This window comes from Carya illinoinensis, chromosome 10 (genome assembly GCF_018687715.1).
Source record: "Carya illinoinensis cultivar Pawnee chromosome 10, C.illinoinensisPawnee_v1, whole genome shotgun sequence".
NCBI lineage: Eukaryota > Viridiplantae > Streptophyta > Magnoliopsida > Fagales > Juglandaceae > Carya > Carya illinoinensis.
The window spans coordinates 3794450-3858350 of NC_056761.1; the positions used below are offsets into that span (position 1 = coordinate 3794450).

Below are 63901 nucleotides of genomic sequence, written 5' to 3' on the forward strand. Positions count from 1 at the left end.
AAAGCGATTAAGGATGGCAATTTCATGATTAGTATTCTAGTGCTCAGCACAAGACAGGCACGTAATAATAATGCAAGGAAATTAGCATTACTGATGGAGATTAGATCTACTGTAATAATTAGTTGAGGAGTTCTCGATCATTATTTAGATACAAGTTTGAAATCAGATGTCCACATATTTTATATCTGATCATACATAAGAAGTTTGATGAGGCCAAGACATTCTCACCCTTTATTAAAACTGCAATTTAACTACAAATATCATTTCTTAATATAAAATGATCATGATATGTAAATGACTTGATAAATTTACGAGTTTTGTTACGTACAAGTGAATTCGCTTATCGATCTGCATATCAATATTGCTACCTTCATATTTAAAATTCAAATTGTTACTGTTTTCATTAAAATCTGACTTTCTGATAAATCACGTTGGATAGGTACACATATTGATGCGCATAATCGTTTATGACAAGATTTTTCCTAAATTTATCAAGCAACACTAGTAAGGCTCACTTTATGTGTCTCTCGCTCCAAGCTTTACTATTCAGACTTGAAAATTCTAACTTCCTTGTAGAATACTCAATAGTACATTCATGGTACTACTGGGCCAGCTTGGAAACTTTAGCTCGAGGAATTTTGTATTTCAGAACTAATTTATTAAAAATACAACGATGAACAGGAATCAAATCGAACTCGCTTTTGTAAAGCATTAACTTGTTTTACAAGACTAGCTACCTGTTTATGAAGCGCTAGGCTGTACAAAGTGGAGGAACAGATCGAACTAATCTTCTAAAGCAGACAGGCTTGGTTTTTAATGTACAAATTCCAAGTTGTACTTGAAACCGGCCTTCCAATAAGCTATCTGTTCACCCTCCTCCAACCTGCATCTTTATGCAGCAAGCACGCTTGGTACATGTTTTCTTTTTTCAAGAAGGGAGAAAAAATGTTCCACGAGGAGTCTTGCTTGGTACATGTTTTCTTTTTTCAAGAAAGGAGAAAACAAGTTCCACGAGGAGTCTTGCGTGGTACATGATATTTGCTTTAACACCTTCTAGTTATGATTAATTCTATCCATCGTATAGTAGACCATCCTCCGTCAAGCCTGGTTTCAGATATATTAGCGCATAGTATTGTTGATCGATTGTGAAAGTGGAAAACTCCATGCATCAATGTACAAATCTTCTTCACTAAGGTTTCTTTTTCGAGGAAAAGATAAAAAGATACAATGCGCTAACCGTTCTAATTAACATAATTACACGAGAAATAATACTAAATATACTACACATATCTTAATTCTTGATTTCATCTCACCTTATAAATTAATATGACACTTTCTATTATTTTTGAATTATCTCTTAATGTTTTGATCAAACAATTCGAAAGTTGATGGAGAATGCTAGTTTAGTATATAAAATAATAATTTTTTAATGTGAATTTCTTGTTTGTGAAAAAAAATATGCGTCTCTTGGTCACTCTATGACTGTAAATATGATTTTTCCTTGTAAAAACTAATTTGTTAGTCCAAGACACAAAGGTTATGTTTGGATTAAAGGCCATGTTTTTAGAGGTTTTTTGGGTTCCTTGTAGGATTAGGACTCATAGTATAACTAGGAAATCTAGCCAGCCTCATTCTTGGAGTCTTCTTGTCTCTCATTGGCTGTGACAGCCAAATTCCTAGGAGTTTCCAGGTCTCTTGCTTGATCAGAAGCTTCCTATTTCAATTCTACGTACGTGTCGATAGCATCAACATTAATCAAGGGTTCCTAGGTTTTTTGACATTGTAGATACAAATCTTATATATGGCCTAAAGAGGGAAATCAAATCCATCTATGACCAAAGTGATTATTAACACCCAATAAACATGCAAGGATTCATGAACTCATGGGATTGGGATTTGAAATTCACCTCAATTTTGGCGAGTGTGATTATCTTACAACTCATTTTACAATCAACTCAAGCCGCTATTTTATTAAAAATAAATTTTAATTTCACAAAATCACTCTTCATGTTATATAGAATTATAAAATAATTGTAAAAGAATAGTAAGTTTTCATTTTTTCTTTTCATTGACACAATGCTCGCATCAAAGATAAAAGATAAAACTTCGGTCAAACACCTCATGTTCGTTGGCAGATTTGATTCATACTTTTGATTATTAAATAATAGCCTGATCATGTGCTAAGACTTACTAAGAATGAGGTGCCTGATCTGTTACAAATTCCATCGATCTATCCTTGCTTTGATTTGTCTGTGCCTTGTTGTCTGGAAAACCTTGTCCGTGCACATGATGGCCCCGTTGGTTATTTAATATTTATTAAGCAAGCAGGGTTTGACCAAAAGTTTTTTAAAATATATAATAAGCGATCACACACGTGTAAAAAAATAAAATATAATATAAATTAAGAAGATGGAGTAGAGAGAAAGAGGTAAAAAGACTTTGAGGGCTACATTTTAACTTTCTAAATTATTACTTAATACAAGGCATACATCTTTATTTATAGAGAAATTACATTGAAATGGGATAAGATAAATATCTTAAACATTATGAAAATCAAATCAAGATAATTTGATTTGATATTATTTTCAACACACATCATTCAACACACACAATCATATTGATCATAATTATTTCCTCGCAAACACAATATTACATATATTAATGGTGATGTGGTCTTGATCGGGAGGACCTAGCAGCTTTGAGTTGAAGTGACAACTCTTTCATAATTAAGAAGAAACGCCTGCAGCAAATTAAGTACTGCAGTGAATTATTTATAAAGAGTAATGTTCTGTAGATAGTCTCGTGCATAATTTTGTAGAAAGGTAGACCATATTGAAGAAAGTAATTTTCTTTCATATTTTATAAATTAGGACATGCACGAGACTTGAGTTTGTAGAAACTATTACATTTTATTTAATGGCATGCAGATGAAATAAAACTGCGCGAACAAATTAACTTACCGTACCTTCCTCGCGCGATCTCATAGGCTTCGAGTGAATTTCTTGCAGAAGTTATCGCATGGGGGCCAGATGGAGAATGCAAAGTCTGAGTGGCGATTAGAACTAGCGCGGATAATGAACCGAAAAAAGCAACAACCTTCCAGGGTCTGCTAAAAATATCGTGAAATAATTCAGCCATCCAGACCATGATTTTGTTGTCGTAGTATTTCTGAATCTGAGTCCTGACGTACTTATGCTCGTCGAGGTCAGGCACCAAGTCGGTGCCTATCTCATTGAAGAGCTTAGCCACTTCTTCGTCGCTGCCGAGGAGGTTGAAGAAAACGTGTGCTTTTCGTAGTTCCTTGACGTCGTTGGTGTTTTCGATGAGTGAATCGACGAAAGATACGTAAGAGGTGATGCCGAAGTCGTTATCGAAGTCCAGACACATTTCGTATGCAATTAAGTTCAAGAACTTCGGCCCCGTTGAGTCATCCACTATTAGTGGAGGAAGCGAGAGGACTCCCTGGACGCAGTTGATCAGATTTCTACGAAAAGATATGTTTCTCAAGGAATTACCTTCACTTCGCTTCACATGGATTCCTGCTGCTTTAAGCTCCTGCACGGTGCGACGCGATTGCCAATCTGAGCTCCTCTGTGAGTTCCTTTTTGATGCCCTGTATTAACGTATGTCTACCCACTGCACCACAGCAGAAAAATAAAACTGAGAATTCCATCTCAGAGGATGCAGTACAAACAGAATGTTGAAGAATATTCCTCCTCTGCAGAGTTTGTTATTTTCTCCAGTTGTAATATTCCTTTCCAGCTGTAATACTTCTTACATTTTCCTTTTGTCTGATATGTAATCGACTCCCTATATAAAGGCATGAGCACTAATGAAGGATGTATGATTGAGAGTTTTTTTTTTTTTCTACAGAATGATAATTCCTTCTCGTAGTTTCTTTTACAATGTTATTCATTTACTCTGCATTTCATCACCCTGGCTCCTTCTGTTTTCTCATTTTCCTTTCCGTTGCCCAGAAGACTTGACCTCAGAAGGTGGAGAAGATGGGTCGGGTTTTCTGGTGGCTTCCCAGATTGCGGATCCGAGCTTTTGTCCATTAGTACCATGTGGTGGTTTCTTGTAATGAATTTGTCAACCGACTTCCTCAACCCGTCTCCCACAGGCTTAGGGCTCGAGCTCATCAACAACTCGAGGAGACGATAAGGAACTTGGTTCTCCAGCAAGAACAAATCCTGTTGACAAAAGGCTACAATGTCGTGTTTTATATCCAAATCTTTGAACTTGTCTTTAATAGCCAGGTCAATGTATTGAAGGATTACGCAACCGTCGACGACCAATATCCAGGCAAGGTCAACATCGTTATACTTCTTCGTCACCTCCTCCTCGAAGCACTCCCTGAGTACCTTAATTTTCCCATCAACAACTTGGCATATTTCTTCAATAGTCTTCTCGCTATTTTTGACAAATTCGTTTGCCAGTTGACTCTTGAACGTCTCTGCAAGCTGGTACTTTTCCTTTCCATGATGGATAGGACCCAATGATACCACTCTTGGCTCATAGTACTTGACGAAATGTTCGTGATCTCGGCGCAAGAATATAACCTTCTGTATTTTTGGTGTTTTGGTCCTTTCGGATGTTCGGACTTGATTCTCCTCCTTGAACTTTTTAACCCTTTCCTCTCTGCTTGAACCGCTCTGCGTCTGTGCCTCCCCGATCAACGGAAATGACAGGTTGGTCGCGGCCTTGGCTTGTTTCACCAACTTCTATTCTGATCACACCTTTCTTCGAAGGCAACTCCACCTTGGAAACAACAGGCTTCGATTCGGCCATTGCAAGTAGCAACGCAGTTCAATCTGGTAATTGCTGTTCTATAGTTCTGAATTTGGCAGTAGTACTTTTGTAAACTTTAGTTTGAGAAATTTGGGAATGTTAATGCATACAATTCCCTGAGGAAACTACATTTTCAGGACTTGAGAAACGTAGCAAGTTTGGAATATTCGGCACTTTTGGAAAACTTGGGTTTGATAAATATAGAAATGTTGCTTTTACTCGAAATTAAAGCTTGGAATCATATGCACACACATCACTGAAGCAACTCATGTATTTCATGCCTTGACAAACGTACTTAGCAAGCTCGGAATAGAATCTACTAATAATGGCCTTTTGCGATTAATTTATAGCGGCGAAAAGACTATTAACAACTAATTTCAAAATGTCATTTTTCTTATAGTGTACGTACTAGTACTCTCGCATAGATTGCCGAAATTAAATTATAGATTTCATCCACATTAAATGAATTTATATACATCAAGATATCTCAAATTCTTGCTCAAACTGGAGCGCTTTAAGTGGAAAACAAATATACACACAAAATGAGTCATAAAATACTTATTATTATGCATTTAGATTTTTTAAACAATATTAAATGCTCAATAAATGTTATAAGAACTACTTTATGTCTATCTTTTTCTCATTGAATATCTCGAGTTGGATCAATAATCCAAAGAGATTTTTATGGATTTTCATTTATCAATGCTCAAAAGTTACATTACTGGCCTATTTCAATCGTGGTGTGTGAACTCGAGCAATTAGGTAAATCGATTAAGGATGGCAATTTCATGATTAGTATTCTAGTGCTGAACACTTATGGAGATTAGCATCACTGTATGGAGATTAGATATAGTACTGCTTTAATAATTAGTTGAGGAGTTCTCAATAATTGTTTAGATACAAGTTTGGAAACAGATGTCCACATATCTTATGTCTAATCATCGGAAGTTTGATGAGGCCAAGAAATTCTCGCCCTTTATTAAAGCTGCAGTCTAACTACGTACAAATGCCCTTTCTTAATATAAAATGATTATGATATATAATAATAATTTAATTTTATAATTAATACCGAGATTGCGGCTTTAATAAAGGGTGAGAATGTCTTGACCTCATCAAACTTCCTATGTATGACACAAATATAAAATATGTGGACATGCAATATCTATTCTAAACTTGTATCTAAACAATGATAGAGAATTCCACAACTAATTATTAATGCAGTATATCTAATCTTTTGTAGTTTTAGGGTGTGTATGTTATGTATAAATCTCTTTAAAAAAATGGATAAATACTGAAATTCATGAAAAAATCATTTTTTTAATAGCGTAACCCAATATTTTTAAAAGAAATATTTAGAACTTATATATCTTTAAACTGTATCTAACATCACTTTTTTACAAAGCAACAGCCTGAGCCTGTAGTGATCTTACCGCTATGGGATTTCTAGCAACCTAAAGGAATTTCTTTTGTATTTTTTTTCCCTAATAGTCTTTTCCTAAACCAGTGAGGTATGTTAGTAAGTTGGAGAATGTTTCGGACAATGTCCACTAGGTTTGGCCACTTAAGAATTTTGAGATGAAAATCTTGAGTTTTAGATAAATGATTAAAATATTACATTTTAATATTATAATTGTTTTGAAATTTGAAAAAATTAAAAAAAAAGTTAAATTATTTATTATATTTTGTATGAAAATTTAAGAAATATGTAATGATAAGATGAGAATTTTATATTTGAGATAAGAGTAGCCAAACTGAACCTGCTCAGTAGTTAGCTATACATTGGGTATTCTTTATGTAAGATAAAACAATGGAATTGTAATAATCCAAGCCCACCAAAAGCCCAGCCCAGCTCCTTTTTCTTTTCTTTCTTCCCCTTCTCCTTCCTTCGTGTAAGTTCTTTCGTGTAAGTTCTCATTTTCTCTGATTCTCATATCCTCTCTCTCTCTCTCTCTCTCTCTCTAGTGGTAGAATCAACAATTTTTTTTTGAAGAGGGTTAACTTTTCTATTGTATAACACATTTATATAAAATAAAAAAGAGATTAAAAATTCATAAAACATAACTATATATAAAATTAAATCTCGATAATTTACTACATACGCATAAAAATACAATTATAAAAACACAACTTAATATACATTTTAGATTTATGATGATAATATTTCATGAAATAATATTCATCCATTATTATTTTCGTAATGAAATATTTAGAATTTATTTTTTTCATAGAATTTAGAATGCAATATTTCATTCTAGCATTTAATATAGTTTATTAAGTTTCATGTAAAATATAGATATTTTCATGCCACATTAAACATATAATAATATAATTGAGACATTAAATAATTTTTTTCTTACTCAATAAAGTCTAGAGGATAAAACCTCTCAAATATTTTTCATATATAAATTATCACTATTAAATGAATTTTTTTGTATTTTCACTTTGAATTCCATATTAGGAAGCCTAATATTATATAACAAAAAATTTTGGAACCCATATTAATAAATTTATTATTTATCCTAAATTTAGTTTAAATTAATCTTAGTGAGGCCATATCCTTAAAAATAGATAATATATAGAAATTATACAAAATTTAAGGACTATAGGAAAAATTGGAAAGATGCATTTTTAGATATATTGAAATTTTGGAAAATTCTAGAAAGCGTATGGGGATTATGGATTTTTTTTTAAGGGGGCGTCATTCTCTATATTTATAGAATTATATATTTACACTCTCTCTTTCTCTCTTCGTGTGTTTAGTAATTTACTTCTATCCATTTTTTCTATTTCCATCTCAATTCTTGTCCTTGCAACGTAATTACCTCCATCCATAGCCACTGCTCCTTGCCGTTTTATCACCACCAAAGATAATATTAAGTAAATTCTTCTCTCTCACATGTAGTATATTTAATGAATTTTGAATATAAAATTTGTTTAAATTCGGTGTTGTGAATTGTTGAGAATATACTTAGTTGATTACGTTGTTAACATGTCTTGACGATGAATTTAATATTCAAGTATTTGTAGTTTTGTTATATGGTTGAGTGTAGACCTTATTTAGGCTAAAATAAATAAGGGAATGGAGGCCGTATACGTGCTCTCCAGCAACATGTTTGCAATATAAGAAACTTTGAGTTTATCAATTTTGGACGATAATTTTTTAGGACAAGTTTAAATTCATGTTATGAAGGATTGAGTGAAATTTTAGAGTTAAGTGAAACCATTTTAGTGTAGAAGTTGATGGATTATTATGGTCTTGATACAGGTTTCAAGTGACTATTGGCAAAGGAATATTGTGTGATTATTTTGACTAGAAATCAAGGTAAGTGGCTCTTTAATGAGTTTTTAATAAAAGAACTGTTGGTTTTGTTTGGAATTGTGCACTTGGGTATTATATTTCAAACTTGTGAAAACTTTGGATTTGTGCACATTCTTATGCTATTTTGGCTCTACTTGTGAAATTTGTGCAAATTTTGTAATGGTTGAAATGTTTGAGAAATTCTATGTGGCTTATTAAATTTAAAATTTAAATATGAGCATGCTATTTATTTTTGAGTCCATGATATGAATGTCTTTATGACATATTTGACATCTCTCGTAGCGTGATGTCTTCGTGACATGATATTTTTGTGATATATTGGTGATTTCTCTATTATCATGTGGCCTTGAATTTGATATTCGGTTGAACATGTTGGTTGAGATAAAATTGTATTACTCACATTATTTTATTAGAAATTTATTCACTCTCTTATAGTTAATAAAATTGCCAACTCTCACACCCCTATTAAATTGCTGCTTACTGAGCACATAGTAGCTCACCACTTACTTTACATATTTTTCAAAGTTGTAAAAAGTCCATTATTTTAAGGTAATATCTTCTTAGTCAAAGATTCCAGATTGGACTTGGGTTAGTCACTTGAGGTTGGAAGCTTTGGAGCTTGATGATTCTGTTACTTGAAGATGGTTTTGGATGTATAGAGAGTATTTTTATGGTCATATTTTAATTATTTTTATAGTTATTTTTTTTTATCAAATTATCTATATTGTAATTATTTAGAATCGAATGGCTATAGTTGAACTTGTGAATGGATCTTTGGAAACCATTGTATTATAGTTGTGAGTAGTTTGGAGGTTGTGTTTGATATATATTTGTTAACCGCGAGAGAGTTTGGAGGCTACACTGTCGTGTTTTATATCCAACTCTTTGAACTTGTCTTTAATAGCCAGGTCAATGTATTGAAGGATTGCGCAACCGTCGATGACCAATAACCAGGCGAGGTCAACATCGTTATACATCTCCGTCACCTCCTCTTCGAAGCACTCCCTGAGTTCCTTAATTTTCTCTTCAACCTCCTTGCATAATCCTTCAATAGTCTTGCCGCTACTCTTGACAAATACTTTTGCCAGTTTAAGCTTGATCAACGTCTCTGCAAGCCGGTACTTCCCCCTTCCATGATGGATAGGACCCAATGATACCACTCTTAGCTCATAGTATGTGATCTCGGAGCAAGAATGAGACCTTCTGTATTTTCGGTGTTTTGGATCTCATAATTTGGACTTCATTGATGATCTCCTCCTCCTTAAACATTTTAATCCTTTCATCTCTCAATGCTGTTTGCATCTGGACCTCGTCCATAGAAATGACAATTTCTCTTCTATGGATAGGGACCAACTTAGAAATATATATAGTTTAGAGATGCTGATATTAATCTTATATAAGATCTAAAAAATACACGTTATTAACGATTAATTTCTCATTAAATGTTCAAGTTAGTGTAAAAATGCTAGCTTGTATGCTTTGTATAGTATTTATTACATGTTTCAAATAAATTATATAGCCCAAATTAGTATACGTAACAAAAGTTTTTGAAGTTTAGATTTTAAAAAAGAAATAATAGAACTTGGTCGTGTTTGGTTAATAAAAAAATAAAAAAAAAAGGTTAAACCCATGAATAACTTATATGGCGATGTCAAACTAATATAATTAACGTGCGCATAAAGAAAGAAAAATAATCAATTATGCATCTACAAAAGAAAAAAATCAATAGCAAGAAAAATAGAGAAGTGTTATAGAAATAAAAAAAATTTCACAAATATAAACTAGCTAACAAATGTTTGACATGACTTCATATATATATATATATATGATACAATATTATATTTACTTTACAATTAAAGTAAGTTTATAATTTAATGTATTATATCAAGCTATTCCAAATGTTCGATACAATTAAAAAATAATATCATTTATATTCTTAGAAAACTAGTCATGCGGCCTTCCTTAATATTCTATATTTTTTCAGTTTATAAAAACCTCAAATTTAAATTCAATAATAAAAATAAAGTCCTATATATATATATATAACTAATATCGTTGGAAGCAACAATATACTAAATTACTAATTCTTGTTGTCCTAGTTTTGAATTGACGGTACTAATTAATTAATTAAAAACTTTAGTTCGAAGAATTTAGGAATGTTGTTTTTATTGGAAATTAAATCCGCCGGGAATTAAATGCACACAGTTCCCCGACGCAACAAATTAACTATATTTCATGAATTTGCACATATAGCAACTTTGTAATTTAATAATCTAGAATTATTGGGAATTATTTAATTAAAAGTAGTACTGCCAATTGAAAGCTGTTCATGAGAGCTTAATTACCTGAATGCAGTACGCTTTTATGAATAAAGTTATCAATGATGAGTGTATCATGGCTTTATCCATTAAGTAAGATAGGTATCAATGATAGAAGCATTTTCCCTTTAAACTCTCTTGGTCCGAAATTATATAGGCCAAGATTGATTTCAAATCAGCTTTGGGGATTTCAAAATTCTTGACTCCATGCCAATCAGTGTTTTCAGTTAATATAAAATTAGATACATCATCCAGACACTTACATATCATGAGCTGTATAAAAGATATGTTATCTTTGTCATGAACTTACGAGGAAAGAGAATCCACAAAAACCATATTACTGATTTCCACCATATCAAGTGTGGACACAAATTAACAAGATAGTTAATTAATTAAAGCTAGCAATTTCATTATCATTCTAGTATATACTAAAGTTTACGCCTCACACACAACACATGATGGAAACTAGCTTTAGCTTGAGGAATTTATTTAGAATGGTTATTATTTGGATGTTAGTTTGATGAGCCATTAATTCGGAAAAAAAAAAAGGAAGAGAAAATTAAAGACGGATTATAAATACAGATCATGTGATACACGAACGCTAGCTAGAGTCTTCGTTTACAAATTAAGCAAGGTATCAAAACTTTTGAAGGGAAAAAAGAAGTAGGGTAATTAAGGCAGGGTACCGGCAAACATACTAAAGAGAAAGTGCATGCGTACTGCTTTATATCATGGTTCCATTGTAGAAATATTCTTAGTAAGTAAGACTTCCTTTATCCTGAAAATTGAAAAAGGAATAAAGATGTTATAATGCCTATCGTTCATAAGAAAATATAATATATAGTTCTAAATTTGGCAGTAGTACTTTTGGAAACCTTAGTTCGAGAAATTTGGGAATGTTAGCTTAATAAAGCTCGGAATAACTAATGCATACAATTCCTGGAAGCAACTATATTTTTCAGGACTTTTGGAAAACTTGAGTTTGATAAATATAGAAATGCTGCTTTTACTCGAAATTAAAGCTTGGAATCATATTCACACACGTCACTGAAGCAACTGTATTTCATGGCTTGACCAACTTAGCAAGCTCGGAATATATTTAATCTTCTACTATACTAGTATCGCATAGATTGCCCAAATTAGATTATAGATTTCATCCATTAAATGAATTTATATTCGTCAAGATTTCTCAAGTTCTTGCTTAAACTTGAGCGCTTTAAGTAGGAGACATACATATACACACAAAATGTGTCATACAATACTTATTATTATCCATTTAGATTTTTTAAACGATATTAATACTCAATAAATATTATAAGAACTACTTTATGTCTCTATCTTTTTCTCATTTAATATCTCAAGTTGGAGCAATAATCCAAAGAGATTTTTTTGGATTTTCATTTATCAATATAATAATCAATGCTAAAAAATTATGTTACTGGCCGATTCCAATCGTGCAATTGGGTAAAGCGATTAAGGATGGCAAATTCATGATTAGTATTCTAGTGCTCAGCACAAGACAGGCACGTAATAATAATGCAAGGAAATTAGCATTACTGATGGAGATTAGATCTACTGTAATAATTAGTTGAGGAGTTCTCGATCATTATTTAGATACAAGTTTGAAATCATATGTCCACATATTTTATATCTGATCATACATAAGAAGTTTGATGAGGCCAAGACATTCTCACCCTTTATCAAAACTGCAATTTAACTACAAATATCATTTCTTAATATAAAATGATCATGATATGTAAATGACTTGATAAATTTACGAGTTTTGTTATGTACAAGTGAATTCGCTTATCGATCTGCATACCAATACTGCTACCTTTATATTTAAAATTCAAATTGTTCCTGTTTTAATTAAAATCTGACTTTCTGATAAATCATGTTGGATAGGTACACATATTGATGCGCAGAATCGTTTATGACAAGATTTTTCCTAAATTTATCAGGCAACACTAGTAAGGCTCACTTTATGTGTCTCTCGCTCCAAGCTTTACTATTCAGACTTCAAAATTCTAACTTCCTTGTAGAATACTCAATAGTACATTCATGGTACTACTGGGCCAGCTTGGAAACTTTAGCTCGAGGAATTTTGTATTTCAGAACTAATTTATTAAAAATACAACGATGAACAGGAATCAAATCGAACTCGCTTTTGTAAAGCATTAACTTGTTTTACAATACTAGCTACTTGTTTATGAAGCGCTAGGCTGTACAAAGTGGAGGAACAGATCGAACTAATCTTCTAAAGCAGACAGGCTTGGTTTTTAATGTACAAATTCCAAGTTGTACTTAAAACCGGCCTTCCAATAAGCTATCTGTTCACCCTCCTCCTCCCTGCATCTTTATGCAGCAAGCACGCTTGGTACATGTTTTCTTTTTTCAAGAAAGGAGAAAACATGTTCCACGAGGAGTCTTGCTTGGTACATGTTTTCTTTTTTCAAGAAAGGAGAAAACAAGTTCCACGAGGAGTCTTGCTTGGTACATGATATTTGCTTTAACACCTTCTAGTTATGATTAATTCTATCCATCGTATAGTAGATCATCCTCCTTCAAGCCTGGTTTCAGATATATTAGCGCATAGTATTGTTGATCGATTATGAAAGTGGAAAACTCCATGCATCGATGCACAAATCTTCTTCACTAAGGTTTCTTTTTCGAGGAAAAGATAAAAAGATACAATGCGCTAACCGTTCTAATTAACATAATTACACGAGAAATAATACTAAATATACTACACATATCTTAATTCTTGATTTCATCTCACCTTATAAATTAATATGACACTTTTTATTATTTTTGAATTATCTCTTAATGTTTTGATCAAACAATTCGAAAGTTGATGGAGAATGCTAGTTTAGTATATAAAACTAGGTTTAGCTATATCCATTGAAAGAAAATTAATTCTTTCTCAATTATGGTTGTGGAGAATGTAAAACAATTTTTGATCATGATTGGCACACTTACACAGTTTAAGGAAAATTTATTAGTAAAATTTAAAATTGAAATAAAATACGTCTAATACAACTTGTGTACTTTAAAAATTATATCATGTGCTAAGAATAATATATCATTGAAATATATAACATAAAGACACTCATACACATATATCAAACAAAAAATACAAAGCGCTTAAAATTGTAACTTACATTATTTTAAGTAAACAAAATTATCAAGTATTGAATTTAAACCAAAATTCTTAGCGACTTCTTTTTCAATATAGATAACTAAATTATTTCCTAGAAACTCATCCTCAATTTGTTGTGAAGTCTTATTTTAACAATTTTCATTGCTGAAATGCTCGTTAACTAGTTGTTGTAGATACTAGATGAGTAAAAAAAAAAAAAAAAGGTCAAAACAAGATGAATCAATCTATCAATAAGATAGTATGTTTTTCTATTTCTCTATCTCTACCAATTTTCGACATAAGTCTGCAATGAATGATAAATTCTGAAACTTTGAATTAGTAAGTGCATCAACTTCAAAATACTTAAATTGAAACCTCAAACTAATTTTCTCATTTTCAGAAAAATCAAGAGGATAATATTTCTTCACAAGACAACATATATCATTAATATTAAAAGATTTATAAGCATCATTTGGATCCAAAGCTAAGCTAAGTATCAAAAGTTCTATCACTACTTCACCAAATTTACTATCAATCTCTTGCAATTGAAGGCCTATAGTAGTATTAAATATGTCAAAATGTTAATGATGCTTTACTGTAATGTGATCTCATTGGTGACAACCATGACCTTCTATATAACAAGTGTCCAAATTTGGAATATCAATATCAAATTAATCAAGTATCGAGCAAGTGGCTCTAAATACTCGTAGTGACTAAAAATAGAATAAAAATGAGAATTCCAATGAGAATCACCGGCTCATTAGACAGTGCCAGTTTAGTTAACTCATTTTTTACTTTCAAGTTCATAATAACTAGCAAATGTGCAATTTGTATTGCTTGATCAACTTGTAGTTTATCTTGACGTTTACATGAAGCACCAACTACATTAATAATAAAATTCAAATTTGAGAAATACTGAAAAACTCATGAACAGAAACCACATATTTAGATGCAACAACTGATGCTAGCTCTAATTGGTAAGTAAAACAATGACCATATATATTATGCATATGGGTTATCTTTAAGAAGCAATGCTTGCGATCCTTTCCATTCACCACGCATATTGCTAGCACCTTCATATCCTTGTTCACGAATATTTTGAATATCAAGATAATGATGAGAAAGAGCTATAAATATTTCATTCTTTAGAGTCAATGCCAATACATCTTTAATATGTATAGGATAAAAAAAACCTTCTTATATAAAACCATAATTTTCAACAAATTTCAAGATTATAGTCATTTGTTTCCTCTTAAACTCAACTCGTGCCTTATCAACAATAATGCAAAATTTAGAATTCTCAATATATTCACAAATCTTATTTCGCACAATCTTTGCAAGAACTTTTAAAATCTCTTTTTGAATTTTGGATGAAATATACTTTGAAAATTTAGGAACAGTTTCCAAAATAAATTTTACAACTTTATCATTATACGAAGCCAAGATTTTCATCATCTCAATAAAATTACCTCGATTTTTTTTAATAAGGGGTCTAATCATGACCTCTACAGGCACATCTTTGAAGTACAAGTCATCGAATAATATCAGTTGATGTTTTTACTTAATATGATTAATGCACAAAGTTTTGCATCATTGATTTTTTTCCAACTTCTAAATCTTATAATAGTAAATACATTTCATCCAGAATGTCAAGATGCTCTCTTTGTAAAAAGATAACATCATAAATAATATGTAAAATCCTTTGATGGAAAATACTTAAGTTAAGATGTAGATTATATGAACCAATAAGCTTGAAAGTGATGATGATGCTTTTCTGAACCAGAAAATGGGTACTTCAAGAGACATATATGATATGGACCCATTTTCAAATAAGTCCTTATTACATCATGTTGATTGATTGGATAGAGTCCCAATTAGTTTAGTGTATGCTTCAAACTATTATATATAATTTCATATTATATGATACATACAGTACGTTGGGCTCTTTATTAACATAGCAAGTTTGGTATTAAAACTTTGAGGAAAGAAAAAAGAGTCGGGCAATTAAAAAGTACTCCGGCCAGGGTGAGAAAGTTTGTGCTATTATTCCACTGTACGTACAAATATTTTAAAATCAATATTTCCTTTATATATATCCTGATAAAGGAATTAATTAAGATGTTATATATATATATATATATATATATACCATTCGTTCATAAGACAATAGATGTTGAATTATAGCAATTTAATCATTCTCCTAGCTAGGGCTCAACTTTTATGTTACATGGAACTCCTTTAATTTGAAGAGGTCAATAAATTATTTCACCCTTTTGTTAAAGCAATCTTGCATGGTGTATATATATATATTCAACATATAAATATTATATATGAACTGATCATGAAATTTTACATTGAATATATATATAGGTGTAAGATCATTTATATATAGACCCTGTTTGATAGTGAAAGTGTTTTATCTCATCTCTTTTTATCATTACATTTTTTTCAAATTTTCATATAAAATATAATAAATAATTCAACTTTTTCAAATCTAAAAATAATAATAATAAAAAATAATATTCTAATAATATTTTATTCAACTTTTAACTTATATCTAAAACTATCTTATATCATCTCATCTGACCGAAATTAAAATAAGAATCATCTTTAAAGATGACAACAAAACATTACAATAAAAGAAAAAAAAAATTAAATTGATCATTTTGAGGGAAACACAGTTGATTCTAGGGTTGAAATGGTGACCACCAAGTATGGTCACCACGACTTATACGTCCAAAATAACTTTCTTAATTGGAGTTATATGCACAATTCGGATATCCATATATAAAGTTATGGTCAAAATATTAACATGTATACAATATTTCCTAATCCTAGCAATTTCCACATTTTTCTTCTATTTTTGCGTTGATATGCCTTGTCGAGGATGTCCAATACCATCAACGTGGAATCTACTAACACAAAATCATCGTACTTGGATCTCTACTTGTATCAAGAATATATAATTAAATAAGATAAAGTATGGAGGTAACATTCTAACTTAAGACTTTTGATAGCATATAAAATTATCTATATTCGAAAAAAAAAAAATTAAATTTTAAGGTTTTTTAATTTAAAAATGATGTATGTAAATCGGTGCATAGGAAACAGAGTTTCAATTTGAAATTCAAACTTCTAGACTTATTCCACAAAGTATGCGCGATTGGTTCGACTCATCCATCTCCTAAATTGATTTGGCCCAATAATTATGGCCATCGGGTGGATGAATTTGACGTGATGGACTTGCTTGATTGTCCTGAGTCCTAGGCCTGCAATCCGATCCACCCAAACCGGATTTCGGTCCCGGGGTCGAAATCTTCGTTTTGTTTTTTTTGGGTTAAGAAAATATGTTCCAAAACTGTATATATCAAGTAGTCCTCTTAAGTCTGGCTACTAAAATTACACCCTGACATGAACATATACCTATTAAAATAAAATAAAAAAAGTAATAATATTCATCAAGGATGATAAAAATTGAGATAATGTATATATTTTTTCAAAAATTAAAGTTACCACTTGGCCATTAAACTGAGCAATTTGTTTATTACAACAATGTATTCAAATCACATCGAAAAGCGTCAGGTAACCTACAATGGTTGTTTTTTTTTTTTTTTTTTTTTTTCAATTTTCATTTACCAACATAATCAATGCTCAAAAATTACGTTACCTATTTCAGTCATGGCAAGCGTGAACTCAAACAATTAGGTAAATCGATTAATGATAGCAATTTCCTTACTAGTACTCTAGTGCTCAACAATTTACAGGCACGTACGTAATAATGCAAGCAAATTGGCATTACTGTATTGAGATTAGATATACTGTTTTAATAATTAGTTGATCGAGGAGTTCTTGATCATTGTTTAGATATAAGTCTTGAATCCTATGCATGTCCACATATTTTATATTTGTGTCATTAAGATTTTTTTTTTTGACAAATAATGTAATGCTTTTAGAAAAAAAAAAATTTCAACATAAAAATTTAACGATTAATCATAATTAAGTAGATGATAAATAATTACACGCTTTCATTTTTTTCTCAAGTAGATGATAAACAATGCTAATTTAAAATTTGAATATTAAAGAATCAATATTAATACGCAGATTAGTAAGCGCATTTGCTTGTACTTAGCAAAACTCATAAAAAATACATCATCCAGACACTTAAATATCATGAGCTGTATAAAAGATATGTTATCTATGTCATGAACTTACTAGGAAAGAGAATCCACAAAAACTATATTACTGACTTCCACCATATCAAGTGTGGACACATATTAACAAGATAGTTAATTAATTAAAGCTAGCAATTTCATTATCATTCTAGTATATACAAAAGTTTACGCCTCACAACACATGATGGAAACTAGCTCTAGCTTGAGGAATTTAGTTAGGATGGTTATTTAGATGTCAGTTTGATGAGCCATAAATTTGAAAAAATAAAAAAAAAAAAAACAGAGAGAGAGAGAGAGAAGACGGATTAGAAATACAGGGGATCATGGGATGCACGAACGCTGGAGTCTTCATTTACAAAGCAAGTTTGGTATCGGGGAAAAAATTAAAAAAGTAGGGGTAATTAATTAAGGTAGGGTGGCAAATTACATACAAGAGAGAGAGAGCATGCGTGCTGTATATCATGATTCCATTGTACAAATATTCTTTTAAGTAAGACTAATTCCTTTATCCTGAAAATTGAAAAAGGAATAAAGATGTTATAATGCCTCTCGTTCATAAGAAAATATATTATATATGGGAGATGAGAAAGATGAATACCGACTCCTACACGATCGGTGCTCAGCCTACACAAGATATATATCTGAATCATATTTTATTTCATCTCAAACACGTTACACAACCAAAACAAACAAATCAATACACTAACATGGTCTTAGGAGCATTGACCTTATGCGAAATCATGACAAATGCAGAACTCTTACGGTTCGTTTATTAATCGGAAACAACCGCCCTATCGAGGCAAAGAAGCCATTTCCTTTAGATAAGATGATGATAGTTGCAAAAGAAAACCACGAACAAATTAATTATCAGTACCTTCGATCGATCAATATCCCTTTCACAAGTTTTGATTGAATTTATCGCAGAACTTATCGCAGGGGCCGGGGGGAGAATCCACTGCGTACCAAGTCTGAGTGGCACTCAGAGCAAGCGCGAGTAATGCGCCAAGAAAAGCAAGCACCGTCCAGGGGCTGCTGAAATGATTGTGCACAAATTCGCCCAACCATTTCCCCCATTTTTTGTTGTAGTATTCCTGAATCTGAGTCCTGACGTGCTTATATTCGTCGAGGTCAGGCACCAAGTCGGTGCCTATCTCATTGAAGAGCTTAGCCACTTCTTCGTCGCTGCCGAGGAAGTTGAAGAGAACGTGTGCTTTCCGCAGTTCCTTGACGTCGTTGGCTTGATCGATGAGTGAATCGAGGAAAGATACGTAAGAGCTGATGCCGAAGTCGTTATCGAAGTCCAGACACATTTCGTGGGCTATTAAGTTCAATAACTTCGGCCCCGTTGAGTCATCCACTATTAGCGGAGGAAGAGAGAGGACTCCCAGGAGGCGGTTCAGTTTTCTACTAAAAGATATGTTTCTCAAGGAATTAGCTTTACTTCGCTTCACATGGATTCCTGCTGCTTTAATCTCCTGCACGGTGCGACACGATTGCGAATCTGAGCTCCTCACCCTGGCTTCCTGGTTTGTCGGCAGATTTCCTTCTGTTTTTCCATTTTCCTTTGCGTTGCCCAGAAGACTTGACCTCAGAAGGTCGAGAAGATGGGTCGGGTGCTTCCCAGATTCCGAATCCGGACTTTTGTCCATTAGTACCATGTGGTGGTTTCTTTTAATGAATTTTTCGACCGATTTCCTCAACGCGTCTTCCACAGGCTTAGGGCTCGAGCTCATCAACAACTCGAGGAGACGATAGGGAACTTGGTTCTCCAGCAAGAACAAATCCTGTTGACAAAAGGCTACACTGTCATTTTTTATACCAAAATCTTTGAACTTGTCATTAATAGCCAGGTCAATGTATTGAAGGATTGCGCAACCGTCGATGACCAATATCCAGGCGAGGTCAACATCGTTATACTTCTTCGTCACCTCCTCCTCGAAGCACTCCCTGAGTTCCTTAATTTTCCCATCAACAGCTTTGCATATTTCTTCAATAGTCTTGCCGCTACTATCGACAAATACTTTTGCCAGTTTACGCTTGAACGTCTCTGCAAGCTGGTACTTTTCATTTCCATGATGGATAGGACCCAATGATACCACTCTTGGCTCATAGTACTTGACGAATTCTTTGTGATCTCGGAGCAAGAATATAACCTTCTGTATTTTTGGTGTTTTGGATATTCGGACTCCATTCTCCTCCTTAAACATTTTAATCCTTTCCTCTCTGCTTGAACCGCTCTGCTTCTGTGCCTCCTGATCAATGGGAATGACACGTTTGTCGTGGCCTTGGCTTGTTTCACCATCTTCTATTCTGATCACACCTCTCTTCAAAGGCATCTCCACTTTGGAAACAACAGGCTTCGATTCGGCCATTGCAAGTAGCAACGCAGTACTTCAATCTGATAATTGCTAGGTTCTATAGTTCTTAATTTGGCAGTAGTACTTTTGGAAACCTTAGTTCAAGAAATTTGGGAATGTTAGCTTAATAAAGCTCGGAATAACTAATGCATACAATTCCCTGAAGCAACTATATTTTTCATGACTTGAGAAACATAGCAAGTTTGGAATATACAGCACTTTTGGAAAACTTGAGTTTGATAAATATAGAAATGTTGCTAATTTTATTTGGAATCATATGCACACACATCACTAGTGAAGCGACTGTATTTCATGGCTTGACAAACTTAGCAAGCTCGGAATATAATCTACTATACTTGTATCGCACGGCTCCAAGATACCAACATTTCGAGTGGATGAACTCTTCAATTAATTAGTTACTCATAATTTAGGTTTCAATACCTTAATTTGCCCTCTGAAAGTATTGGGTGGACCTACATGTACGGACCATTTGGTGAGAGGCGAAATTAGATTATAGATTTCATAAAGGGAGAAAATGTCTTGGCCTCATCTGCAAACTTCCGATGCATGACACAAATATAAAATGTGGACATGCATCTGATTCTAAACTTGTATCTAAACAATGATCGAGAACTCCTCAACTAATTATTAAATGATTATTATATGTCATGATCATTTGATATTAAAAAATGGTATTTGTAGTTAGATTGCTGCTTTAAAAAGGGCGAGAATGTCTTGACCTCATCAAACTTTCTATGCATGACACAATTATAAAATTTGTGGACATGCGTCTAATTCGAAACTTGTATCTAAAAAATGATCGAGACCTCCACAACTAAATATTATTAAAGCAGTATATCTAATCTTTTATAGTTTTAGGTTGTGTAAGTTCTGTATACTCCTTTTAAAAAAATGGATGAATATTGAAACTAATGAAAAAGTCACTCTTTTAATAACGTAATCCAATTTTTTTTAAAAGAAGTATATAGAATTTACACATTTTAAAACTGTATCTAACATCATTCTTTTACGAAGCAGCAGCGGCCTGGTACCCAGTAGTAATGTTACCACAGCATTCATCTTCAGATTTTCAGCAGCCCATGCACAGGCATGGCCAGTCCACGTCATAGCCCTTCGTCCGGCAAACAAGAGTTAAATGGCATATACATCCGGAGATGATCGAGACACATATGATCAATAATTAGGCAGTCAATTGTGTCTAAGGCAACATATAGAAATTTGAGGAAACTTTATCAACATAGCAAGTTTGGTATTAAAACTTTGAGGAAAGAAAAAAGAGTCGGGCAATTAAAAAGTAGTCCGGCCAGGGTGAGAAAGTTTGTGCTATTATTCCATTGTACGTACAAATATTTTAAAATCAAGATTTCCTTTATCCTGATAAAGGAATTAATTAAGATGTTATATATAAATGCCAATGGTTCATAAGACAATAGATGTTTTATATCTGATGATACATCGGAAGTTTGATGAGGCCAAGACATTCTCACCCTTAATTTATTAAAACTGCAATCTAACTGCAAATATCATTTCTCAATATAAAATGATCATGATATGTAAATGTCTTAATAAATTTATCAGGCAACATTTGTAAGGCTCACTTTATGTATCTCTCGCTCCAAGCTTTAATATTCAGACTTGAAAATTCTAACTTCCGTGTAGTATACTCCGTTGTACATTAATGGTACCACTGGGCCAGCTTGGAAACTTTCGCTTGACGAATTTTGTATTTCAGAACTAATTTATTAATAATACAACGACGAACAGGAATCAAATCGAACTCACTTTTGTGAAGCATTAACTTGTTTTACATGACTAGCTACCAGCCTACCAGTTTATGAAGCGCTAGGTTGTACAAAGTGGAGGAACCGATCGAACTAATCTTCTAAAGCATGCAGATTCCAATAGCTATCTGTTCACCCTCCTCCTCCGTGCATCTTTATGCAGCAAGCACGCTTGGTACATGTTTTTTCTTTTCAAGAAAGGAGAAAACATACATATTCCACGAGGAGTCTTGCTTGGTTCATGTTTTCTTTTTTCAAGAAAGGAGAAAACAAGTTCCAAGAGGAGTCTTGCTTGGTACATGATGTTTGCTTTAACACCTTCTACTTATGATTTTATCCATCGTATAGTAGATCATCCTCCGTCAAGCCAGGTTTCAGATATATTAGCGCATAGTATTGTCGATCGATTATGAAAGCGGAAAACTCCATGCATCAATGTACAAATCTTCTTCACTAAGGTTTCTTTTTTGAGGAAAAGATAAAAAGATACAATGCTAACCGTTCTAATTAACATAATTACACCAGAAATAATACTAAATATACTACACTTATATCTTAATTCTTGATTTCATCTCACCTTGTAAATTAATATGACACTTTTTATTATTTTTGAATTTTCTCTTAATGTTTTGATCAAACAATTCAAAAGTTGATGGAGAATGCTAGTTTAGTATAGAAAACTAGGTTTAGCTATACCCATTGAAAGAAAATTTGTTTCTTTCTCAATTATGGTTGTGTAGAATGTAAAACAATTTTCGATTATGATTGGCACACTTACACAGTTTAAGGAAAATTTGTTACTAAAATTTAAAATTTAAATAAAATACGTCTAATACAACTTGTGTACTTCAAAAATTATATCATGTGCTAAGAATAATATATCATTGAAATATATAACATAAAGACACTCGTACACATATATCAAACAAGAAATACAAAGCACTTAAAATTGTAACTTACGTTATTTTAAGAAAACAAAATCATCAAGTATTGAATTTAAACCAAAATTCTTAGCAATTTCTTTTTCTGTATAGACAACGAAATTAGTTGCTAGAAACTCATCTTCAATTTGTTGTGAAGTCTTATTTTAACAATTTTCATTGTTGAAATGCTCGTTAACTGGTTGTTATAGATACTAGAAGAGTAAAAAAAAAAAAAAAAAAAGAGTCAAAACAAGATGAATCAATCTATCAATAAGATAGTATGTTTTTTTATTTCTCTATCTCTACCAATTTTCGACATAAGTCTGCAATGAATGATAAATTCTGAAACTTTGGATTAGTAAGCGCATCAACTTCAAAATACTTAAATTGAAACCTCAAACTAATTTTCTCATTTTCAGAAAAATCAAAAGGACAATATATCTTCACAAGACAACATATATCATCAATATTAAAAGATTTATAAGCATCCTTTGGATCCAAAGCTAAGCTAAGTATCGATCAAAAGTTCTATCACTCCTTCACCAAATCTACTATCAATCTCCTGCAATTGAAGGCCTATAGTAGTATTAAATATGTCAAAATGTTAATGATGTTTTACTGTAATGTAATCTCATTGGTGACAACCATGACCTTCTACATAACAAGTGCTCAAATTTGGAATATCAATATCAAATTGATAAAGTACCGAGCAAGTGGCTCTAAATACTCATAGTGACTAAAAATAGAATAAAAATGAGAACTCCAATGAGAATCACTGGCTCATTAGACAATGCCAGTTTGGTTAACTTATTTTTTACTTTCAAGTTCATAATAGCTAGCAAATGTGCAATTTGTATTGCTTGAGCAACTTGTAGTTTATCTTGACGTTTACATGAAGCACCAATTACATTACTAATAAAATTTAAATTTGAGAAAAACTCAAAAACTTATGAACAGAAACCACCTATCTAGATGCAACAACTGATGCTAACTATAATTGGTAAGTAAAACAATGACCATAAATATTATGCATATGGGTTATCCTTAAAAAGCAACGCTTGCAATCCTTTCCATTCACCACGCATATTGCTAGCACCTTCATATATATCCTTGTTCATGAATATTTTGAATATCAAGACAATGATGAAAAAGAATTGTAAATATTTCATTCCTCAGAGTCAATGCCAATACATCTTTAATCTCTGTATAGGATCAAAAAAACCTTCTTGTATAAAACCATAATTTTCAACAAATTTCAAGATTATAGCCATTTGTTTCCTTTTAGACTCAACTCGTGCCTTATCAACAATAATGCAAAATTTAGAATTCTCAATATCTTCACAAATCTTACTTCGTACAATCTTTGCAAGAACTTTTAAAATCTCTTTTTGAATTTTGGATGAAATATATTTTGAAAATTTAGGAACATTTTTCAAAATAAATTTTACAAATTTATCATTATACGAAGCCAAGATTTTCATCATCTCAATAAAATTATCTCGATTTTTTTAATAAGGGGTCTAATCATGACCTCTACAGGCACATCTTTGAAATACAAGTCATCGAATAATATCAGTAGATGTTTTTACTCAATATGATTAATGCAAAAAGTTTTGCATCATTGATTTTTTTCCAACTTCTAAATCTTATAATAGTAAATACATTTCATCCAAGATGTCAATATGCTCTCATTGTAAAAAGATAACATCATAAATATTATGTAAAATCCTTTGATGGAGAATACTCAAGTTAAGATGTAGATTATATGAACCAATAAGCTTGAAAGCGATGAGGATGCTTTTATGAACCAAAAAATGGGTTCTTCAAGAGACATATATGATATGGACCCATTTTCAAATAAGTCCTTATTACATCATGTTGATTGATTGGATAGAGTCCCAAACAAAAAGACCTAATCATGGATCACGTTATAGAGAAGATATATAAACCTCTTTAGAATCAAGCGTTGGAAATGTAAAATGAATCTCTTATGACTCCACTATTGAATCTCTTGGTGGACCTACGTGTACGGACCATTTGGTGAGAGGCGAAATTAGATTATAGATTTCATAACGGGAGAGAATGTCTTGGCCTCATCTGCAAACTTCCGATGCATGACACAAATATAAAATGTGGACATGCATCTTATTCTAAACTTTTTATCTAAACAATGATCGAGAACTCCTCAACTAATTATTAAATGATTATCATATATCATGATCATTTTATATTAAGAAATGGTATTTGTAGTTACACTACAAGAAACAAGTTTATTTCCGGCGAACATAATTCTCCGAAAAAAGTCAACAATTCGCCGCAAATACTCCTTTCCGGCTAACATTGATTGTCCCAAAGTAGCCAGAAATTTTGATCCAAGAAAGAATGTTTCCGGCTGCAGCGACAGAAATATTTTACTATTCCGGCAACATTTAGTCACCGCAAAAAGTATAAAATCCGCCACAAATACTTCTGACGACATCTATTCATAATTTTTTTTTTTTTTACCGATTTTTTTTCATTTTTTTTTAATTGTATTGGTTTTTATCCACTCATATCAAATGATAAAATGTGTATTTTTCTCACAAGCATTCTAGAATTAATTGAAAGTTTATGGATTTCATTCCCTACAAATAAAATTTTTCTTGGCCAACAGTAAATTTCTAAACAAAAAAAACTCTGAATATCACAATACAATAATGATTTTGTTTATTATTTCTTCAACAACTTGAAATCAGTTTGGCATTGTTTCTTAATATCACCCTCATTATTTCATTACAAAGAAACATATAGATATATACAAGTATTCATGGAAAATCCAGCTATTCTAAGAGCCAAGTGCCTAAGAAAACCACTCAAAGGAGTATTAAGCTATTTCTTCTTCCACCTCTTTAGAAGGGAGGGAATGAGGCAACATGATAAAAGTCCTATAAGCGGAGCTTACAGAGAGAAGAATGAGACACCAAAGAGTCAAGGTATGGAGAACTAAAGCTAGCTTCATTCTACTGCAAAACCTTCCGTAGAACTACATGCTTCACTCCATGAGATTTCTCTATCACCATTGTAAGCTAAGTACAGTATCTGCAACACTGTTGCCCCGGATGTGACTATTAAGTAAGCTACAATCTGCACCAGAAAAATAATTGGAAAAGAAAATTGCTATTAGAACCTTTTTTGAAGGAAGATTTCAATGTTTATTTTTTCTTCAATCTGTATGGAATATTTTAAAATGCCAAAATTTATGTTACTCATCATCCACATACTACACACCTAAAGCAAAATAGAACATGTCGACAATGTTTATTATTAGTCCTCACTGCAATTTCAGTAGTACTCCAACTTGACAATATAATGAATATCTACAATAAAGAAAAACTCCAATGCTATCTACTTTTAAACTTGCATAAAGATATTCTCTTCTGAAGTAAGACAAATTAACTATATATAATTACTGAAATTTTTGAACTTGTTACCAATAAGTTGGAAAGGATGTTTCTGGATCACCCCTCAGACTGAGTGGAGCTAACGGTTCTAACAATGACTGCACAAGTTTAGCTTCAGGACAACTACTTGAGCCAATTGGCCATCTCATTGGAACAACTAAATCCCTGCAGCAAATGAAATGACAATTTAGGTATAGGTAAGGCAGAAAACAAAGCGATAAGAACCAGAGGTTGTTATAGCAATGTTCAGATACCAGAGGTTGCAGAATGCCATGTTCAGATAGCAATGTTCCAGCTTATGGGAATTCTTTGTTTGTGATAGCAATGTTCAGATACCAGAGGTTGCAGAATGCCATGCAGAGATCTGTGCAGAGATCTTAACTTTCAGAGGGTTATGCAAAGGCCATCACCATGATTCATGGCAGTAAGAGTGAAGAAGAGATTTTGTCCTACTATGGTCATTTAATTGATGACAGGTGCTTAATAATAGATGCCTGCTCTCATGAGGAAAGGGTTTGGATCGTAGAAGTCCCAGATTTCATTATAAATAGTCTGGAAAAAGATAAAATTTGTATGGTTGGAGATCATAAGTAAAATACAGAGGTTATTTAAAAAAAACAAAAATTGTGGGATGAGTGACACGATTGGGCCAGTTCACATCAATGAGCAGCCAAGTTCAGAAATGCAATCACGTATTGATGCTGAAGTATGTTTGTGGAATCTGGGGTTCTTGTGATTTATTAATAGTGGTAGACATACGTTTAGTTTATTTAAATTTCTTGCATTGGTTGTGCAGGTGGTGAAACTCCTAAGAGAAGCATATGACCGTGTAAAAGCCTTGCTAAAGAAGGTTTGTCCCTTAGTTCTCATCAGTTTGTAGTATTTTTTTTTTTCTTTTGAAAAATGAGAGCTACAATATAAGAAAAAATATATTCGATCATCCCTATGGTCCAGAGGAGAATTGGCCATTCAATCTTATAAACTAATCAAGACTGAAATTGGGAAAAGAGATATATGAATGGAGAGGAATAACCAATCAATTTGTTTCTCTAATTCATAAGTCCAAGTGAATTCCAACCGATCCGAGTGATGGAGTTATATTTTTGTGGAGTTGAAAATCCATGAGATGTAATACCTTGAAATTAGATTCCTAGATTAATTAAATTTCCAAGCCAAATGCAGCATCAGTGCACTGCGAAGCTTAGACTAGAGTGGTACTCAAAAACAAATCGGACTACTCCAAAAAAAAGAAAAAGAATAAACATCTAAGATAAAAACTACACAAATCGGAAAGCTATAAGCTCACATATAGAGAGAGAGAGAGAGAGAGAGAGAGAGAGAGTAACCTTGGTGAATCCGAGCGAGAGTTAGAGAGAGAGAGAGAGCGTGATAGATAAAGTCAGAGAAACTGACCGGCGAAGACGAGAAGACGGACGACGGCGAGACGACAGCGTCGGTGGCATCGTTTGGAAATCCCGGGAGAATGTTAAATCCCTAGAGAGACAGAGAGAGAGGGAGGGAGAGAGACGAAGGGGCGAGAGTGACGGAAAGGGCGAAGAAGTAATAAGGTTATTTAGAAGAGTTAATACGGCGACTAGAAGTCGCGGTAATAAGTCATTTAAATGGGCCAATGAAATTGTGGCAAACCTTTCTCGCCGTAACAAGTTATTAACACAACGTAAGATTACGGAATGGATGTATTTTTGGCAAGATTATTTCCAGCGACCAAAACTCGCGGGAAAAAGTGTTTAATACCGGCTCCTTTCCCAGTTAGCCACAAGATTTCGACTAAAATGAAGATGTTATCTATTTCCGGCTATATTTGTCTTGTAGGAAATAAAAATAGCCCAATCTACTAATTTTTTTTGTAGTGTTAGATTGCCGCTTTAAAAAAGGGCGAGAATGTCTTGACCTCATCAAACTTCCTATGCATGACACAAATATAAAATATGTGGACATGCATCTGGTCTAAACTTGTATCTAAAAAATGATCAAGAACTCCACAACTAATTATTAAAGCAGCATATCTAATTTTTTGTAGTTTTAGAGTGTGTAAATTCTGCATACTCCCTTTAAAAAATTGGATGAATATTGAAATTAATGAAAAAATCACTTTTCTAATAGTGTAATCCAATTTTTTTTTAAAGAAATACATAAAACTTACATATCTTAAAACTATATTTATCATCACTCTTTTACAAAGCAGCAGCCTGGGGCCTGTAGTGATGTTACCGCAACATTCATCTTCAGATATTCAGTAGCCCATGCACAGGCATGGCCAGTACACATCATAGAGCCTTCGTCCTGCAAACGAGAGTTAAATGTCATATACATCAGGAGATGCAGGGGATAGAGGCCTATGTATAAATGTCTCCAGTAACCTAAAGGAATTTCTTTTGTTTGTTTTTCTAAAAGTCATTAATTACCTAAACAAGTGAAGTATGTTAGTAAGCTGGAGAATGTTTCGTACAACCTCAACAAAGTTCTATTTCCAAGTCTTTCTAAATTTTTTCCCTAAGCTTAGTAATCAGCTAAACATGCATTGGGCATTCTTTTTTGTCAGATAAAACAATGGAATCAAATGCACACAGTTCCCCGATGCAACAAGTTAACTATATTTCATGAATTTTCACATATATATAGCAATATTGTAATGTATGAAATAATCTAGAAATATTTGGAAATATTTAATTAAAAGGAGTACTGCCAATTGAAACCTGTTCATGAGAGCTTAATTACCCGCAGTAGTACACTTCTATGAATAAAGTTGTCAATGCATTGATGAGTACTGTACCTATCATGGCTTTATCCGTCAAGCAAGATAGGTATCAAATTCACTTTAATATGATGGAAGCATTTTTCCTTTAAACTTTCTTGGTCCGAAATAGGCTCATTGTATGAAGATAAGTTAAATACGCAGTAATTACAATATTCCTGGTATCCGTCAAGGCAGGTGTGGACACGCATGAATAATTAGGCAGGCAATTGTGTCTAAGGCAACATATTTTGTGAGCCATGATACATATTCATTCACCCATTATTTAAAAGCAATTAGTTTAGTGTATGCTTCAAACGATTAGAATTTCATACATGATACACGGAAGTACGTTGGGGTCTTTATTAACATAACAAGTTTGGTATTAAAACTTTGAGGAAAGAAAAAAGAGTCGGGCAATTAAAAAGTACTCCAGGGTGAGAAAGTTTGTGCCATTATTCCATTGTACGTACAAATATTTTAAAATCAAGATTTCCTTTATATACATCCTGATAAAGGAATTGATTCAGATGTTATATATGCCAATCGTTCATAAGACAATAGATGTTAAATTATAGCAATTTAATCATTCTTTTAGCTAGGGCTCAACTTTTACGTTACGTGGAAGTACTACTTTAATTTGAAGATTTTTGAAATATTATATATATATGAACTCATGAGATTTTACATTGCATATTTAAGATCCTTTATATATAGGTCCCGTTTGATAGTGAAAGTGTTTCATCTTATTTCTTTTCATTATTACAATTTTTTTAAATTTTCACACAAAATATAATAAATAATTCTATTTTTTAAAATCTCAAAAGAATAATAATATTAAAAAATAATATTATAATAATATTTTATTCAACTTTCATTTAAAACTATCTCATCTCATCTTATCTTATCCAAATCAAAATAAGAATCATTTCTAAATATGACAATGAAATATTACTATAACAGAAAAATAATAATTTAAATTGATAATTTGGAGGGAAAAACAGCTTATTTCAGGGTTAAAACGGTGACCAACAATTGTAATGTGACCACTAATTGTAGTGTGGTCACACATTAAAAAGAACTTTCTTAATTGGAGTTATATGCACAATCCAGATATCCGTATTAAAGTTATGGTCAAAATATTGACCCATATACAATATTTCCCTAATCCGAGCAATCTCCACAGTTTTCTTCTATTTTTACATTGATAAGCCTTGTCAAGGATGTCCAACACTATTAACGTGTAATCTACTAATACAAAATAATCAGACCTGAATCTCTCTACATCAAGAATAAATAATTAAATAAGATAAAATATAGAGCCAAGATTCTAATTTAAGATTTTTTTATAGCATATAAATTATTATTTGTCTAAAAAAATTAAATTTTAATTTAATTTAAAAAATGATATATTAAAACACAAACGGCGCATAGGAAACAGTGTTTCAATTTGATATTCAAACTTCTAGACTTCTTTCACAAAGTATGCGCGATTGATCCATCTCCCAAATTGATTCGGCCCAATAATTATGGCCATTGGGTGGATGAATTTGACGTAGACTTGCTTGATTGTCTTGAGCCCTAGCCCTGCAACCCGACCCACCCAAACTGGATTTCGGCCCAACAACAGGACGTGTCGACCCGACCCCGGGTCAAAATATTTTTCTTTTTGGGAGTTTGAGGATGTTCCACAACTCTGACATGAACAGATACCTATAAAAAAGGAAGTTACAACCTGGCCACTAAACCTGAGCAATTTCTTTATTACAACAGTGTAGTCAAACCACATCGAAAAGCCTCAAGTAGGCCTGGGCTCCAACTCCGACGGAGTCGGAATCGAGATTTCCGACCTCCGACTCCGACTGGAGTCGGAACCGGAAGGTCACTCCGACTCCGACTCCGTTTAGGAGTCGAAGTTCCGATAGGTTTCGATCGGAATCGGGCTCCGACCTCCGCCCGATTCCGATTCCGAAATCTAAAAAAAATGATATATATATAATACATATTACATTTTTAAGAAACTCTTATACAATTGTCCAAAAAATTGATAATAGTTTAAACACATCTTCCAATACCAAAATAAAAACATCTTCCAATACATATTCCAATACAGAGGTGCTGCAAAACATCTTCCAATACATCGTGGTTTGTCGTTGGTGATACCTGAAATTAAAATAAAAAGTCACAATCAATAAAAAGAAAAAAAAATGATTCAGAAAAAAAAATGATTCAGAAAGAAATGATTATAATTTCTAACCAATATTTTTTAATCCCGAGTTTATCAACTTAGGCACACTCCACAATTATATCTATGAAATCATAAAAAGTATAAGGTTAATAGATTTATGAAATCATAAAAAGAATTAAATAAATCAATTAAAATACTCAAATAAAGTTACCCGATTCAAGCTGATAGCTATCAGGATCAAAACCAATGGTATCTAGTCCAATGGGCGTATCACTTAACCAATTCTGTGTGCAAACGAGGGCCTCCACAGTTGACGGTGACAATGAACTCCAGTAAGAATCCAATACTCGACCTCCAGTACTAAATGCTGACTCAGAGACAACCATAGTGATTGGAATGGCCATCACATCTTGGGCAATACGAGAAAGGATCTGATACTTGGTGGAATTAACCTTCCACCAAGTTAAAAGCTGAAATGACTCGCTAGGTGCCTCGACCTCTTCCATAAAATACTGTTCAATCTCAGAAGTACACTGCATAATATTCCTCCTTGCAACGAGCTGATGATACTGATTCACAATATTATAACCTCGACGAGGTGGATTTAATGAGTCATCTGAACTACGGTCATCGAATAGAGGTGTCGGCCTCAAGTGTGAGGTGTCCGTTGTGGATGAAGGCTGACCACTATTATTGTAGTGAGAATATAAGTCATCAAGATCCCTTTTAAGCCATGTAATAAACCATACAGCCTTCACTGCCCCCATTGTGGAATTTGCCCAAAATTCTATCAAGGCCAACTTATATCGGGGGTCAAGGATTACAGCCACAAAAAGTAATCTATTTATTTTCTCAACATCCCCCCAATATTTATCATATTTGGCCTGCATCCTCATAGCCATACCAGATAATAATCCGCATGAACCCGTACAATCTTCTTGTAAGTGGTAGTGAAGCTCTGAGAGCTCGCTGAAGAATAAGTTTGCAATTGTATATGCGGATCCAGATATCCGCACAGTCATATCATAAAAAACTTGTAAAAATCTCACAAAGTGCCCCACACTAGTCCAATCATGTGTGTCTGGCGCACCAAGCCCCTTTCCTGCAAGCTCCAGCAAAGCATACTTAAGTGCCCCATCCTCGACCTCCATCCGCTCGAATGCTCTTTGGTACTTTTGTGCCACATCCAACATAAGGTATGTTGAGTTCCATCGAGTCGGAACATCCAAACACAATGTCTTAGAACATGAAATTCCAAGCCGGCTTGCTATTGCCTTGAACTTAGCAAGCCTTTGAGGGGAAGCCCTCACATACCGCACAATGTTGCAGACTCTGGTAATGGAATCATCAACCTCTTTTAACCCCTCGCTGACAATCAGGTTGAAGATATGAGCACAACATCGAACATGAATAAATTCGTGGTTGCGGATGACATCAGCTTTCATACTCGTATTCCTCTTGAACCATTCAATTGCGGTGTCATTGGCACTGGCATTGTCAACTGCAATACATAGAACCTTTTGAATTCCCCAGTCCTTTAAACAATCATCCATCAGTGCCCCAATTGATGCTCCCTTATGATCAATAATCTCTTTGAACCCAATAATCCGTTTTCTCAAATTCCATTCACTATCAATGTAGTGTGCTGTGATACACATGTAGAAAATGTTCTATATAGAAGTCCATGTGTCAGTCGTAAATGACACTCTCTGGTTAGTGGTAGTGAACATCTTCTTCATCTCCGCCTTCTCTTTTGCATGCTTCTTCATACAATCCCGCATCACCGTATACCGTGATGGCAATGGAAATCGTGGCTCAATAGTCTTGACAAACTTTCGGAAGTCTCTTTTATCGACTGTGGTAAAAGGCATCTCATCTTCAATTATCATCTCTGCAAGCATATCCCTCACCAATTTCTCACTGTATTGAGGGATGATCATTTTCTTAATCTGTGTACCATCAGTGGCCGTAGAAGCTTCGTAACTGAGCTTGGTCTGATCATTGATTGCCTCTCCCTTCGACATTTTATATCGTTGACAACCCCCAAGATAGGCTATTAAGACAACAGTGCCTTGCCTCTTTGAATGACATCCACATAGTGCCCCACAGTGGTGGCATCTCGCCTGTGGGTTCTCACGATTACCAGGGATCTTGGTGAAATGCTCCCAGGTCCAAGACCTTTTTGACCTATTTCATGGCTGAGATGGAGCTGCAAATAGAGGTGGTAGATCCCCAATACCCATCTCCTCATCCTCATTAAACTCATCCTCATCTTCTATGTCTACTGGCATGGGGGATCGGCTACTTGCACAAGATGTAGCTGCTTTAGAAGTGGGTCTAGATCTCGGCCTCGGTGACGGGATTGTGTCACTTAGATTCCCTTTTGACCTTCCACTAGGTGAAGCTTCCATATCTATCAAAAATAAAATAAAATAAAATAAACAGTTAATATAAATAGAAAAATAAAAAACTTGAGTATGTAAGAGCTAACAAGGTAATGGTTGGCAATGTTTTCTTGGAATATAGTCTCATGATTAATGTTATAACTGCCTTAGAATTAAAATAGTCTCATGATTAATGTTATAACTGACCGACTATATACAGCTGTTTTCTTCTTTGTAGCACTTGGAGCTATCACAGAAGCATATCATGGATGGTGTGAGATGTTACAGAAGCTAGGCTACATAAAATGTTAATATATATATATATATATATAATAGAAACCAGGGGAAGCAACTACTGATCACCAGCATGCATGGCTGCCCACGTTACTCCCTTTAATTAACCTATTAATGCTAGAACCAAATTAGGAATAAATTCTTGCTCGATCTCATGTATATGCTATATATATGTGTGTGTGTAATATGTCAAATAGTTGGAGGGAGAATCGGTTAATTTAATAGATCCCCAAAAAGAAAGGCATGCATTGGAATTAAAAAATCAGAAAGTTCCAACTCAAAGGAAGGTCAAGGCCCAATCAAACCTACCCCCATCAAGCTCAGCAATGCAAAAATAAATAACATGAAGCCACTCTTCTTTATAGAAGCCCAACCAAGTGCACCTATAGACATCTACACGCCATTAAGTCCAAGCAATAGCAATAGACAAGTAGAGTTATGGTTTGAATTCGGTACATCTATTTTAATATTATGTGATATAAATAAATATATTTTATTATTTATTTTTTATCTTAGCATATACCGCATATGGTGATAATATTGTCTTTATCATATGGTGATAAAAATTGGGCAAAATGATTAAATGAATATTTCAGTGCAAAAAAAAAAAAAAAACCATATGGTAGATATCACTTCACTATCAGAAGGTTACTTATTTTGAATCAACAAATCAGCCAATGCTTTAGCCTTTAATAGTCCGGTTCTAAAAATAAAAGAGAATTTACTTATCAAAAAAAAAACAAAAGGGAAATAATTCACAACTATAACTTCACTATCCCAATAAGACTACTTTATTTGTTACCATCCGGTCCATCCTCTGTATTGTTTCATTGGAATGAGATATTTGGATGTTCTGACTTCAAACTCAGTATCCAGGAATATCATATATCCTAATATTTTCTTTAGTTGCCATTAAATTAAACATATATCAGATTACATATATACCTTTTTTTATTGCCATTTTATTCTTTTCTAAAATATGAAGTTGGGTATCAAAAGAAAGCTTTAAAAAAAGGAGGAGAAAAGCATAATAATTTCAAGAAGAGACATGAAGATTAATTCCGCCAAACACAATCCACGGTTAGTTTTTGCATTGACCATTAGGCGTATAGGCCATGCGAGTTAATTCTTCCATTAGGGCGTTGCAATTGATATCAGTGACAAGTTTTAGATTTTGCAGGCTTTAATATGTGGGTTTGATGAAATCTGAGATTAATTTACATTATGCAAATTTTAAGAAATATATTTTATGACGTTTGAGATTTTAGATTCTACGGACTTTATGATTAAGATTTTGAAATCTGAGAGTTTTAGATTTTGCAGAATTTATTAATTGAGAGTACTTTACTGAATGATTTTTAAGAAAGATAAGGTTTTAAATTCTATAGAGTTTAATATATAGGTTTGATCAAATATGAGGTTTTAGATTATGCGCACTTTAAGAAATGATTTTTATGACATTTGAGGTTTCAAATTCTGCAAACCTTAATATATGGGTTTGATAAAATCAAAGGTTTTAGATTATACGAACTTTAAGAACTAAGTTTAAAGACATTTGAGGTTTCATATGCTACAAACTTTAAGGATTGAGTTTTTCAAATATGAGGTTTTAGATTTTGCAGACTTTATGAATTGAGTATTTGAAATCTTCTAAGGTTTTACATTCTGTCGACGTTGAGAAATAATTTTTATGACATTTGAGGTTTAAATTCTGCAGACTTCATGGAATGAGTTTTAATAAACCTGAGGTTTTAGATTTGATAGACTTTAACATATGAGTTGATCAATATGAGGTTTCATCTTTATACTTGAATTGAGAATGCAGCGTATGATAGTTGACATAAAGCATGTTGTTATGTTTTCGTAAAGGATTAGTAGATATGCAAACCATAAGATCAAAGTAGCAGAGAACTCGTACTTTGGGAATGTTAGGGTTGACGAAATAATTCAGGATTAAAATGGTATAAAGGCTCCACTGTTGGGATCCCCCAACCAAGATTTTCATAAAGAGTTCACAAACAAAGTGTTCTTTTCAAATGCTTGGAAAATGTTCCAACCCCATTCTTGATATGTCTTGTTCCCAATTGGCAAGTGGGTCGCGCCAAGTCACAAGGTGGACTTTGGTTTTCAAGACCTTGGTTACAGTGGTTCTAAATTCACATGATACTAACAATAGACATGGAGTCCTCCGTGGACAATGCATCTTCCAGACTTCCAATACCAAAAATTTTCCACCTCTCAATCCACACCTCAAACCACTCTCCAATACTCTTAATACACATAGGGCAAATTTTGAAATCTTCATACAATAGATCCCTCATGTAGCATAAGCATGGTGATAAAAAAAGCATGGGATACCGATACTCATTGGACTAAAAGCCTAAAACACCCTCTTATAACTACGTACCTATCTTCTGGGGCAAGGCTATCCAGTTGCCGCCACTGCACTGAGGAGTGAATCGAGTGACTAGGTGAGGCGTGGCGCCGTGGGGCGTGGGCAGCGGCACAGTGATTCTGTGAACATGGCGGCGTGGGCACTGGCAGTGGTTGAGTCGGTGAGCAACGGGCGACGAAATGAAGAAGAATGGAGAAGAAGAAAGGGGCCAGCCGGTGGCTGAGTCGGTGAGCAAGGGATCGGATTCACGAGTCGGGACAAACGAAATGAAGAATCGAAGAAGAAAGGGGGATTAGCCGATTAGGTATAAAAGATCAAAGCAAACGACGTCGTTCCTGTGGTAAGGAATGTCGTCGTTTAAGTTAAGGGGGGGGGGGGGAACAAAGATTCAAAACGACATCGTTTTGAATCTTTGTTTTTATTTTTTTAAAAGTCAGAGTTCAGAGTCGGAATTCGGAGCCAATGCTGACTCCGACTCTGACTTCGACCCCATTTTCGGAGTGCCTCCGATTCCAACTCCGTATTCCGAAACTTCCAACTCCGATGGAGTCGAAGTCGGAATGGAATTCGGTCGGAGTCGGAATTTTCAGAAATTTGCACACCCCTAGCCTCAAGTAACCAACAAGGTCAAGGACCCTTCTAGTGCCAGCTCCCGTTAGACTTCGGAATTTTTTTTTTTTCATATCTTTTTTAATACTTTTAAACATTTAAAAAAATTAAAAAATTCATAATAATATTAAACAAAATTTTCTTAATCCTTAAGGGAAAAAAAAAAATCACTAGGAGCTACAGCTCCTAGCAGGGGATCTAGCATTTCCCAACCAACAATACTTGTTAATTTTTTTTTTTTTTAATTTTCATTTATCAACATAATCCGGAGGGCCTATTTAAACCGAAAGTTCAAAAAGGGTAAAGCTTATAGGAGAGGTTCTTGGCTAATTAAAGGGAATAAAAGAGTCCAAAGTGAATCGAAATTATACATGTACCACGCTATCTTTCATGGAAGGATAGAGACCTCATGCAGTTGCATGATCATTCAAAGTATTGAGTGATGATTCACACCGATAAATTTTGAATAAGGTAAGTATTGTGCATTAGTTTATATATATCAGGAAACCCTTGATAGTAAGTGATCGAACTCTCTTTTTGATTTCTGAATTTTTTTATGACATTTTCTGACTTAGGCATCGGAGTTTTTCCAAGTGGATCACATCGAAGCCTCTTAACAGTACGTGAACGAACGGTTGCAAAAGGGAAGTGGGACACATCCTTAACATTGGTGTCGTTTGTGGAATTTATAATTATTCAATGTGGTTCTCACAAGCCAACTGTAACACGTTCTGTAGCAAGTTGAGCGATGGATACATTGCCGCCATCTATGGAGGTACGATTAGCACTAGAGAAGGAGAGACTGAGGAAGGTGTTGGAAGCCATGGAAACCTTGCAGAAAGAAAATGACGACCTGTGATGGAAGAATGCTAAATCTGGTGATACCGCTATGCCTACTCACAGTGAGCTGGGCGAGGGGGAGGCACACTGCAATATTGAGGCAAATATGGGGCGAACAAAGAAGGAAATGATGCATGACGAATTGAAGGAACTGGCAAGAAAGTACCAGATAGATCTGCCATATAGCGCAAGGATTATGGTCATGCCGCTCCCGTCAAAATTCAAAGTTCCCTAAATAGACATGTATGATGAATCCAAAGATCCAGTAGATCATTTGGAAAACTTTAAAACCTACATCACGCTCCACGGTTTTTCGGGTGAGATTGCATTCCAAGCTTTCCCTTTGACCTTGAAGGAGACAGCAAGGGGATGATTTGAGACCCTTAGGCCAAAGTCGATAGATAGCTTCGAAGAATTGGCAAATCAGTTCCTAACCCAGTTTATGCCTAGTAGGAGGCGTTGGCACCCAGCCGCTTACCTACTAATAGTCAAGAAAAAAGAGGATGAGAACCTGAAGGCTTACCTTACCCACTTCAACAAAGAACGGTTGACAATGGATGACCAGGATGAAAAAATTACTCTGGTCGCCCTTCTGAGATGAGTATGGCCATACAGTCCCTTTATGGCGGAGCTAGCCCCAAAATACTCCTTTCACCCTCAAGGAATTCATGGATAGGGCCGATGATTTTGTTAATGTAGAGGATACGCTGCAAGCTTTGGTGGATCCTTGTAAGAAGGATAAGAAAATCGAGCGAAGGAGCATGCAGGTTGACAGGAAGGCCAAGGCTAGTAGGTAAGAAAGAGTACGGGAAAAGCGGCCAGATCACAATCCTAGACTAGTACATAGTAATTTAAATATACGAGAAGAAGAGAATGAGAGGGAAGACTGCCGCCCTCTCAAGACAGTCAATCGCGACTGCAAGTATCATCAGACAAGTTCACATTGGATTGAAGACTGTATGACCATGAAGAAGAGAGTAGCTGAACTAGCAGGAATAGGCGAATTGGAATGAATGGTGGTAGAAAGGTCAAAGCCAAGAAGGTGTCAGGAATCTAGGCAAGAGACTAGACGAAGCAGTAGTCCCAAACGAAGGCACCAAGCTGGTAACTGCCAGAACGAGGGAGATAGGGCACCCCCAAGAGGTGACAGGAACAGGGTGCCTATAGGGGAAATAAGGACCATAGTGAGAGGTTTTGCTAGGGGTGGTGTTTCCACATCCAGTCAGATGGTGTATGCACGAAAGACGAGATATGAAGAAGTATTTGTAGTAGACAGAGCTCTTAAGGAACAAAAACTTAACAATGATCGGATGGTAATATCTTTCGGAGAGGCAGATAGAGAAAGAGTACTGTACCCACACGATGATGATTTGGTGATCACCCTTATGATAGCCAACTATACGACCAGGCAGGTGCTAGTGGATAATGGAAGTTCAGTTGATATACTATTTTGGGAGGTGTTTATCAAGATGGGCATCGATGTTAGCAAGTTAAGGCTCTCCCCAGCACCATTAAAGTGTTTCTCGGGAGACACCATCCAGCCCGTAAGAGTTATCACCCTCCCAGTGACCACCAAGACTAGAACACAGACGGCGACCACCATGACCAATTTCTTGGTGGTAAAAGCTCCATTTTCTTACAATGCCATATTGGGAAGACCAAGACTCAACTATCTTGGGGCATTGATGTCCACATACCACCTTAAGATGAAGTTCCCTACCGATAGCGGGGTAGGGGAATCACGGGACAAACAAGCTCTAGCTCAAGAGTGCTATGGGCAAGAGCTAAGAAAGGTTTGAAATGAAATATGTGTTGTAACAGAGTAAAATAAGGCATCTGCACCACCCTTTGCACCACCGTTGGAGGTGACTTTAGAAAAAGATGTGGAGGTCAGGTACAATCAAAGTCAGCAACATGATGAAGTCAATGAACCATTAGAGCTTGTGACGTTATATGTGGACCACCCAGGAACTACCACACACATTGGGACACAAGTCCCACCGGTGGCCAAGAAGTAGTTGTTGATAGAATTCATGGATGTCTTTGCATGGAGCCACGAAGAAATGCCTGGTATAGACAATGATGTCATTGAACACTGCTTGGACATGGACCCTATGCACAAGGCAGTTTTCCAGAAAGAAGATTGTTTAGTACGGAGAAGTATGCCGCCATTAGCGAGGAGGTAGAAAGATTGCATGCAGCTGGTTTTATTAGGGAAGCCCACTATCCAGAATGGCTGTCCAACGTGGTTTTGGTGAAAAATGTGAATAGAAAATGGAGGATATGCGTGGACTTCACATATCTGAATAAAGCTTGCCCAAATGACAGCTTCCCATTACCATGCATCGACGTTATCGTGGATGCAACTGCAGGACATCGTATGTTCAGCTTCATGGATGCATACTCGGGTTACAACCAAATATGGATGCACGCAGCAGATGAGGAAAAAACCTCGTTCATAATAGACCAATGATTGTATTGCTACTAGGTCATGCCCTTCGAGTTGAAGAATGCAGGGGAAACCTACCAGAGGTTGGTAAATCAGATGTTTAAGGAACAAATCGGGAAGTCCATGGAGGTTTACATAGAAGACTTGTTGATAAAAAGCAAAGAGCCCGCCCTCCGCCCTACACCTTGATGATTTGCGAACAACATTCGGGATCTTACGCCACTATAAAATGAGGTTGAACCCAACAAAGTGTGCCTTTGGAGTCTAGTCAGGAAGTTCTTAGGTTTCATTGTGTCTGAGAGAGAAATTGAAGCCTCCCCAGAAAAAATAGAAGCCATACTCAACATGAAGCTGCTGAGAAGTCTAAATGAAACTCAACGACTGAAGGGTAGAGTGGCCACCTGGGAAGATTCATAGCCAAGTCAACAAACAAGTGCCTCCCTTTTTTCCAAGTACTATGGAAAGGGCATCCCTAGAACAAAGAGTGTGATGTGGCATTCAAGAAGTTGTAGCAGTACCTGGCTAGTCTGCCCCTCCTGAAGCGGCCAGAGAAATGTGATGTGCTCAGTGCATATCTAGCAGTATCCTCACACACCGTGTCCACCATCCTGGTAAAAGAAGAAGGGATTGCACAACATCACGTGTACTACATAAGTCGGGCTCTTAAAGGAGCAGAAGTAAGATACTCTCGGAAGGAAATGCTAGCCTTTGCCTTGGTAATGGCGGCTAGAAAGCTCAGCCTATACTCCCAAGCCCACACAATAAGGGTGCTTACAGAAGCTCCGTTAGCAAAAACCCTGAGGAAGCCAGACAGTACAAGAAGACTAATAGGATGGGAAATCGAGTTGAGTGAGTTTGATCTAGAGTTTGAACCAAGAAGAGCAGTTAAAGGTCAAGCACTGGCAGACTTTGTGGCGGAGTTCTTGGATTTCCCCCACGAAGACACGGTAGCCCCATTGGGAAAGCCGTGGGAGCATTACATTTTCAAAGTGACATTATCTCCCAAAAGATTGTGAATTTCACGACATGAAAATACCGGTTAGATTTCATCATGCATCCTTTAAGTTCATTACATTTTCAAAGAATTAGAGATTTTCAAGCATCTTATTTTTGGAACATGAATGTCGAAAACAATATTAGATTCTTTAAAAAAAAGTCCTCATTTGGGTAAATTACTTAGTCGATTTAGCTAAATCTCAAGTACCGTTATTCTAAAATATTTCGCTAATAGGCCGAATTTTGTCCAAAAAGCATTTATTATAATTGCTTGAAAACTCAAATATTTATCATTTTGACATTGATATTTACCAAACATAATTGAATAATTTGAAATTTGAAAGAAACAAAATGTTGGTGCGGCAAAATAAATGATCATTAATTACATTAATTACTAGCAATGGTTGGAATTTCACGAAACATACATGATACGTTACCCTAAAAACTCTACACCACTTTGATCCTTAAAACCTATACATACATATATACACATATATATTAAGTTTGCAGCACTTAAGTCATGTTTATATGATTTTGTCTGAAACAAATTGTGTAGCCACAAAATGTCCGGTTATTAAAGGTAGTTCGGGACAAAATTGTCTACTAATCTTGTCTGGTTAAAAAAGAGCTAATATGCAAGACTTGATTAAAAAGAAATATATGAAATTAAATTCTGTTAAAAATCATATTATGTCAGTACGTTGGCATTCTTCATTGCCTTGCAAGAAAAAGAACTAATACATCAATATTGGTACACTGGAGAGAGAGAGGTGTCCATTCTAAAATACTATTGAGTTTTTGTGACAGTTTAAAATTGTGACAGTCAAGAAATCATTACTAAAAGTGGACGAGAAATAGTTATACATTTGAACTATGATAATGTTTTATTCAAACGTAACACATACGATATCATTTTGGAATGGTTACATGCGAACATATAAAATTTGACATTCGAACGTTTTATGTAAGTTCGAACGTAAAGCCCACGTACTTGCGAACATCTAAGTTATTCGTTCTAATGTTTGGATGATAATCATTAACGTTCGAATGTTAAATGTTTTAAAATTAAAATGGAATTTCAAATTAAAAAAATTGGTGGTGGAAAAATAAAAACATTAGATATATTAAATGATATTGTTCATTTCGTTACATAAAATATAAAAGAAAATGCAAAATATGAATAAAAAATTTATTCATTACATAAATCACACTAGATAATTTGAATTTTTTGACTCATTATTCATTTAGAAATGGAGTTTTTTTTTTTTCATTACTTAAAGTTTAAAATTAAAAATAAATGTTCAAATTAAAAAAGATTGACAATTGAAATACAAAAATACTAGATATATTAAATGATATTGTTCATTACATAAAGTAAAAGAAAAATAGCAAAATATAAATAAAGTGCAAAAAAACTCAGAAATCATGGTTTACAAAAGTATGAAATTTGTCAGTCAATCTGTTGACATTTTTGTTTAGGATTTCTAAACAATGGCCAACCTTGATGGCATTCTACTGTACTGACGCGATTTGTCGGTCGATATGTCGTTCAAACGTATATACCCAAACATTTGAACTCATTCTATTACAATTGAATTTTAATTTTTTACGTTCAAACAATTACCCAATAATGTGCGAAAGAAACATTCAAACGTCAAATTATAAACGTTCAAATGTGTGTATGTTCAAACCTAAAAACAAAACGTTCGAATGAAAAATATCGAACATCAGATATTTATCGTTCGAATACTAATTGGTCTAGTAAACGTTTGAACATATTTTCTGTGGCAGAATTTGACTATCACAAAAAACTTCACATTGCATCTCACAGCAAACTTCCAATAGTCACAAACAAACTTTTTATGATGGTTGTATAGTAAACCGACACAAAATACATTATGTGATGCTTTTTTATGTCAGTTTGGGTGACGGCTCCAAACTGTCACCAAAAGGTTTCTATGATGATTGGCTAACTAGTTTTTGTGACGGGTTTCATCTGTTACAAAACATGAAATATGTTATAGTGATATATGGTTACACGATTAAATTACAATTAAATAGTAATATTAAATTAAAAAAAATAGTTTTACAACATCTCTAAATAAATAAATAAGAATAAAACAGAATAAAGGGTAGGAGACATACTAATTAAAACATTTGTCATATTTTCAACTTAAATATTTACAATATTCCCTATAAAGGACGCCACTGTGGCACATGACCCAGCTTTCATAATATCTCACACACATTTTATCACATTTATAAGATTATTAAACATATACTATTAAATCTAATCCACTCCCAATTATTTAAGACTGACTTCACATGATACCAAAGTTACAGATTTCAGAAGTAATAATTTAAGTAAAATGAAACGACAATTAGCTGAGGACCAATGAATGCATGCGAGTCCATGGGTAGTACCATATATTGTCGAGCATGCAGAACCTTTGATTCATACCCTACTTTTCCTTCTTACATTCATCACCTTTGATTGCGTAGAATGCCTGTACCGCAGATAGACCAAGTCTTAATATGGCAGCAATAAAAGCCAGGATCGTCTAGGGGCTTCTGAAATGTTCATGTATGGCTTGAGCTATCCAGGTCTCGCACCGATTTCGATAGTGCCTGATCTGAATCTTGTTTTTGACATCGCCATATGCTTCGGAGTCTGGCACCAAGTCCATGCCTATCTTGTAGAAGAGTTGAGCCACTTGTTCATCACTGTCGTGCAGGTTGTGGAGTATGCCCGCATTCCTTAGCTCCTTCACGTCCCAAGATTATTGATGAGTGAATCCAGGAAGGCTAAGTATGAGGTGATCTCGTAGTCATTGTCAAAATCCGAACACATCTCGTAGGCTATCAAGTTGAAAAACTTGGGCCCCGTTGAGTCATCAATTGTTAATAAGCTACCATGACATTGTCACTAATTAGTCTTCTCGGAATAAAATTAAGCACTTTGACAATGTGATATATGTGAGATAGAAACTTTTTCATCCTAATTGCTAGAGCATTAGATACTATTTTGTAATCACATTACAAATACTTATAGGTCTAAACTCACTAGCGCATATAGGATTTTTTTATTTTGGGAACCAAAGCAATATATGTAAAATTCCCTCCTCTCCCCCCCCCCCAAAAAAAAAGAAAATTTAAAGTAGCAGAACATACACCCTCTCCAACAATATGCCAATATGACTTATAGAAACATGCACTAAATGGACCTGGAGACTTAAGTGGTGCCATTTGGTGTAATGCCTCTTGAATCTCTGCCACTATGAATGGTTGTTGTAGCTCATTATTCATCTCAAGTGTAGTTCGAGCCCTAATATCTTTAATACAATCTTCCACTACAGTTGATGAAGGGTTAATAGAAGTGAAAAGTTTACTATAAAACTGTTGAAACACCCTCTCAATCTCTAGGGGTGATAATATGTTACACGACCTATTAACCCAACACGAACACGACACGATAATAGCAGGTTAGGGTTTAGTTTTAACTGGTTCAGGTCAAAATGGGTTGACCTGTTAAGACACGTTTGCTTAACGGGTTGATAATAGGTCAACCTGTTATGACATGTTACGAAAATTAAAATTAAAATTAAATCCTTATACTTAAAATTAAAATTATTAGAATTTTAATTTCAATATTTTTATTGTTTGGATTGTAAATTTGGACTTGTAGTTAGTTTTATAATTTTTATAAATATTGTGATTTTAACATTTAGATAAAATTATGCTAAATTTAATCAGATCAAACGGGTTAATTTCAAGCTTATTCAACCTATTTATATAAACAGTTTGAAACGAGTTGTATTGTATCGCGTTAACCTATTTTGTAATATTCACTAATGGTTCAAAATGGGTTGACACGACTCGTTATGTTAATGGGTCGTGTTATGGTTTGGAATTTTGACACGATAAGTTTAACGGGTCGGTTTAAGGTTGACCTATATAGTATAATATACATGTTTTGACATGAAATGAACACGACCCGTTAACACGATTTGACATCCCTATCAATCTCCCAAGATTATGTTACCACTCTGCCTTGGGGATCTTTGATTGATTTTATCCAATTCTTCTTCTTTCTTTGAGTTGCACATACATGAAAAATTTTTGTGTTCTTATCACCTAAGTGATCATACCAGTTCCTTTTAGACCCTTTTTTCAAATTTCACATCTTCTTGCTCTAACATGAAACCAAAATCCTCATACAATTCCACTTCAGTCGTCTTTTATTTTACGTGGAAGTACTTTAATTTGACGAGGCCAATAAATGATTTCGCCCTTAATTTGTTAAAGCGATTTTACATTGAATATATAATATATAGGCGAAAGAGTCTTTAATTATTTGGACAATTGTGGTAAAGCTCAATTATAGTTTTTAAATTCAAGGATACGTTGCATGAAATTATTCAGTTTTATATTTAAATTTGTCTTCTTATTATTTATCTTACCATCAATCAGTAGTACCACGGAGGACTAAAAACAATCGCCTCTCGATAGATTATTCAAAAAAAAAACTCAGTTATAACACTTGATAAAAAACATAGCGACGGAAAAAAGTTTAGGAGACTTCACATTATTATTCAAATGAAACATTATTATCAATGTGGCCGGAGCTTGTGAAATTACAATTTATTTTAAAAGTTGAACGGATAAAAAAATCACTAACGACAAATGAGATTTAATTAAATGAAATAAGTAAAATATTTAATTAAATATGATAAATTGCAGAGTTAAGATTCTAATTCATCCTTCTTATACAGCATAATTATGATCAATTTTTCCAAATTTTTTTTAAAAAAAATGATGTCTGTAAATCGGTGCATAGGAAACAGAGTTTCAACTTGAAATTCAAACTTCTAGACCTTTTTCGCAAAGTAGTTGATCCTGTTAACATGATCCTGATCCCAGATCATATGCTGACCACTCATCACCCTCAAAATAAATCAGAATCATAATTATTTCGTCTCAAACACATTACACCAAAACCAAAACAAACAGATCAATACCATATATATATATATATATAACATGGTCTTACGAGGAATGACCTTATGTGAAATCATGACAGACAAGTACAGAACTCCTATGGTTCTTTTATTAATCGGAAACAACCACGCGCCCGACGCAAAGAAGCCATTTCCTTTAGATAAGAAGATATTGTTGCAAAAGAAAACCACGAACAAATTAATTATCATTACCTTCGATCGATCATCCCTTTCGTAAGTTTTGATTGAATTTCTCGCAGAACTTATCTCAGGGGCCGGGGGGAGAAAACACTGTGTACCAAGTCTGAGTGGCACTCAGAAAAAGCGCGAGTAATGCGCCAAGAAAAGCAAGCACCGTCCAGGGGCTGCTGAAATGGTTGTGGAAGAATTCGGCCACCCATGTCACCCATTTTTTGTCGTAGTATTCCTGAATCTGAGTCCTGACTTGCTTATACTCGTCGAGGTCAGGCACCAAGTCGGTGCCTATCTCGTTGAAGAGTTTAGCCACTTCGTCGTCGCTGCCGAGCAGGTTGTAGAGTATGCTCGCATTCCTTAGCTCCTTCACGTCCCCAGGTTTATCGATGAGTGACTCCAGGAAGGCTACGTATGAGGTGATCCCGTAGTCATTGTCAAAATCCGAACACATCTCGTAGGCTATCAAGTTGAAAAACTTGGGCGCCGTTGAGTCATCAACTGTTATTAGAGGCAGTCGGAGGTATCCCGGGTATAAGAGGAATCTATCGAAACTTATCCTTGTCAACGGGCTAGTTTCAGCCGGCTTCACATATATTCCTGCTGCTCTGAGTTCCTGCACGTTGCGATACGACTGGCGGCGCTCCTGTTTGCTGCCGCTTTTGCATGGGATCAGATTGGCAAGACGATTTATGAAAGAATTGATCAATCCATTCGACCTGCCTTTGTTTTCCGTAGTAGTACTTTTGCCTACGAGTTTTGTCCGGAGGAGATCGAGAAGATGGATCGGCGTTCCATTGGTTTCTCCATCTTTGCCAACGCCTTGTACCCTTTCATGCACCATTTTCCTCATGAAAGTTTCGATTGATTCCTTCCATTTTTCTTTCTTTCCGCTGTAATCCATTAAATCCAAGAGGAGTTGATAAGGAAGTTGGTTCTCCAACAAGAACAAATCCTGTTGCGCAAAGGCCACCTGGTCGTTTTTTATCTTTAACTCTTTGATCAACTCTTGATGAGCTAGACAGTGTATGGATTGCAACACTGCACACCCGTCCACAAACAGCATCCAGGCGAGGGTCTCATCATCATACTTCTCGGTCACCTTCTCATCGAAGTAATGCCTCAGTTGCTTGATTTTCACCGCAATTTTCTCTAGCAAAAATTCACCCGACTTGCCACTTTCCTCGACGAATATGCTTGCCATTCCAAGCTTGAAGTCCTCTGCTGCCTGGCATTCCTTCTTCCCATGATGGATAGGACCGAGTGATACCACCCTTGGCTCAAAGTACTTTTTGAAATTTTTGTGTCCACGCAGCAAGGCCGGAACCTCTTGTATTTTTGGCGTAGTCTTCGCAGCTGAACTTCGCTTAACATTGGCCCCTGCTTCCTTCAGTTTCTCAAGATTTTCTTTCCTCATCTTAGACGTGGAACTCGCTTCCTCTTCGATATCAATGCTCTTTCTCCGTCTGCTTGTTTCACCAGCTTCTTCTCTGACAAGACTAACCTTCCTGGAGAGTAACTCCTCCATGGATATGACATGCTCTGTTCCGGCCATCGCAAGAGTGTACGCGCCAAAACAAGTTCAGTAGTGTTATGAAAGCATTAACGTTCTTGTAATAGGATCACCTGATCAGATAAGTGGCTCCCGGCATTTATAAATGTCCTAATAAATTTATGAGGCAAAGTGTCGTAATGCTCACTTTATATATTATATCTATACGTCTCTCGCTCCAAACTTTATTATTCAAAGTTAAAAAAATGTAAGACTCACTTTACTTTATGTATCTAGACGTCTCTCGCTCCAAACTTTATTATTCAGACTTTAAAAAATCTAACTTCCGTGTAGTATACTCCATAGTACGTACATTGGTATTACTAGCTAGGCAAGCTTGGAAACTTTAGCCAGAGGAATTTTGTATTTCAGAACTCTACAGGAATCAAACCGAACTCGCTTTTGTAAATCAGTAACTTGTTTTACACTACCAGTTTATGAAGAATTGGCTGTACAAAGTGGAGGAACCGAACTAATCTTCTAAAGCAAGGAGGCTTGGTTTTTAATGTACAAATTCGAAGTTGTACTTAAAACCGGCCTTCCAATAAGCTATCTCTTCACCCTCCTCCTCCGTGCATCTTTATGCAGCAAGCACGCTTGGTACATGTTTTCTTTTTTCAATAAAGGAGAAAACAAGTTCCACGAGGAGTCTTGCTTGGTACATGATGTTTGCATTAACACCTTCTAGTTATGATTCTATCCATCGTAGATCATCCTCCGTCAAGCCCGGTTTCAGATATATTAGCGCATATATAGTATTGTCAATCGATTATGAAGTGGGAAACTCCATTAATGTACAAATATACTTCACCAAGGTTTCTTTTTCGAGGAAAAGATAAAAAGATACTATGCTAGCTGTTCTACTTAGCATAATTACACCAGAAATAATACTATATCCTACACTTATATCTTAATTCTTGATTTCATCTCACTTTTTTTAAGAAAGGAGAAAACATGTTCCACGAGGAGTCTTGCTTGGTACATGTTTTCTTTTTTCAAGGAAGGAGAAAACAAGTTCGATCCATGAGGAGTCTTGCTTGGCACATGTTTGCTTTAAAACCTTTTAGTTATGATTCTATCCATCGTAGATCATCCTCCATCAAGCCCGGTTTCAAATATATTTGTGTATATTATTGTCGATCGATCGATTATGAAAATGGAAAACTCCATTGAAGTACAAATATTCTTCGCCAAGCTTTCTTTTTTGAGGAAAAGGTAAAAAGATACAATGCTTACCGTTCTAATTAACATAATTACACAAGAAATAATACTATATACGTACTACATTATTTATTAATTCTTGATTTCATCTCACTTTATAAATATGACAATTTTTATTATTTTTGAATTATCTCTTAATGTTTTCATCAAATAATTCAAAAGTTGATGGAGAATGCTAGTTTAGTATATAAAAAAAGATTTAACTATACCCATTGAAAGAAAACTTGTTTCTTTCTCAATTATTGTTGTGAAGAATGTAAAACAATTTTCAATCATGATTAGCACTAGGGGTATAACCGGTCCACTCTAGTCCGATTTTGAATAAAATTTAGGACCAAATCAGTATACACTATTTTTACATTTTCCAAAACCTATTACGCACCAGTTATCTTCCTAAACTTGTACTCCAATTTACAGTCCTGTTTAGTCCGGTTTTTCGATTTTAATATACTATATACTATATTATATCATGTATCTTATATTATATAATATTATAGTGATAATATATTGTAGTATATTATAATATCTATTATAATTATATTATAGACTATAGTGATAGATTATAATATATAATATAGTGATATATGATAGTATATTATAATATATAGTGATATAGTATTAATATAACTATTAATATGCACTATATAATATTAGTATAACTATTAATACAATAAACTATAGTGATATAAGATTTTAAAACTTAATATTATATTAATTAATAATTTATCATATAATACAAAACTATTTTATATATAATTATATATTATATATAAAAATTATATACAATATAAAAAATTAAAATATATATATGATTCGGTCCGGTCCGGTTTAAAAAAAAAATTTGAAACTGGACCGATTTTGACCGGTTTTAAGAAATATAAAATTGATACCCGGTGGGGTCCGGTCTGGTTTACCGGTGTACCGATTTTTTTTTACACCCCTAATTAGCACACTTACACAAAGTTTAAGGTACAAACTAGAAATGTGACACAGGCCTTTTAATATGGCACACACCGGCTTCAACATTTTGGAGAGTTTTCCTTTCCTTTACTTTGAATAGGCAGTCATGAAAATTAACAAGTTGAAATGAAATTGAGAGAAAACAACATGTATATCTAATTGTACATTGAAAGACCCTGTTTATGGATAAATGAAACTTGAGAAAGAAGGAAATTACAATAAATCAAGCATACTAACTGATACTAATTGATTTATAGAATAAACTGAATATGATATAAAATAAGTCATATTATCATACATATGCTAAAATAATATGAATATATTTTATCATAAGTATGGTACTACTCTAACATCACCCTCAAACTCAAGAGGATGTTGAAGACACCATCTTGAGTTTGGAAATAAGATTATGTTGACAGCCCAGTGAATAAGACTTAGTGAAGATGTTAGCCAATTGATCTTCTGATGAGATAGAATCTAAAACTAAGGTTTTTCACTAAAGATGATATCAAATATAGTGACAATAAATCTCGATATGCTTGGTTTGTCAAATTCAATTATGTAATCTCTGAGCAAGGTTTTCTACCCTAATGCACATGATCTGCCTTGTTTGTCCACACGACTGTTGCCAATACTATTCTTGTTGTGCTATGTGTGGATGACATGATCATCACTGTTGATAATATCACAGGCATATATACTCTTCAACATTTTCTTAGCCAAAACTTTGAGATAACGACTTGGGCCAACTCAATTATTTTCTTGACCTTGAAGTTACTTATAGTTCATATGGTACTATCTCTCTCAAGCTAACTATTTGCTCTGGTACCATGTGAAATAATCACTTATCTCAAATGCTTAAGTTGATGGAAAAATGTAATTTAATTATTTGGATTATATTCTTAACACTATCCCTCACGTGTGGATCATACTTCTCCTCAATGAGTAGACCCAACATGTGAAATATTTAATTAAATGGGGTAAAGTGTAGAGTCAAGATTCAAACTCAGGATTTCTGTTTTGATACCATGAAGAATGACAAGTTGAAATAAAATTGAGAGAGAACAATTTGTATTTCTATATATCAAATTGTACAATGAAAGACTCGATTTATAGATGAACGAGGCATGAGAAAGAAGGAAATTAAAATAAATCAAATCTACTAATTGATTTATACAATAAACTAAATATAATAGAGAATAAGTCATATTATATCTTACATATGCTAGAATATAATTCTATCATAAGTAATTAGGCCAGTGGCGTAACCAAGAATTTGTTTTTGGGGGCCAAGCAAAACTAAAAATATAAAAAGATTTCTTTTTGTTTCATTTTATACAATTTTTCCTACTATTTAGAGAAATCTCATATTAAAATCTAAAATATAAATACAATATGTTTAATATAATTTGTGTACTACAAAAAGTATATCATGTGCTAAGAATAATATATCATTGAAATAAAATAAAGATACTCATACAAATATATCAAAGAAAAATTCACAAAGCAACTAAAATTCATTTAACTTTCGTTCTTTTAAAGAAACAAAATCATCAGGTATTCAATTTAAATTAAAATTCATAGCGATTTCTCTTTCAATATTGACAACTAAATTATTTGCTAGAAATTCATCCTTAATTTGTTACAAAGTCTTGTTTTAACAATGTTTGTAGCTGAAATGCTCGTTTACTAATTGTTGCTGATACTAAAAGAGTCAAAACATGATGAATCAATCTATCAATAAGATAGTATATTTTTTCTTTCTCTATTTATACCAATCTTCGACATAAGTCTGCAATGAATGACAAATTCTGAAATTTTGAATTAGTAAGTGCATTAACTTCAAAATGCTTAAATTGAAATCTCAAACTAATTTTCACATTCTCAGAAAAATCAAGAAGATAATATTTCTCCGCAAGACAATATATATCATCAATATTAAAAGATTTATAAGTATAATTTGAATCCAAAGCTAAGCTAAGTATCAAAATTTCTATCACTCTTTCACCAAATCTACTATCAATCTCTTGCAATTGAAGATCTTAGTAGTATTAAATATGTCAAAATGTTAATGATGTTTTACTGTAATGTGACCTCATTAGTGACAACCATGACCTTCTACATAACAAGTGCTCAAATCTGGAATATCAATATCAAATTGATCAAGTACCAAGCAAGTGGCTCCAAATACTCGTAGCAGACTAAAAATAGAATAAAAATGAGAACTCCAATGAGAATCACCTGCTCAGACAATGCCAATTTGGTTAACTCATTTTTCACTTTCAAGTTCATAATAGCTAGCAAATGTACAATTTGTATTGCTTGAACAACTTATAGCTCATCTTGATGTTTACATATAGCTCATCTTGATGTTTACATGAAGCATCAACTACATTAATAATAAAATTCAAATTTGAGAACAACTCAAAAACTTATGAACAGAAACCACACCTCTAGATGCAACAACTGATGCTAACTATAATTGGTGAGCAAAACAATAAACATATATATTATGCATATGGGTTATCTTTAAGAAGCAATGCTTACAATCCTTTCTATTCACCACTCATATTGTTAGCACCATCATACCCTTGTTCATGAATATTTTGAATATCAAGACAATGACAAAAAAGAACTGTAAATATTTCATTCTTTAGAGTCAATGCCAATATATCTTTAACATGTATAGGATCAAAAAAATGTTATTGTATAAAACCATAATTATCAACAATTTCAAGATTATAGTCATTTGCTCCCTCTTAGACTCAACCCGTGCCTCATTAACAATAATGCAAAATTAGAATTCTCAATATCTTCACAAATCTTATTTCGCACAATCTTTGCAACAACTTCCAAAATATCTTTTTGAATTTTGGATGAAATATGCTTTGAAAATTTAGGAACATTTTCCAGAATAAGTTTTACAGCTTTATCATTATACGAAGCCAAGAGTTTCATCATCTCAACAAAATTACCTCGATTTTTTTAATAAGGGGTCTCATCATGACCTCTCCAAGCACATCTTTGAAATACAAGTCATCGAACAATATCAATAAATGTTTTTACTCAATATGATCAATGCACAATGTTTTGCATCATTGATTTTTTTCCAACTTCTAAATCCTATAATAGCAAAGACATCTCATTCAGGATGTCAAGATACTTTCATTGTAAAAAGATAACATCATAAATAATATGTAAAATCCTTTGATGGAGAATACTTAAGTTAAGATGCAGATTATATGAACCAAGAAGTTTGAAAGCGATGAGGATGCTTTTTTGAATCAGAAAATGGGTACTTCAAGAAACATATATGATATGGACCCATTTTAAAAAAAGTCCTTATTTCATCGCGTTGATTAATTGGATAGAGTCCCAAATAGAAGGACGTAATCCTAAATCTCGTTGTAGAGGAGATATATAAATCTCTTTAAAATCAAGCGTTGGAAATGTAAAATGAATCTCTTGTGACTCCATCATTGAAGAGTTAAAAGGATTTTCATCGAGGTCAACTCAAAGTTTTAAAAGAATACTCTGGAAGGACAACTTCTTTTCTTTTTAAAAAATGAGTTGATAGTTTATAATTTAGACATAATTCATTAACCTAAATTTAAAGTCAAATTACAACCACAAAATAAATAATCATTCAATAGATATAATCATAGATGGAAGGGATATTCCCCTCCCCCCTCCGGGGCCCACTGGGTTGGGCCTGGGCCAGATGCTAAGGTCCCTCTCGGTCTGGAACATGCCCCCTACAACCCTCATCAAAAGGGCCCAGCCCACGAGCAAAAGGAGAATGCTTTAAGCGGGAAACAAGTCAAAGGAGATAGACGGGATGCGTTGACCCTGACACTTGCTTGTGATGACCAATATTAAAGGATCCACGTTGGCAAGCGAACAGAAAGCAGAAGCAACTCTCCATTCTTTGACAATGGGGACAATAAGTGACCACGCCATCACGAACCGTCGTGACATCACTTTAGAAGCCACGCCACATTAATGGTGCCACCTCAAATGCCACACCCCATATTCCTGTCGTATACCTTTCTGGGCTATCCCATCCTCTTTTTGTTCAGGATCTTTTCATTTTTCCTGCAAGTGGACTGATTGTGACCCTGTTGGTTGCATTTTGTACAATAGGCTGGCAAGGTCTCGAAGACCACTTCTTGCAACCGGCTCAAAGGCTGTCCTGGGTGACCAATCCAAAATGAATGAAGCGATGGTTTTGAAGCATCCATTTCCACACAAACTCTTGCCCCATCAGTAAGTGCAATGAATGACAAATTCTGAAATTTTGGATTAGTAAGTGCATTAACTTCAAAATGCTTAAATTGAAATCTCAAACTAATTTTCACATTCTCAGAAAAATCAAGAAGATAATATTTCTCCGCAAGACAATATATATCATCAATATTAAAAGATTTATAAGTATAATTTGAATCCAAAGCTAAGCTAAGTATCAAAATTTCTATCACTCTTTCACCAAATCTACTATCAATCTCTTGCAATTGAAGATCTTAGTAGTATTAAATATGTCAAAATGTTAATGATGTTTTACTATAATGTGACCTCATTAGTGACAACCATGACCTTCTACATAACAAGTGCTCAAATCTGGAATATCAATATCAAATTGATCAAGTACCAAGCAAGTGGCTCCAAATACTCGTAGCAGACTAAAAATAGAATAAAAATGAGAACTCCAATGAGAATCACCTGCTCAGACAATGCCAATTTGGTTAACTCATTTTTCACTTTCAAGTTCATAATAGCTAGCAAATGTACAATTTGTATTGCTTGAACAACTTATAGCTCATCTTGATGTTTACATATAGCTCATCTTGATGTTTACATGAAGCATCAACTACATTAATAATAAAATTCAAATTTGAGAACAACTCAAAAACTTATGAACAGAAACCACACCTCTAGATGCAACAACTGATGCTATTTATAATTGGTGAGCAAAACAATAAACATATATATTATTGTTGAACCCAAGGTTTCAAGTTTTGTGTAATTATATATCTACACATAAATTTTGATGATAACAAATGAATTCAAAGAATAAAGAAGTCTCAAGCTCAAGTTGTCTACACAATGGAGTCAAGCACATCAAGGAAACAAACATGAACAAGAAGGGAATAAGTTCACATTAAAGTTATAGAATAATGTTGTAAATCTCTTCAAAATTCGAAATTAGGATTAATGCTCAAAATTAATATTTTATCATAAAGCATTAAAATACATTTTCCACATGTGCATGAATATTTTGAAAATTAAATTTGAAAATTTTCATAGAAGATTAGGTCATGCCAACATGGAACTTATTTCAAAACTTTCAAAAAATGATTTTGTGAGAGGTTTACCAAAAACAAATTTTCTTAAAGACAAAATTTGTGATGCATGCCAATTTGGTAAACAAACAAAAACTTCTTTTAAAACCAAAAAACATATTTTCAATACTAAACCATTGCAACTGATACACATGGATCTTTTTGGACCAAATAGAGTTGCAAGTCTAGGAGGAAAATATTATGCATTTGTTATTGTTGATGATTTCTCTAGATATACTTGGGTCATCTTTCTTGCTCATAAAGATGAGGCACATAATGCCTTTATCAAGTTATGCAAGAGAATTCAAAATGAAAAGGGTTATACTATTTCAAGTATCCGAAGTGATATGGGAAAAGAGTTTGTTAATAAAAATATTGAAACATTTTGTGATGAAAATGGTTTTGTGCATATTTTTTCTGCTCCTCGAACTCCTCAACAAAATGGGATAGTAGAGAGGAAAAATAGATCTCTTCAAGAGATGGCAAGAACAATGCTCAATGAGAACAACTTGCCTAGTTATTTTTGGGCCGAAGCGGTAAGTACTGCATGTTATGTTATAAATAGAGTTATGCTAAGTTCTAAATTAGATAAAACCCCCTATGAGCTTTGGAATGAGAAAAAGCCCAACATTGGTTACTTTCATGTATTTGGATGCAAATGTTTTATTTTGAATGATATGGATAATTTAGGCAAGTTTGATGCAAAATCTGATGAAGGTATCTTTCTCGGGGTATTCTACTAATAATAAAGCTTATAGAGTATTCAATAAAAAGACTTTGACTATACAAGAATCTATGCATGTAGTATTTGATGGATCTAATTCTCCACTCTCCAAGAAATTTATTGATGAAGAAACAGGAGGTATAAATAATACGGAAAGTCTCAATCTCAACAAAGAGAACACAATAGAGGAAGTTCAACATGGAGCCATCAGGAAAGATTATCAAAATTTAATACAAGATGCAACCAAACAGTGGAAATTTGTGAAAGATCATCCAGTGGAACAAATTTTGGGAGAACCTTCACGAGGTGTAAGTATTCGATCATCTCTTAGAAATATTTGCAATTATACTACTTTTCTATCTCAGATTGAACCCAAAAATATTGATGAATCACTTCTTGATGAATTTTGGATTCTAGCTATACAAGAAGAGTTGAATCAATTTAAAAAAAATGATGTTTGGACACTTATTTCTAGACCCAAAAATCATACTATTATTGGAACAAAATGGGTTTTTAGAAACAAGAAAGATGAGTCCGGAATCATTACTAGAAATAAGGCTCAACTTGTAGCTCAAGGTTTTAATCAAGAAGAAGGAATCGATTATGATGAGACATATGCACCAGTCGCAAGATTAGAAGCTATTCGAATGCTGCTTGCATATGCTTGTTATAAAGATTTCAAATTTTTTCAAATGGATGTTAAAAGTGCTTTCTTAAATGGTTTTATAAATGAAGAGGTATATGTTGAGCAATCTCCAGGTTTTGAAAATCATATTTCCCCAAATCATGTTTTCAAACTCACAAAAGCACTATATGGACTCAAACAAGCTCCTAGAGCTTGGTACGAGAGACTCAATGGTTTCTTGATTAAAAAAGGTTTTTCAAGAGGAAAATCGACACAACTCTTTTCATTAAATATGAAAATGATGATATCCTTTTAATTCAGATTTATGTTGATGATATAATATTCGGTGCTACTAATGAAAATATGTGTCAAGTTTTTGCTAATACTATGCAGGAAGAATTTGAGATGAGTATGATGGGAGAACTTACATTCTTTCTCGGATTGCAAATTAAGCAAGCAAAAAGTGGGACATTCATCAATCAATCAAAATATATTAAGGAATTACTGAAGAAGTTTGGGATGGAAGGTACTAAGGAAATTGGAACACCAATGAGCCCATCAACTAAACTTGATAAAGATGAATCCGGTAAGCCAGTTGACTCGAAGATATATCGAGGTATGATTGGTAGCTTATTATATTTAACAGCCAGTAGACCAGATATTATGTTTAGTGTGTGCTTATGTACACGCTTTCAATCATCTCCGAAAGAATCACATTTAATTGCAGTTAAGCGAATTCTTAGATATCTTAGTGGTACAATTAACCTAGGGTTATGGTACCCTAAGCACACATCTTTCGATCTAATCAGCTACACAGATGCAGATTATGCTGGCTGTAAAATAGATCGAAAAAGTACTAGTGGAGCATGCCATTTCTTAGGTCATGCACTAGTTTCCTAGTTTAGTAAAAAACAAAATTCTATTGCATTATCTACTGCTGAGGCAAAATATGTTGCTGCGGGTAGTTGTTGTGCTCAAGTTCTCTACATGAAGCAACAACTTGAAGATTTTAAACTCATGTATAATCACATTCCAATCAAATGTGATAATACAAGTGCTATAAATCTTTCAAAGAACCCAGTACAACATTCTAGAACCAAGCATATTGAAATAAGATATCATTTTCTTCGAGATCATGTGCAAAAAGGCGATATAGTACTAGAGTTCACAAACACACACGATCAATTAGCAGATATTTTCACAAAACCTTTACCAGAAGATAGATTATGTATGATCAGAAGAGAAATAGGTATGATGCATGCTATGAATATCTCTTAAAAGATAAACCAGAGTCAATAAAAATAAAGAGAGATTTTTTAAATACTTTTACATAAACTTGAGATTCTTAGCCTCATGTTTGAGACGCTCATTCTCTTCATACAATATCATATCATTCTTATCCATGGGAACTGGCAAGCGGAATGAAGAATCTAATAAAAATTTCAACTGTTTATTCTTCTTCCGAATGATTCCTTCCCTTGTGTGAGACTCTTGAACAATTTGTTGAAGTACAACAATTTGTTCTTTAAGTTTTTCAACTTCATGATTTTTGGCTTATAGCCGCTGAGAAAAAGCAACAATAGAGGAAGAGTAGCGAGTCCCAAGACTCACCAAGTCATAAATAGCATCAGAATCTGACTTATTAGTCAGATTATTATTTTCTTGCTGCAACATGGCACCAATGGCAGCTGCAGAAAGGACAGGAGGTTGAGATGCAGAATGCCTCATGGATGGATCTAAAGAAATGTTAGAAGAATGAGCCATTGAGAAAAGAATAGAAGGTTTAAAACGAGAATGTTGAATGAATGCAGATGAGTTATAGAGATGAGAAGAAAACTTGATGCGGATTGGATGAACTTCAAGACTGATTTTATAGAGATAGCATAAAGAATAAGACAAACTATTGTCTCTTCAAATCTTATTTAGTCAAAAGAAATACAAGATATGCTGGACACACATTGTCAAAAGTTTTCTTACTAAACCAGCGAGATTAACAGTAGATTGTCTCTATTTTTCTAGTAAACGATGAACCTTTACTGTTATCTGCCGATGTTGACCTTGTATCTAAACCCTTTCTCGTTCCAGCTCCTCTATTCGTGGTTGCAGATCATGAGCATACCAATCTGTAAATTTTTTTAACTCTTAGTTTTCTTGTTTTAGCCTTTTATTCTCACTATCCTTATTAGCAAGCTTCTGTCGTAACTCAGATATTTGCATGTTAAGATGATCAATCTCACTCACCCTCGCCATTAACCTCCGAGACATGATCGTAACAGAGGCAGCATATTGACTACTGAGCATTCTTGATTCTGCAATAATCTCAGAATCAGCCTTACTAGAAAAACGGTTCTCTACTCCTATCATGGTATTGACGGCCTCAGGAGAGAAAATTGATTATTGATGCGTCAAGAGTTCCTGATTCAAGTCTGGAACATTAGTGGAAGAGAATTGCTCAGCCATTCTATCGTTGTGGAAAAACAGAACTCAGGTCAAGAAGCGATGTATTTTTTTGGCATCCGATAGATGAAAATGATCATTTTTTTATAGAAACTCAGAGCCTTCAATCACGTTTGTCAACAACATCAGGCGATTGTTTAAATCTCCAGCCGCACTAAATTCATAGAGTTAGGCCTCGAGACTTTGCAGTATTTGTCGGGTCATGGACGGCTCCTTTTTCAACTATCTACAGTGACTATTAAACGCATCATTTTCTTCAGTCCATTTACTTGCTGCCGATCCTTTTTAATGATGCCAAAAGGGGGAGAAGTTTTAGACTAGAACATTAACATTGTTTAAATTGCTAAACTTGTTATATATGCTTAGAATTATATTTATACTTTTGTTTGAAAAACTAACGCACATTCTCAGGGGGAGCTTAAGTATCAATACAGGCTTCAGGTTCTATCAAGTATTTGTCATCATCAAAAAGGGGGAGATTGTTGAACCCAAGGTTTCAAGTTTTGTATAATTATATATCTACACATGAATTTTGATGATAACAAATGAATTCAAAGAATAAAGAAGTCTCAAGCTCAAGTTGTCTACACAATGGAGTCAAGCACATCAAGGAAACAAGCATGAGCAAGAAGGGAACAAGTTCACATTAAAGTTATAGAGTAATGTTGTAAATCTCTTCAAAATTCGAAATTAGGATTAATGCTCAAAATTAATATTTTATCATAAAGCATTAAAATACATTTTCTACATGTGCATGAATATTTTGAAAATTAAATTTGAAAATTTTGAAAGATGATTGATAGTCATCTTTCACATGTGCATGCCTTGATTAAAGGGTTGAACTTTGAAAATATTAAAGATGATTGATTGTCATCTTTCACATGTGCATGTTTTATTTGAATATTTTCAAAAGTGATTGATGCTTTTTTTGACTTATGTAAAAAGTAGATGATTTTGTTTGAAAAATTTAAAAAGTAAAGTGTGCTCCGTTTGTCATATGCAAAAAGTAAAAGATTAGGTTTGAAATATTTGAAAAGTAAAGTGTGCTCATTTTGTCATATTCCAAAAGTAAAAGATTAGGTTTGAAGTTTTTGAAAAATGAATGATGTTGTCTTTGATAATTGAAAAAGAAGAACCTTTTATTTGAATTTTTTGAAAAAGTGAATGATGTTGTCTTTGACATGTGAATCTTTTTAAATTTGAATATGAAGTCACATATGCCTATAAATAGATCATTTGAGAGCTTCACATTTACAACATCCAGAGTATACAACATTCATTCAAAGCTTTTATTCTCTCTTCTCTAAGCATTGAGCCTTAATCCTTGTTCATTTTGAGAGATATAGTTTGCGCTGTATTGTTCTTATTTCACTCATTGAGTAGTGTTTTCTGATAACCTACTCACTATCAGCTCTTGTATCAGAAAAAGGGTGTGTATAACCCTTGTGCGTGTAGAAAGTGTTCTACACGGGGAATAGTTGAATCACCACGTGTAAGGTGATTGCAAGTGTAGAGGGAGTTCTACACGGATCTTTTGTAGCGGTGTTGTTCAAAGGTGTAATAGGTTTCTATCTCCACCTGAAGGAGGTTGAATAGTGAATTTGAGAATCCTCAAGGGGTAGCTTGAGGCGAGGACGTAGGCAGTGGGGCCGAATCTCGTTAACATACTGAGTTTGCTTCTCTCTTACCCTTACTCTTTATATTTATTGCTATTTCATATTTTGTTTATATTTTACATTATATATTTGATTTATAATTGTTATTTTTTTAATACAACTCAATTCACCCCCCTCTTGTGTTAGTCATCTGGGCAACAATTATGCATATGGGTTATCTTTAAGAAGCAATGCTTACAATCCTTTCGATTCACCACTCATATTGTTAGCACCATCATACCCTTGTTCACGAATATTTTGAATATCAAGACAATAACAAAAAAGAACTGTAAATATTTTATTCTTTAGAGTCAATGCCAATATATCTTTAACATGTATAGGATCAAAAAAATGTTATTGTATAAAACTATAATTATCAACAATTTCAAGATTATAGTCATTTGTTCCCTCTTAGACTCAACCTGTGCCTCATTAACAATAATACAAAATTAGAATTCTCAATATCTTCACAAATCTTATTTCGCACAATTTTTGCAACAATTTCCAAAATCTCTTTTTGAATTTTGGATGAAATATGCTTTGAAAATTTAGGAACATTTTTTAGAATAAGTTTTACAGCTTTATCATTATACGAAGCCAAGAGTTTCATCATCTCAACAAAATTACCTCGATTTTTTTAATAAGGGGTCTCATCATGACCTCTACAAGCACTTCTTTGAAATACAAGTCATCGAACAATATCAATAAATGTTTTTACTCAATATGATTAATGCACAATGTTTTGCATCATTGATTTTTTTCCAACTTCTAAATCCTATAATAGCAAAGACATCTCATTCAGGATGTCAAGATGCTTTCATTGTAAAAAGATAACATCATAAATAATATGTAAAATCCTTTGATGGAGAATACTTAAGTTAAGATGCAGATTATATGAACCAAGAAGTTTGAAAGCGATGAGGATGCTTTTTTGAATCGGAAAATGGGTACTTCAAGAAACATATATGATATGGACCCATTTTAAAAAAAAGTCCTTATTTCATCGCGTTGATTAATTGGATAGAGTCCCAAATAGAAGGACGTAATCCTCAATCTCGTTGTAGAGGAGATATATAAATCTCTTTAAAATCAAGCGTTGGAAATGTAAAATGAATCTCTTGTGACTCTCATCATTGAAGAGTTAAGAGGATTTTCATCGAGGTCAACTCAAAGTTTTAAAAGAATACTCTGGAAGGACAACTTCTTTTCTTTTTAAAAAATGAGTTGATAGTTTATAATTTAGACATAATTCATTAACCTAAATTTAAAGTCAAATTACAGCCACAAAATAAATAATCATTCAATAGATATAATCATAGATGGAAGGGATATTCCCCTCCCCCCTCCGGGGCCCACTGGGTTGGGCCTGGGCCAGATGCTAAGGTCCCTCTCGGTCTGGAACATGCCCCCTACAACCCTCATCAAAAGGGCCCAGCCCACGAGCAAAAAGAGAATGCTTTAAGCGGGAAAGAAGTCGAAGGAGATAGACGGGATGCGTTGACCCTAACACTTGCTTGTGATGACCAATATTAAAGGATCCACGTTGGCAAGCGAACAGAAAGCACAAGCAACTCTCCATTCTTTGACGATGGGGACAATAAGTGACCACGCCATCACGAACCATCGTGACATCACTTTAGAAGCCACGCCACATTAATGGTGCCACCTCAAATGCCACACCCCATTAAAGGCCATGACTAAGATAACTATGGGCGTGACACAGACCCCTAACACAAGACACAAGAATATCCCTCTGAAACCTCGTATAAAAGCCATGATCCAGATACGATTGAATCTCTCTTAACTCTATGATTCTTTAGCAATTCTCTTAGATGAACTATTAATTTTGGAATCGGAGGCTCCATGAACCACCACCGAGCACATCTTTATCTTTGTGATCACAGGTAGAAACATTCTGACCCAAGTCGCAAGAACTCAACCTAGGCGGACAAAACACATCCTTAACAATAATCAAACCAAGTACTAGAGGTAGCAAGACAAGATATACTAGGACTTAATATCATAAATAAATTTAAGAAGTTTTCTATTTACATAACTATTACAAAAATACAAGGAATGAATTTTTTTTATAAATCAAATAATGTATATTTTCTTGTTAAAAAAAAAAAAAAAAAAAGCGCGCCAAACCTTGTAGGCTTCCTTGCACGTTGTCCCACCTTTATTCCAACTTTGTAAGTTTTGTTAGGGGTGGGCAGCGGGGCCCCGGAACCCGCTGCCCCGCCCCGTTCGCCCCGCCCCCGCATAGGGCGGGGCGGGGGCCCCCAGCCCGTATGCCAACCCCCAGCGGAGGCGGGGGACAGAAACGGACCCCCCCTTCCGTTTTTCCCCCGCCCCGCACCGTTATATATATATAATATAAATATATAATATATTATATATTATATATATAGTTTATAACCGGATATATAAGAGAAACGGCGCCGTTTTGTTAACCACAAAACGGCGCCGTTTCAATTAGTACCCTAACCCATAACCCAACCCCCCCCCCCTCCGATCCCCTAATTCCCCTCCCCTCCCCTCCCCTCCTCCCGAGTCCCTTCCCCCCCTTCGGCCTAATCCCTTTTGCCTAGCCCCCGTGTTCGGTGTTCCCTCCTCCCACCGGCAACCAGTCTGATCGCCGCACGTATTCCATCATCCCTCTCTCTCGCACGACGCACGCCGCATGCTGCACGGTAACATTTCTCCTCCCCTTTTGATTTTCTCCGTTTGGTTATTATTTTTTATTTTTTTTTAGTTTTGATCGGAGATTGGAGGTAGGATGGGGTTGAATCGGAGATGGAGGATGGGATTGTTTGGATTGTGTGCTGTGGATTCTTCGGATTGTGTGATTGTTTGGAATCTGGATTCAATGGATTGTTTTTTTTTTTTTTTTTTGTAAATTTCATTGTGATTCGGACCCCTAAATTGATTTAGGGGTTTCAATCATGAAACCCCTAAATCAATTTAGGGGTTAGGGTTTCGGATTGGGACCCTAAATTAAATTAGGG

General features: G+C 34.2%; 4 protein-coding genes across 5 annotated transcripts; all 4 read right to left on the reverse strand.

Annotated features, from left to right (window-relative positions):
- Positions 1–2488: 2488 nt before the first annotated feature.
- LOC122279740 lies at positions 2489–3916 on the reverse strand. Of its 2 annotated transcripts, none has more exons than XM_043090540.1 (2): positions 2966–3916; positions 2489–2740 (listed from the first exon to the last, which is right to left on the reverse strand). In XM_043090540.1, exons 1-2 carry the CDS (start codon positions 3385–3387, stop codon positions 2659–2661), a joined length of 504 nt encoding a protein of 167 aa, XP_042946474.1. In that variant the 5' UTR covers positions 3388–3916; the 3' UTR covers positions 2489–2658. The 2 variants fall into 2 exon arrangements, with proteins under 2 accessions (XP_042946474.1, XP_042946476.1); XM_043090542.1 differs by having other exon boundaries at positions 2961–3911.
- On the reverse strand, positions 3909–4791 carry LOC122279528 (UPF0481 protein At3g47200-like). Its single transcript, XM_043090214.1, has 2 exons — positions 4723–4791; positions 3909–4661 (listed from the first exon to the last, which is right to left on the reverse strand). The coding sequence occupies exons 1-2, from the start codon at positions 4789–4791 to the stop codon at positions 3909–3911; spliced, it is 822 nt and encodes a 273-aa protein (XP_042946148.1).
- A 13382-nt stretch (positions 4792–18173) lies between these two features.
- LOC122278730 (UPF0481 protein At3g47200-like) lies at positions 18174–20342 on the reverse strand. Its single transcript, XM_043088913.1, has one exon. The coding sequence runs from the start codon at positions 20109–20111 to the stop codon at positions 18636–18638; it is 1476 nt and encodes a 491-aa protein (XP_042944847.1). The 5' UTR covers positions 20112–20342; the 3' UTR covers positions 18174–18635.
- Positions 20343–46130: 25788 nt separating this feature from the next.
- Positions 46131–48028, reverse strand: LOC122278816 (UPF0481 protein At3g47200-like). Its single transcript, XM_043089019.1, has one exon. The coding sequence runs from the start codon at positions 47913–47915 to the stop codon at positions 46437–46439; it is 1479 nt and encodes a 492-aa protein (XP_042944953.1). The 5' UTR covers positions 47916–48028; the 3' UTR covers positions 46131–46436.
- Between the last annotated feature and the right edge of the window lie 15873 nt (positions 48029–63901).

Excerpts from the sequence above, each read along its gene's own strand:
- LOC122278730 (XM_043088913.1), bottom strand. The coding sequence starts at position 20,111 with ATGGCCGAATCGAAGCCTGTTGTTTCCAAAGTGGAGATGCCTTTGAAG.
- LOC122279740 (XM_043090540.1), bottom strand. The coding sequence starts at position 3,387 with ATGTGTCTGGACTTCGATAACGACTTCGGCATCACCTCTTACGTATCT. Across the intron at positions 2,741-2,965 it reads TATGAGATCGCGCGAGGAAG|GCGTTTCTTCTTAATTATGA; the intron begins GTACGGTAAGTT and ends AATTTGCTGCAG.
- LOC122278816 (XM_043089019.1), bottom strand. The coding sequence starts at position 47,915 with ATGGCCGGAACAGAGCATGTCATATCCATGGAGGAGTTACTCTCCAGG.
- LOC122279528 (XM_043090214.1), bottom strand. The coding sequence starts at position 4,791 with ATGGCCGAATCGAAGCCTGTTGTTTCCAAGGTGGAGTTGCCTTCGAAG. Across the intron at positions 4,662-4,722 it reads AAGGTGTGATCAGAATAGAA|ACGCAGAGCGGTTCAAGCAG; the intron begins GTTGGTGAAACA and ends GGGGAGGCACAG.